The sequence below is a fragment of the Epinephelus fuscoguttatus genome, linkage group LG15, assembly GCF_011397635.1.
Source record: "Epinephelus fuscoguttatus linkage group LG15, E.fuscoguttatus.final_Chr_v1".
NCBI lineage: Eukaryota > Metazoa > Chordata > Actinopteri > Perciformes > Serranidae > Epinephelus > Epinephelus fuscoguttatus.
The window spans coordinates 25,817,589-25,872,535 of record NC_064766.1 but is presented as its reverse complement, the minus strand read 5'-3'; the positions used below and the strand labels follow the sequence as shown (position 1 = coordinate 25,872,535).

General features: G+C 42.3%; 2 protein-coding genes across 2 annotated transcripts; one reads left to right on the top strand and one right to left on the bottom strand.

Moving 5' to 3' along the window:
- Positions 1-4,495: 4,495 nt before the first annotated feature.
- On the bottom strand, positions 4,496-9,922 carry kcnmb3 (potassium calcium-activated channel subfamily M regulatory beta subunit 3). Its single transcript, XM_049598105.1, has 5 exons — positions 9,837-9,922; positions 9,706-9,718; positions 6,504-6,760; positions 5,476-5,650; positions 4,496-4,864 (listed from the first exon to the last, which is right to left on the bottom strand). Exons 1-5 carry the CDS (start codon positions 9,920-9,922, stop codon positions 4,496-4,498), a joined length of 900 nt encoding a protein of 299 aa, XP_049454062.1.
- Positions 9,923-10,106: 184 nt separating this feature from the next.
- mfsd8l2 (major facilitator superfamily domain containing 8-like 2) lies at positions 10,107-32,053 on the top strand. Its single transcript, XM_049597967.1, has 12 exons — positions 10,107-10,133; positions 13,211-13,357; positions 13,582-13,767; positions 16,492-16,554; positions 16,648-16,767; positions 17,013-17,092; positions 17,549-17,831; positions 26,925-26,998; positions 27,458-27,671; positions 28,639-28,761; positions 28,942-29,072; positions 31,370-32,053. The coding sequence occupies exons 2-12, from the start codon at positions 13,282-13,284 to the stop codon at positions 31,448-31,450; spliced, it is 1,431 nt and encodes a 476-aa protein (XP_049453924.1). The 5' UTR covers positions 10,107-10,133; positions 13,211-13,281; the 3' UTR covers positions 31,451-32,053.
- Positions 32,054-54,947: the final 22,894 nt, after the last annotated feature.

Genomic DNA, 54,947 nt, shown 5'->3' with positions numbered 1-54,947 from the left:
TATAAGTGTCAGTGGAGGGGAAAGATTTAAGAGAGACCTGAAGGCTATTCCAAAGCTTTGGAACAGCTACTGCAAATAAATGAAAAGGCAGCAGGCCACAGACATATGACGCACATTTTAGTTGTGAGATTTTAAAACATTTTTTAAAATCACTGTATGAGCTTCACATTTTTAAAGTTGAAGAATGTAAGAATTAGTTTAGGCCCACAACAATAAATGAAAATATAATAATGGTTATTCATTTCCATATAATGTTCTGTCAAAGCCACGGGGAACCACTGGAGAGGGGCCAAAGAGCCACATGCAGCTCTGGAGCCGCAGATTGCTGACTCCTACCCTAGACTGAAAAAAAAAAAAAAAAAAAAAATGGATGTAGCCTCCGTGAATTCATCGTTTTTTGGACTTCGGTTATGAAGCCTCAAGTTTAGCATTCCAGCCGTCGACATTATGTTTCTGTCGGCAACGGAAGTGACCATATTTGGGCAAGAGGTTGGAGCTGACTGAGAAGCCAAGGACGTTATAGGAAGGTGCCCTGTCACTCAAAGCGGCCTGCCTGTAACTATGCGTAACTTTAAGTCTTAATAAAATGTAAAGGGGTGAGTTCTAAAAAAAATTCATGCCCCCGGGGCGACCACTAACTCGTCTGTAGAGTGGGCCCCCATGTACAAAGGTCATGTCCTTGCCACAGTGGCTATGGGTTTGATTTTAAACCCTGGTCCTTTGCTGCATGTCATACCCCTTCTCCCTTCCCCTTTCACTCCCAAAACTTTCCTTTCACATAAAGGCAAAAAAACCCCAACAAATTAATTCCCCATACAGTTTGCAAATTTGTGAAGTCTAGGATGGTGAAGCAATGGCCCATCTTACTCTGTCTCTGACTGGCTTACCCTGACATACTTACCCTAACCTTAACTAATCCCACTCCTCTGACTTAAAACTGACCAATCCCACTAATGAAGGCAACGAGTACCAGCCAGTCATAGGGCGCGTACACTTTTCATGAAGGGGGAAATTAGCCATAGAGATGAAAACATTTTTGTACCAGGTTGTAAACATGTTTATTTCTGCTGTAAATCTGGGTATTTTAACATGGGGGTCTATGGGGACTGACTTGCTTCTGGAGTCAGCCTCAAGTGGCTATTAGGGGAACTGCATATTTTGGCACTTTTGTGTTGGCTTTATTTTTCGGTCCCCAAGGTTACCGCTTGGTACTTCCCAATGAGACAGCCCTTTCTGATGGGGAACTGAACTAAAAGTGAAACTTAATCCATGCCAGACTCCATCGACAAAAACAGTAATTTTATCTGTCTGAACAAGGAAGCTGCTGGTTCACCGCTGCCTAGATCGGTAGTTTTTAATTACTGTTTTTGTCAATAGGGTCTGGCTTTTTAGAGAGCATAGATTAAGTTTCACTTTAGTTAAATGATAAATGAGACTTGGATTAAACTGCAGGAGTTGTGTTAGAGTTTTTAAACGGATGTTTTTTATATAGTTTTGTTGTTTTTAAATGCGATGACTTCAATTCAAAAAGATTTCCTCATAAAGTCAACATAACAGGTGATTAATTAATATAGAAATGGTCATTTGGGGGGTGAAGTATCCATTGTGCAAGACAAGAAAATCTTTTTCTCGATCTTCCCATAGAAAACTACAAACAAGACTCTTCACTGGCTGAACTGGACTGGTATGTATAATTTTTAAGAGTGCCTCTAAATTTTGACTTTGGAGTCCATTTTTTTAAAGTAAAAAGTGGGACTAATAAGCTAATATAACATTCAATCAAGTCTAAATGTGACTGTTAAGTACTGACTGCAGTGACTCTTTAGTGTTGTAAACCCAAAAACTCCCTCCATCAAGCACTAAATCAGCCAGAAGCAATTTCATGCACACCTTGTTAAGCGCAGTTAGCCATAGCCATATTTTGATGATATCTAATATGCAGTTTGAAATGTTCATAAAAATCTTTGTGTAACTTTAATATTTTTACCCCCCAACAGTGATCTCAAAGTGTACCAACATACCGTGAAGTACACTCTGCGTTGCTGCATCAAGGTGGAAAAGTAAACCACTGGAGGTATGCATGCTTTTTAGTTACTCTTCAAAGAAGACAAAGAAGAGCTACATGTAGTAAAAACCCATCAGGGGAAGCCCTTTAAATTTTGTATGTTAATTATGTACATGATGCTTTAAAAAAACAACTACTCACTACTTTGGTCCAACCCAGTTGCCAGAATAAATGTTGGCATTGTTACATTCTTTCAAACCATGTATTTTTCATTCTTACATTTCATATGTACTCCGACTTGTTGAAACTTCTTTACATTTGATTTCATGCTGTGACAGCACTGTGGTTAAAGGATAACATCAGCATTTTTTATTTCCCCGTGTAAGTTGATCAAAGAGACTGATGTGAACAACAGTTTTTGAAATTGTTAGAGTATTGACGGAGCCGGCAGCAGCCAGCAGCTATGGAATGAGCTGCAATGGAGGCACACGGGGCAATTAGATGTTGTCACTATATGTCCATTAAAAGTGCTTGGTTAGAGTTTGGAAAATAGCATGTTTGGTCTTGAAATATCTGGCATGGTCACTACAAATATAGCTGGAAATGTTTCAAAATCTCTTGAAAAAATACCTGCGTTTATTGCTACTAACCCGGCTGAAAATGTCCGTAACCGCTTATTAAAAATACCCACTTTTGTCGCTATAAATAAAGCTGTAAATGTCCTGACCTCTTGTCAAAAATACCCACTTTTGTTGCTAAAAACATGGCCGCAAATGTCCTGACATCTTGTCAGAAAATATCCACTTTTGTTGCTAAAAACATGGCTGGAAATGTCCTGACCTCTTGACAAAAAATACCCACTTTTCTCCCTATAAATAAATCTGTAAATGTCTTGACCTCTTGTCAAAAATATCCACTTTTGTTGCTAAAAACATGGCTGGAAACATCCTGACTTCTTGACAAAAAATACCCACTTTTGTCCCTATAAATAAATCTGTAAATGTCCTGACCTCTTGTCAAAAATACCCACTTTTGTTGCTAAAAACATGGCCGCAAATGTCCTGACATCTTGTCAGAAAATATCCACTTTTGTTGCTAAAAACATGGCTGGAAATGTCCTGACCTCTTGACAAAAAATACCCACTTTTCTCCCTATAAATAAATCTGTAAATGTCTTGACCTCTTGTGAAAAAATATCCACTTTTGTCGCTATCAATAAAGCTGGAAAATGTCCTGACCTCTTGTCAAAAAATATCCATTTTTGTCGCTATGAATAAAGCTGGAAATGTCCTGACCTCTTGTCAAAAATACCCATTTTTGTTGCTATAAATAAAGCTGTAAATGTCCTGACCTCTTCTCAAAAAATATCCATTTTTGTTGCTATCAATAAAGCTGGAAACGACCTGACCTCTTGTCAAAAAATATCCACTTTTGTTGCTAAAAACATGGCCGGAAATGTCCTGACCTCTTGTCAAAAATACTTACTTTTGTCGCTATAAATAAAGTTGGAAAATGTCCTGACCTCTTGTCAAAAGTACTTACTTTTGTCGCTATAAATAAAGCTGGAAAATGTCCTGACCTCTTGACAAAAAATACCCATTTTTGTCACTGTAAATAAAGTTGTACATGTCCTGACCTCTTGTCAAAAAATACCCATTTTTGTCGCTATAAATAAAGCTGGAAAATGTCCTGACCTCTTGTCAAAAAATACCCATTTTTGTCGCTATCAATAAAGCTGGAAACGTCCTGACCTCTTGTCAAAAAATATCCACTTTTGTTGCTATAAATAAAGTCGTAAATGTCCTGACCTCTTGTCAAAAAATACCCATTTTTGTTGCTATAAATAAAGCTGTAAATGTCCTGACCTCTTGTCAAAAATACCCATTTTTGTCGCTATAAATAAAGCTGGAAATGTCCTGACCGCTTATAAAAAAATACCCACTTTTGTTGCTAAAAACATGGCCGGAAATGTCCTGACCTACTTCTGTTGGTCTTGAACAGTGATCTGCAGCTTGGCGGCTCTCTCGCCTAGGTGTCACAGTATTCACTACCCCCTCCTTCCCCTGATGAGAAACTGAGCTTATACACATGTAATATGAACCACGTCATGCTCATTAAACATACCAGTATAACATATATGTGCAGAAATGTACAATGCCAACATTTTATTCTATCGTCTGGGCTGGTGTATCCTGTGCCTCTGTGCATGTACCACAGTCATCTGCTGGTCACTCCTAACTGGGTTCAGAAACCTCTGGAGTTCCTTTAAATAATTTATGAGCTGAGACCAATTCCCTACACTTGGGGAGGTTTCTGCATGCCATTTTTCTTAAGAATAAGAGTAAAATTATGTTTTTTGTGGATATTTCTGACACTTCAAGACCAGAATTTTACTCTGCTGTATACATACCAGCCCTGATTCATATTATGTACCAGATACATGTTTTCAAAAGGGATTTTTGGCATGTTGCAGCACAGTTGTTGGATATGTCATGAAGGAGACTGCATGCTAGACCTGCGGAGGAGTCTGTACAGTTTGCCCTGAGTGTATCTTGATGTCAGCCTGCCTGCTGCAGTCTCACAGCGCATCTCAGAGGAGAGATGGGCCAAGCACTGTGTCAGCTTCACAAGGCCCACCAGCAGAGCCCCACCACCCAGCATCAGACCGGGCCACAGTAATGCAAATAGGGCCTTCTTAAAGGTGTACTTCCTGCTCAGGATGACCTCCCTGGGGTGCCTTGTGCGGTCGCTGAAGCAAGATGCAGTGCTCCCCAGTTTAGTGTCCAAGCTGTTTTTCACTTTCAGGACCTCATCCTGAAGTTCAGTTCTGTCCATGCGACATTTGGGTATGTAGAAACACTGGGAGAGAAGAGATATGATTCAAGTGTAATTTTTATCAAGTGACAGGCTTGTTACAGTTGGCAGCGCTGATTGCAATCAGTGAGACGAGCTGCAAGGTTCTTTTTTGATTCAGTATTTTGTCTGTTAAAAAAATAACAGCCCTCTCTAGCCTCTGTGTGCCGCACTGCTACTGAAAAATGTTTCATATAATTCCTCTGAATGGAACAGGAGTGCAGCATGAGAGCATCTCCTAATAATATCTGCTGGCTTATTCACAGGGGTGCAGGAATCAGAGCAGTTTTCCATCCTGTCAGCTAGTTCGGTGCAGCTTTCTGCCTCCACTTCTTTCTCGGGTGCTTTCTCAAGTCCCTGCTTACGTGTCTAATATGAAAACATGGATGACTGTGAGTCCTGAGAAACATCTGCTACACCGAGTGGTCCTACTTGTCAGCTGTGGCGCATAGACTTTAAGTTGTCATGCTGAAATCCACTCCTCGAGGGCCTGGAGCATCCTGCAGGTGTTGCTCCCTTACAGTCGACAAGCCACGCCGGGTGTGAAGCAAACCCGAGGCTCCTAAAGCCGTAACGTAAGACTTAAAAACCTGGAATGTACGGCCATAAATCCCTACCTCAGGAGCGAGGAGGACCGACTCCTCGTCAAAGTGGAGAAAAGCCCTGTGATTGGAGTCCGTGAGGTTAACCGTCACCCTGAGGCAAGGCACGGTGCTCACACCTCTGCAGTCCACCCACTCGTCTAGGACGTCGGCCTGCAGCAGCACACAGCTGGCCTCTTCCTCCCAATTACTGGAAAACAAGAGGACAATGTCGGTGTACCCAGGGCTTCCAAGTCTTGTGTCTAAACCGCACTGAAAAGGCAAGAATTGTTTCTTCTTAGATATCTGATGTGAGGACTATATTGTAGAACATCTTATAGTACAGTGGTTCCCAACTTGTCGATCCTGGTCCAAAAGTGCGTCCTGGGCCCATTCTGAATGGACTGCAAGTGACTCGCAAACGTGTCAACTTTGTAAAAACAATTTTTTGGGGGCTACAATGAATTTCCGGCACAGAGCTTCTACTTTGAAGTGCTGTTCCCTGCTGTAGAGCGAGTGACAAGCGGAAAGCTAATTGACAGAGACAGCAAACTAGCTCGGTGACGTGGCCAAACGCAAGTATGACGCTGAATACACTGAACTGTGTGGACCTCGAACTAATGACTAAGGAGAAATCTGGACCTCATGGCTGGACCAGTTGGGAATCACTGTTATAGTAGAAAATTGCAGCCAGGAAAGTAGATTGCTTTGACATACCTTGAGTATTTTTTACTTATTACCTATTAATATGTCTAACTTAAAAGTTATTTTAGCCATGCCAGAGGATGGCAATGTCAGTCTGTCAGTCAGTCTAAAACTTTGGTCCAGACCTGAAATATCTCGACAATAAGCCCTGACTTTTCTTTTAGTGTAACTAGCAGGTTGACATCTTTACACCTTTAGGATGGCTGAACACACACATCCATTTTATTTCTGACCATGTCCTCATCTGTACTTTGTTTTGTGCTAATGCAGCCCTAATTGTATTCTTAAAAATCACACACAAGTCCTACTGTCTGTCATGTGATGTCCCTTCTACTATCAGCAGACAAACTACAGTGTACCTGTTAACATAAGGTTTGACCATCGTGAAGCCGACCACAAAGAACATGAGCACAGAGAAGGCCATCATGGCGAAGCCCAGCAGGATGGCTCTGTCCTCCCCGACACTTGACACCGGCATCTGGGTCCGAGCTCGCTGCTGCCCTCCACGCCCATTCACCCCTCTGCTCCACTCGTACTCCTGCGCTGCGGCTGCGTGAAAGGGCTCCCTGTGTCTGTCATACAAACACACACAAACACACACATGGATACATGGACACTGGGGATGTAACGATTTAATCCAGCAGTGATACAAATTAGGTTTTTGAGTCGATGTATCAAAAAATTTCATGTTCGACTCATGAATTGATTTGGTTCGTTTGATTAATTTTCTGTTCTTCAAACTGCACAATTCCCCCTCAGGACTTAAAGTATGTTCTGCTCATAAATCTATTCGGTTCATTTGATAAATTTTCTATTCTTTCAAATTACACGATTCCCCTTCAGGGCTGAAACTGAACAGATTTAGACTTTTGTAATAAAAACACATGTTCGCACCAGTTCAAAGATTTAAGTTTAAGCTGTGGTCTCAGATGAAAGTAGCTCATGTGGCTATGTAGTATTTTAAACATCTTCCCCAATGTTTTCTCTTTTTGTTCATTTAGCATTGCACAAAAGAGCCGTCATAAAGATTTAACCAGTCAAAACTAGTGCTTTAACTACATTTATTATGAACACTATACAGACAGGAGTCAGTCTGTAATGTTTCAAGATGAGATACACTTTAAAGGGGAAATTAAAGAGAGACAAATTAAAACAGCCATGCTAACAGCTCTGTGAGGCTGTACTAACACACTGATGTTAAATGTTACCATGTTCACATTCTTAGTTTAGCACATTAGCATGCTACTTAGCACTAAACACACCATATAGCTGAGGCTGATAGAATGTCATTAGCAGCCAGATGATGGCGCAAGATGGAAAGTCAAGGGATCAACAAAGTTATTACAGTCAGAGCTTTGATCGGGCCTCCAAAAAATCAGGCCAAACCCAACATAAACCTGCCGAGCCTGAACCACGGCAGCAATTTTGGGCCTGAGCTCTGTTACAAACCCAAATTTCTACTGTCAAACATATATTTTATTTTATATATTATAATATATATTTTTTAATGTCCATGCATCCATTTTCATCCGCTTATCCGAGGCTGGGTTGCGGGGGCAGCAGGCCGGGCAAAGCACCCCAGACGTCCCTAACCTGGGGGACCCCAAGGTGTTCCCAGGCCAGATGAGATATGTAATCCCTCCAACATATTCTGGGTCTGCCCCGGGGCCTCCTACTAGTAGGACATATCCAGAACACCTCTAACGGGAGGCGCCCAGGAGGCATCCTGATGGGATGCACAAACCACCTCAACTGACCCCTTTCAGCGCGAAGGAGCAGTGGCTCTACTCCAAGCTTTCTCCAAAATGTGCAAGCTCCTTACCCTATCTCTAAGGCTGAGCCGGGCCACCCCACGGAGGAAACATATTTCGGCCACTTGTCTCATTGCTTTGGTCAGTACCCAGAGCTCATGACCATAAGTGAGGGTTGGGACGTAGATGGACCAGTAAAAAGACGGACTGGCGCAGTGCCTGCATCACTGCAGAAGCCGCACCAAACTGCCGATCTATTTCACACTCCATTCTACCCTCACTCGTGAACAAGACCCAGAGATACTTGAACGCCCTTGCTTAAGGCAGTAACTCTCTCCCAACCCGCAGAGGGCAATCCACCGTTATCCAGCAGAGAACCATGGCTTCAGATTTGGAGTTAATATTAAAACATTGATTACAAGCTAAGGGCTGACATGTTGCTCTGTTGTACTGCCACTTTCCCTCCCTCAGTCGCAGTTCTCTCTCTCTTTCCCTCTTGGTTCAGTCAACTGAAACTTTTGCTATTTGCACACGAGAACTGCCAGTTTCATTTTCAAAACAAAGAAACTAAACAAACAAAAAAACGGTAAATTGGCGAGAACCCAACCCGATTCAAGCCCATGGGAATATTGAGAAATTACAGCCTGGCAGGTTAGGACAGGCCCACTTGAGCTCAGGCAGAGAATCAGAGCTCTAACAACAGTGATGAACTGAACATTACAATCTCCATAAACACATAATCCTACATTTCCCATAATTCTTTATAGCGTATGTCTTACAAACTTCACCCCATTTCATAACACAGACTTCCTGTTATGCTTTTCTGTAGTGATGTTAGTGATGGGTGTTCATATTAAACGTGGCTTAAGTTTCAAATAATGACGTAAACATATATAAAAGTAATCCCTGTGGGCAAAAACCTCAGGCTCCAGACTGTTCTGATTACTCTGTTTCCAACTGATTTTTCTACTTTGCCAACAAGCTGACGTCAGCTCGTGATGGATGTCTTTATTTGGTCATTAACATTATGTAGCCTACACTGCTACTACATGCTAACGTCAGGGATGTTCCCCTGACGTGGCCATAGTGTAGTTCATTTATAGCCTAACATTAACTTTTTTACTTTTGGCGATGGTATTTAGGCTTCAATAATCATAAAAGTGGTGTTCATTTGTGAAGCTTATCTTGCTGAACAAAGCATATCATAAACATTTGTTTGCCACATAGCTTGTTTTCGGCAATAATCCAAAAGTCCCATAGGCTTTTTGTCAAGGAATCTAGTATGATGCTAACTTCTGCGTCGGCCTACAGAAAAACATCATCCCTTTGTGGCTACGGTGAAGGTGCAGAGGAACTGACATAAGGAGGGCCCACAAACCCTGACCAATCAGAACCTACCAGGTCTTTTCAGGAGGGGACCTTAAAGAGACAGGCACTAAAACAGAGCGTCTCAGACAGAGAGTGAGTACGTGTTCCTGTACAGACAGCATTTTGTGACATTAAAGTATATAAACATGTTACAGTAGAACCCCAGAATACAAGTATGAACCTGAATATGAGCTTAATAGGTCCCCTTTAAGTTTTCAAGGCCAAAGTGAGAACCCTGATGACCTTATCAAGTATTATTTCGTCAGATAGCTCCTTCCAGAGCTACAAATTCATAATAAAACTGTTTTTAAAGTAGCACTCTTAGTGCCGTGTAAACTGACCTTGATAAGCAAAATCTGTGGAGGGTTTCTTTAATGCAATATTTATGGATTTTAGTCTATTCAGACCTTACAGATCTACATTTGGCTTTCCAGACACATACAGTGTGTCTAATCCTGCTCAGATGTGCCAAAGAGTTGGAGATCTGAATGTGAGGCTTTGTTTAAACTTCACCTAATGATCTCCCAACAGTGTTTTCAAAGCTGCCCAGCCCAGTCGATCGTCTTCTCTTACCGTGTCTGCCGCCTGCGAGCACCCTGCAGGTTGATGTTAATGGGAATGGTGAACGACCTCCGGGGAGAAGCTGTGTTCAAGAACATGCCCACTCCTATCTCTGTCTCAGCCACCTCCCAGTATGTACAGTATATCCACCTAATAAGCTCCGCTCTATATGAAAGTCAAATGTCCCTCTGTCAACAGCTGATCAGTGTGTGTCCCCAACAGGCTCCAGTGAAGCGCGGTGACTGACTGAGTGGACCAGATTGCAGTTTATTCACTGGGGGACTTCCTGTTGTTTACCAAGGCTCAAAGGTGAGTGCAACATCACCTTCCTCTCTCATGTGTGTTTCTATAGAAACAACCACAGGTAAGGCAGGTAGGATGCTAATAGCCTCTCAGTGGGCCCGTGAGCCTCAGCTGCATGTAGTAATTTGCCATGGAAAACCTGAATGAATCCCGTCTTCACTATTAACTTTTTACTCGAAAGGAAACGGCACTCTGACAGTGCATGTTAGTCAGAAGGAAAAGTTGCAGTTGTGTGTTGTTGCAAGTGAAAAAGTTGGGAAAGTTGCCAATTCAATCACATCTACACACATAACACACAACAATCTTATCTTACTTTACCTTACCTTACCTTGTCTTGTCTCGTCTCGTCTCGTCTCGTCTGAATGCCAAACTCAAGGCTTAGAAACTGCAGTCCGTAAACTAATGGCTGAATTCACAGTAGCTATGTCCATTATTTATACAGTTTATGGTTTAACCCCCAAAAAATAGCTTGGGAGTATGTGGGATTTTCTTTGTTGTTGTTGTTGGTAGACAGCCCAGTCTGCAGGAAGTGACAATCAGCAGCAGCTGCAAAAGGGGGCAATACCACCAACCTGTTCGCCCACCTTTGCCTCCATCATCCTGCAGATTTGACTTTCTGCAAAACATCCTACAAGGTGACATTATAATGATGTCTGGTGTTAGTCCCTGTGGCTTTTTTGTTAATCAGTTTATCAGGCTGCCTTTTCACTATCCACTAAGTGTAACTGCTCTTTCTGTTCCATTTTATGGTGATAGACTCTCCCCACCTTCCTACGTTCGTATTTTGGGTATATTTCATTTGCCAAAAAAGAGACAACATTATTGTATTTATAGGGCAGCAATGTGGTGCAGTGGTTAGCATTGTCACTTCACAGCAAGAGGGTACTGATTCAAACCCAGGGTGGGGGAGCCCCTCTCTGTGGAGTTTGCATGTTCTCCCCGTGTAAGCGTGGGTTTTCTCTGTGTACTCCAGCTTCCTCCCACAGTCCAAAGACATGCAGGTTAATTGGTGACTCTAAATTGTCCGTAGGTGTGAATGTGAGTGTGAATGATTGTCTGCCTCTATGTGTCAGCCCTGTGATAGTCTGGTGACCCGTCCAGGGTGTACCCTGCCTCTCGCACAATGTCAGCTGGGATAGGCTCCAGCCCCCCTGTGACCCCCAACAGGATAAGCAGTTACGGAAAATGAATGATTCAATGAATATCATACTTATAATCTATTATATTTATTGTATTTATCACGACAAAGAACAAGAGCTAATTTAGATTCACCAATTAACCTGCATGTCTTTGGACTGTGGGAGGAAGCTGGAGTACCTGGAGAAAACCCACACTGACACAGTTGGAACATGCAAACTCTGCACAGAAGGGCCCCAGCTGGCCGGTGGATTTGAACACCTAACCTTCTTGCTGTGAGGCAACAGTACAAATCACTGCACCACCGTGCTGCCCACAATAATACCATAAATCAAACAATGAAATACCGAACTTGAGGCTTTAAAACTGCAGCACATGAACCAGTGGGTGGTGTCATGGTAGTTACGTCTATGATTAATACAGTCTGTGGTTTCTACAGTAGTCCAGAGCGGACAAACCAAACACTGGCTCCAAATGGGGCCATTCACGTTTTCGCTTTGGCCACCATAGTTAGCAGCCCCTTCGCACCTTCGAACCCTCTTGCTGTGAGGTGAGAGTACTAACCACTGTAGCACCGTGCCGGCCACAATAATAACAAAAATCAAGCAATGAGAGAATACCGTATGTGCAAATTTTCAAATTTCGTTGTCTTATTTTTATGCTCTGTCCTGGCTGGCTTTTGCCTCTTCATTCCCCATACACTCCGCTTTAACATTTTCCTTATGGTCGATATTTTTGAATACTAAAAAACATTTCTTGGGGTTAAATTTTTGGGCAGCCCCCCTCTGGGAGTCACCCTAGGTAGCTGCCTATGTTGCCTATAGGAAGATCCGCCTCTGATTTGACTGACAGCATTTTTTTCTTCCACATTTTATTAGTTGAAATTAGTTTAATTAGAAATTAGTCTGAATGCTGTTGGCAAAAATAATTGCGTAGTAAAGATCTGAGCCCTCACACACATACAGAGATAAAAGAGATATTGACCCAAACGTATGTGTCCTTCACCATTTCATTATCCTGTCAGCTCGTTGAGCTCCAGACCTCTCAGACTGTCCCGACACTGTGTGACATGGGAGCAGAATGCTGAGTGGGTTTATATGTGTTATTCAAACAATCGAAACTCGTTGTATTATTCATGGGTTTCTGGAAAAACATATGGAGGTATTAACTTGGTGACAGTTCTGTTTAATATAACAAGCCCAGGGCTAGGAACACCACAGCAGCTTGAGCACAGCGCCAACCTTTCAATAAAACAGACAGCGGTGTCATACCTAATTTATTCAGCATTAAATACAGTAAGGCATTATTTTATTTTAGAATATTTTCCTTTACCTCTTTATCAAATGTTCTGCTGTAAGGCTTCTTATTCTGGGAAATGTAATCGCAGTTTATCCGATATATTTTATCACCTGTATGGTTTTATTACTGTGTGTGATGTATTTGTGAGCTGCCAAGTGGAGTCTCTTCTTGTAAAAGTTATTTCGTACCCATAGCCTACAAGAAGGCAGACAGGCCCTGGCACTTTTTTTCCACTAGGCCGTGGGAGAATCAAGTGCTTTTGATGAAACTGAAGAAAACAAGATTAAAAATGTATAAAGCTGAGTGTACTTTACCTCACCTGGTAACCCGAGACATTGCCTTGACCGTGAGGCTCACAGCGTGATGCTGCGCTGCGGACGTGACTCAAAGAGAATTTCATCTTTAACATAAATGCCTAATGGGGACGGACTGCTGCAATCATTTCAGTTTGTTTTCGTTGCTGATTTGATGTATTCTGCCCTGCGTCTCAGGTCTCACCCCCGCTGAGCCTCTTCTATAGGAGGAACCTCGTGTGATCTCATTTTTCAGTCTCTAAGAAGTTTTCAAATGACCGACAAGTTCCTCTGATTATCCGGGCCAGCAGTTGTAATTGTACGCACAGTGTTTCCTGTTATCTGATTATACAGCTGAGCAGCATTCGTGGACAACATGCGCAGCCAAATGTCGGTGCATTAAAGGCAGCGAGTCACAGAGCACAATGGATAATCACCAAAAGAGGAATCTAACTTTCTTCACAATCGGACTGATATTTATGCTGAGCGGCATTGAGTACGGTAAGTTCATTATGACAGCTTTATAGATGTGAAGACATGAGATAATGGTCTCATTAGAGCTGAATCTGCCTGGCATTTTGGCTGAAGCACACATCACAGAGAGCATTTTAAATTGAAATATATTTTTCCGTGGGTAAACAAGGCTTGTCATTTACATGTCTCCCTTGTTTTTTTCTCCCTCCACACTCATCTTTCCTTCATCTCTTCTTCTCTGGTGGTCTCAGCCGTCATTCTGCCCACAATATGGAAGTATCTTCAGATTTTGGAGGCCCCCCCTTACTTCCTGGGTCTGGGTCTGTCTGCCTTCAGTTTGAGCGGGCTGATCACAGGTCCGCTTTTCGGGCTGTGGTCAGACCGGACCAAAACTACAAAGTCCATCATCCTTTTCTCCAATCTTTTTGAGATTGCTGGTGAGTGACCAAACCACAAGACAAATCACATGATTTTAGAAAGCACTGGCATGACTGTGTTTGTGTAAACTCAGACTGTAGCCAGGAGGTTTGAATGTATTCATATGATTAAATGGCCGTTATCAGTCGTTATCAGCCACATAGAAGATACATACCTGATACATCTACTAGTGGGTTCAGAGTGCCGTTGTCAGCCTGGACGTGTTAGGCCCTGATCACACATAAAGTGTTTAAGCAGCTGGAGGCGCCCATTTGTAATTGTGTTTCGTGAGAATTAAGCTGTTTCCTTATTGCCACCTGCCTTGCATTTCTGTGCTCAAGGCACCTAGCCTTTTTGCCGGAGCACTCTGAACTCCTCAAGTTGAAAAAACTTTAAGTCAGGGCAGAAAAATGCCAGACATCATCTCCGCTCTTTTTTCCCATTGTCCAATCAGCTGATTTGAGAGGCAGGTCTTCTGTGGTGGCCACGACAACAAGTTTACAGTTGGTAAACAATAAAGGAGAAACTGGTGGTATTCTCCGTTTCCCTGTGCCCACAAACTGTTTACCAAAATCTTGTCCCAATGCTGACAGATTCTGCGTACATATGCAGATATCTATTTACAAAGATTGATGCCAGCATAAAGGATGCATGATTCGCTTGATCCTCCACAACTTCACCCTCTCGTCTAAATATGGTCACCTCTGGCTTCAAAAAACCAAGATGGCGACGGCCGAAACGCATAACACAACGCTTCATAACTGCAGTCCACAAACCAATGGGGAACGTCATGGTAGCTACGTCCGTTGTTTATACAGTTTATGTTTATGGTCCTTTACATACAAATCCCCAAGTAGTGAACAATGAATAAGTAATGCACTGTGATGTACAAGACCAAATTTAAGCCACTGACTGTAGCCAGGATCACGTCTGGTTCCAAAACACCAAGATGGCGACGGGCGAAATGCCAAACTTGAGTTTTCAAAACAGCAGTCCATAAACTGATGAGTGGGTTGACCGTAGCTGTGTCCATCTAGTCTATGGTTGAAACCCTCCAAAAAATTAACTCGCCAATGTAAGAGTACGTGGAAGTGTTTTTTTTGTTTTGTTTTTTTTTTTTTTTTTGTTAGCAAAAAAAAAATCAACATTAATGCCAACTGTACAGGGGGTGAATTTTTTTTATAACAAATGTGGGCAGTACAGTGTTTGAAATGCATGTATCTATTTTCGTACGCAAAGAGAGTATGGGCCTTGGTGGATTGGTCAAACAACACAGGATTCGTAAGTTGTCACATGATGTGTGTGTTAGTAGGGCCTAACAAAAGTACTTCCTCTACACCAAACCATGATCTTTATTCTATATCTAATGACTTAGTATTTGCACCTAGACCTATTGAAAGTAAAAGTGAAACCTAACGAAACTGCGACTGTTTTAATGGGCTGATATTGGCTGTCCAAACCTACTAGCAGACGCAGAAGGCCCTTTCTAACCCATATCTATGAGGCTGATAACCTCTGATGACGCCCATTCAGTCCAATGATAACATTCCAACAGCCTGGCTACAGTCAGACAGTACATCACATATTCATTATTCACTACTCACTTCATGAGGAACTCTATGTAAAGGACTATAAATGTATAGTCCTACATACATTGGTTACATTGGTTTGTGGACTGCCGTTATAAAGCCTTGTGTTTCGCATTTCGGCTGTCACCATTTTGTATTTTTTGGAGCCAGAAGTGGCCATATTTAGATGAGAGGGTGGAGGTGTAGAGAAGCGAGGGGCAGATCTGACTCATAAACTGTAACAACATCTCACCTGTCACTTAAGCAGCCGTGCCCTTAAATATACGTAACTTTGAGCCTTAATGAAATGTAAAGGGTGAGTAATAAAAAAAGTCACCCACTGTACAGATTTCATGAATGTTGAAATTAGCCATAGAGACCAAACTGTTTTTGCACCAGGCTGTGAGTTCATCTTTAAACTTTTTGTCTCTTTTTTTTGGCAAATGAATAACACCCAAAATGGCATAAGAAGCTGGGGAGAGAGTTTATCACCATAAAAGGGAACAAAAAGAGAGAGCAGTTACATTTAATGGACAGTGAAAAGGCAACACGATAAACTGATAAACAGATAAACAAAAACGCCACAAGGACTAACACCAGCCATCATTATAATGTCACCTTGTAGGATGTTTTGCAGAAAGTCAAATCCACAGGATCCCCCACAGGTGGGGGAACAGGTTGGTGGTATTGCCCTCTTTTGCGGTTACTGTTGATTGCCCCAAGAAAAACACTCCCACGTACTCTGACATTGGCGAGCTAATTTTTTTGGTGGGTTAAATCATAGACTGTATAAATGCCGGACAAAGCTACGGTCAACCCACCCATTAGTTTATGGACTTTTGAAACCCCAAGTTTGGCATTTCGCCCGTCGCAATCTTGGTGTTTTGGAGCCAGCCATAAAGTGTCTCTCAAATGTTTTCCGGTGATTCATTTCATATAAATTTTGTTTCCTTGTATGTGCAATGCATGATGGTTGTTCGTGATCGTAAATGGTACACTACTTTTTGTAAGATGAACTCTCAGGAGATCACAAAAGTCTTTAGGATTCAGGACTGTCTGTACAAAATTTCATGGCAATCCCTTCAATAGTGGTTGAGACATTCATGTTTCAGCCTTAAAGTGAATAACTTGTCTCACACATTTTTCAGCATGATTTTCATTTTCATGTGTCCCCAGGTAACTTCATGTATTTTATTGGATACTCAAAGTGGCTGTTGTTATGCAGTCGGCTTGTAGCAGGTGACACACACACGCTCACGTGAATTCATGTCATGAAATAACACCCAAAGCCTGCTGTAAAGGTGTAACAGAAAGCTGCTGTTTTCCTCTCAGGTGTCGGCGCAGGAGCGGGCTCCTCCATCTTCGGTTTCCTGACTCGGTGCACTCGTCCCGAGGAGCGCGCCGGCATCTTTGCGGCCATCATGGCCTGTCGACAAGCTGGCCTCCTCGTGGGTCAGTTTCTCCCCCTTCATCTTACTACAGAGAGAAGTGTCTCTTTCCCTCCACCTCCTCTGTCTTCTGAGAAATATCAGACACTTGGGAGGATATGATGTGGAGGGATGTGATGTCCTCTTTGATGTTCACTTTCAACTGCGAGAAGGAGACATTCAATGGAAATCACTGATGTGGAGGCTACTGTCTCTGCACACCACTCTGTTTTTACTTCTTCTCTAAAGCTCTTCTTCCTGTCTCTCCAGGGCCGGCATTCAACCTGTTCCTGCGGCTGTGTGATTTCAAACTGGGGCCCTTTGTTGTGAACAAATATACGTCTCCTGGGGTAACAGCATCCAGATAATCAGTAATCTAAGGTTCTCTGAAAGCCTCATGAATACAGAAACAACCTTCAGAAATAGTCGCTCTACATTCTGCACTCCTGCTGCAGTTTTCTGCTTTGTTCTCTGAGTAAGAAGAATACAAAACACCTGCAGCGATATTCAGGCCCGTAACAACCCAAATCGATCTATTTCCATCTCATGAGTCTCTGAATACCTGTAGAACGGATGTAGCTCAAATGAGATATAACAAAGCTCCGGCGCCTACTTCCATTTTTCCACATAATTTGACGCTGCAAGTCTCTTTATCTCACTGTGCCAGGTTACTTTATGTCTTGAACACCTTCTTCCATAAATCAAATACTTTATCTCCCCTGATAGTTTTCCATGATTTTGATGCTGTAAAAAGAAATTCTAAGATATTTGACTCTTTTTTTTTGGTCTTTCCTCCTCACTCTCAGATCTTCATGTGCCTGTTGTGGTTGCTGCTCCAGTTTGTTGTCCTGGCTACGTACTGGGATGTACCACCCATCAGCTCAGAGGGGGGCGCGGTGATGGTGGAGATGAAACGAGAGGAGGATGACGGGGAGAAGGTGCCGCTGATGAGGTCCGATGAGGAGCAGGTGCACACCTACAGAGCTGTCAGCCCCGACCAATCGGAGACCTCCGCCTCGTGTGAGATGCACCCCGTGCGCGGCGCCTCGTCCATCTCGAACCCTTTCAAAAGCTTCAGCGCCAGCAGAGGTGAGTGAGCAGGTTTTGACTGGCTGTCCCGTGCAATGATTGTCAGCTTTCCTCTGCCTTATTTGTGGGGTTCAGGAAGGAAGAGGTGTCACTGCCAATGCACATGTTTCGTATCAGCTCTGTTGGGTTTTTTCTGTCTGCATGCACACACACTCATACCTACACACACAGGTCTCTCTGAGAAATCCTGTGTGGCACGTCAGATCAGATTCCCTGTGTATTGATTGGACTTGTGTGTATGTGTCTGGTTTATGTCAGAGTGAGCATGTATATGTATGATGTCAGGTGTCCTATTGGATTTGTGTCATAGTAAGTTTACATGGGATGCAAGCTGTGATTGTGTGCCGTTATTGATTAACTTTTCCTGTACTTTGTTAGTCTGTGTGTGCGCGCGTGTGTGTGCGCTCGTGTGTGTGTGTGTGTGTGTGTGTGTGTGTGTGTGTGTGAAACCTCCAAATCGATTCTCTGACTCTTTGAAGATGTGGCAAAGGGATGGATGGCAGACTTCCTTTTTCTTATTGACTGACTTGCTATGGTTGACTCGTGGATGAAATGGAGACAGAATTGGAAATGTGGCTAACATTCGTCTTATTGATTCCCCTTTTTGATTTGAAGAAAATCTACAACACCAGAAACTCATGCAAGAGCAAAACTGGAGGATGTCTGCGGCTCGCGCACACACACTGTAGGAGTGTCTGTTAGCCGTTACAATGTGTCTGGTATTCGCTCTCGTGAATTATTGATCCTCCTCGACTTCTTGTGCATGAGTGAAGAATCTTTGAAACTCCGGCAACTCTTTCACTTGCTGTGTTCTTTTTTTCATCAAGTCTTTTAGTTCTGGTCGGAGTCGTGCATCACAAACAACACAAGTGAAACCAGTGTGAACTTTTGCCTTTGGAACAAGGATCATGGATATTGTAGCCTTAGCCATGGTGACACTTCATTGACGGCCTGTCACTCAAAGCAGTCACACCCTCAAATATGCATAACTTTAAACCTTAATTAAATGTAAAATTAATCCCTCATACAGTTTTCATGAATGCTTAAAATTAGCTGTAGAGATCAAAACCGTTTTTGTACCAGGCTGTAAACACGATCCGCCCATCTCAGAGAAGAGTCACTCCTGTGTTCCCAGGGTTATATGTTCTGTTGATGTCAACTAACATTGTAAGAGATTGGAGATTGTTATCGTTACAGTTCCAATCAAGACTCAAGTCATGATTTGCCCACAAATTTGAGGGTGTAGGTTTCAAGTAGTATAACATCAGGTGGCTACAAGCTGTTGAAGGTGGATGATTTCAACCATGGACTGTAGAAATAATGGACGTAGCTACTGTGACGTCACCCACTGGTTTGTGGGCTATTGTAGTCTCGAGTTTGGCACTTCGGAGCCTGGTCTCACTCTGAAGTCATCGAAATCCGGCGCTTGGGCAGTGAGAAACCAACAAAAAAAGACGTCCTTTAATGTCAGCATGATACGCAGCCAGTTGACGTTATAGTTTAATGGCGCCCAGTAGCATCAGGGGCAAACGCAGCGGGACAAGGATGATAGTTAAGGCGGTGAAAGTCGGAAGAGTGGGGTCGGTGGGAGTGGTGGTGTATGGGTTGTTGAAGGAAAAAAAAGAAGACAATGCATGTAAAAGGCAGAACTTGACACAGCAACAACCAACACACCCAGGGTACCTTGCTCGTTGTATGTGGACGTGGAAAGTCCATGACCAAACGTCATGAGATTGGAGTGAAAATGTGTTGCACTTCGGCGGTAGCTTTTTTTTGTTGTTGTTGTTTTTTTTTTTAGGCAGACGTATCTGGGCGAGAGGCTGGTGATGTGGAGGAGCAAGAGGTGGATCCGACTGAGAGGCCAAGGTCATTATCAGCAGATAGCCTGTCACTCAAAGCAGCCATACCCTTAATTATGCATAACTGTAAACCTTAATATAATGCAAACAGGTGAAATATATAGAAATTCACCCCCTGTGCAGTTGTCATTAACTGGGGTACTAGCCATAGAGACCAAACCATTTTTTGTACCAGGCTGTAAACGTGTTTATTTCTGCTGTAAAGTTGGATATTTTAACATGGGGGTCTATGGGGATTGATTCACTTTTGGAGCCAGCCTCAGGTGGCCATTCGTGGAACTGCAGTTTTTGGCACTTCCACATTGTCTTCATTTTTCAGCCCCCCCGGATGTTGCCGCTTGTATTATTAATAAGCAGTGTATAAACAATTGATAATGGTTAACAGGAAGGAGTTACGTTTGGGAAAAATGCTTGATGGCTTTCTTGCCAAGTGTTACATAGCAAGACTGATAGACTCTCATGTGCGGAAGGGTTAGGGTTAGGCTAGGGTTAGATAAATATGAAGCTACTGCCAGCAGCTGGTTAGCTTAGCTTAGCATAAAGACTGAAAGCAGGGGGAAAAAGCTTTACTATGTCATTCCAGATGCTCAAGAATACGTCTTCCAGCACCTCTAAAGCAGGGCGTACACTTTATAACCTGAGCTCATTTTAGAAATGTTAATGTTTAATTCCAACTCCAAAGCCAAAGACCATGATTAATGTGCTCACACTAATTTCTGTATCCTGTTGGTGGTCGTGGGCTGGGGGGGCTGGAGCCTATCCCAGCTGACACTGGGCGAGAGACCGGGTACACCCTGGACAGGTCACCAGACTATCACAGGGCTGACACATAGAGACAGACAACCATTCACACTCACATTCACACCTACGGACAATTTAGAGTCACCAATTAAACTGAGTGTCTTTGGACTGTGGGAGGAAGCTGGAGTACCTGGAGGAAACCCACGCTGACACGGGGAGAACATGCAACCTCCACACAGAAGGGCTCCGCCACCCTGAGTTCAAACCAGCTCACACTGTACATGTAAAATAGAAAATGAAATGGCCAGTCAGCCTCTGTGGACAATTCTGGCTATTGAAAACTGTCAATATAGATTTGTTTGAAAGCTCAATGGAGGGCCAAAATTAGTTTGCTAGTGGAGGTAGAGTTCACAGTTACATAGACACAGACGTCCCAAAAAGAGCTAAAAATTAAATTTCTGCAAAAACTAGTCAGTCTAAGTTTTGATTCTTTCCCTCTGTTGCTCTCTGACACACTCATACTCACACTCAAGTTAGACACACTAACAAACATGCTGGGTATACTGGGTATATTGACTGAGGCAGTGACCCCGGGGAATCAACTCGAAGCTCTGCTTCAGCAGTTTGAGAACCTAACAATGGCCAACCAAAATTTCTGACATGTCCGAAATTCAGTCTTCCATTCTGGAGCAGTTCCTCGGGCCATGATTAGTCTTCACTTCCCCTGTTCACTGCCTGACAAAGCTGAAATTACGTTTGAGTCTTAAAGGAGTCGTGAGGCTCAAAAATCGGGTCAGTAACTGGCTCACATCGTACAGTGTACGCCCGACTTCTGAACATCCAACAGCTGTTCAGGAGCAGTTGATCGTGCTGTGACTGGTCCGCGCTCCTCCCTAAGCACTGCACAGCAACCAACGGCTGACAAATCTGACACTCAGTCTGACTCTAACATGAGAAATGCAACCCCAAAAATTGGGTCAGAACTGGCTCAAGTCGTACAGGTTACGCCCAGTTTAAGATCAGCAATTAAACCTTGGAATCGTCTGAGTGGTAGTAAAGGGATACTCAACCAATTTTCAACCAGGCCTGTGCCACTGTGATGTTGGGAGTTTGTGCAGATAAACAGTGTTGAGGTGCCCCTTGTGCCACCAGCTTCTGGAGCTCCCGACCCATCTGCCAGCCAAAACACTGGTCCCATGCACACACACCCCACACAACAGCCACACAAACGTGGTTCAATATTGTCCAAGTATCCCTTTAATGAGGTCAACTTGAAGTTTTGCTGAAGCACATTCCAAGTATGTGGGGCACAGCAACAAAAGGCCGATCTTCTCTCTGTAACTCTGTGTGAACCTGCAGGGTGAACCATGTCTGTGAGCTGAGCAGTGTCTTCCTGGTTGTCTTGGTAACAACCTCACAGTGACAACAAGACTCAAGGAAGTCTTTAAGCCGGCCAAGAGATAAAAGACTCAAGGAAGTCTCTGCGCCTGCCAAGAAATTGTTCTAGCTTAAAACTCCCCGGAAACAATTTGTTACATTTCTCTTGTTCACTTCACAGACTAAACAATCACGTTACACTAGGTGATGATGTCATCGTAGTAATTTTGGCTTGAACTTGAAGACTAACAACACGGGAGCTGGAGTAAAAGATGTGGGTGTTTACCTGTAGCCAAGGTAAAATGAAAGACATGTTGCATCATGGACATTATAGGATCTAGAAAATCCGGATATTTCCGCCTCTGCTGTAGTGATTTTTAAAAAATCTGTCTCTTCTAAGTCCCCCAAATTTATGGAAATGCAAAATGCATCATCTCAAAGCCTCTTTAAACCCATATAATGATGTTTAAACCCACATCAACCTACGGATAGCTACATAGAGCTTGTAAATACACTCACATACATTAAAATACATGACTATAAATACATCCACTGCACATACAGTGCACACCGCAGTTGTGAACAAAACTGAAATCATATAAATAATAGTAAAACCAGTGAACAGAGAGAGCTGAACCTCAGTAGATCACACACTGTAATATCAAGCCATTCCTCCAGCCATCTGGCATGGACTTCCAAATTTAGCAGCAAGCCCAGCTCATTTTTCCTCCTCTCCAAGTCCATAAGGGAGTTTTGGTTCCAGGGAAAGCTGGTATCAGAATTTGGAATTTATCCTTCTCTCGTGTTATCATGTTTTGGACATAAGAACTCTCACTTATCTCTAGAAAAAGACAATTAATTGGACCGGACTGGAGGATCAACATGACCAACCAGCCAGGATTCATCAGCCTCTTTCAGTCTTAAAGGGACAGTTTGGATTTTTTGAAGTTGGGTTGTATGAAAAACTCCTCCATCAGTCAGTGTATTACCTACAGTAGATGTCAGAGAAGCAGACTGTAGTCTGACATGAAAACTAAGCAAGGGCCAGCAGCAAAACATATTTTAGCCGCCTAAAAAAAGACCTACCTAGTAAAGTAAATATCAGTTTAAGTGGACGCTGTATTTAAATCCCTTTACCTTGCCGTCAAACATCTCTTTCCTTTGGCACAACATTTTCTCAGCTGTAGAACTTTTGTATTCTTATGCGTAAGCGCCCCCAGCGTTGTGCACTGTATTACACTGCAGGTCGGCTGTTTGAGTCAGACCTTCAGCAGTTTATGGAAGAAACAACAAATACAAGAAAATACAAAAAAGGCCGTTCACCATGGAGACAAGAGGATACCTTTGTGAACCGAACTACAGAGAAGAAGACATTTTGCACAGGGAGACTTAACGAACTGAAAGAGAGAAAGATGGGAAACTTCTGAAGAAACTGGAAGAGATCAAGCTACCTGGTGGTGCTGGTGTGTAAACTATAGGGGTGTAATGACTCACAAAATTCAGCGTTCGGTCGAAGCAGTAGGCCTTTCCATGGCAGAAGAGCTGCTGCGCTACAAGAAATATTCCACTATAAATGAGAGGTGCCACAGAGAACAACCTTGCACTGATCATGGATATGACCAGGTAACTGATATTGTTCTTTGTCAGTGATGTGCTGCTGTAGAGCAGAGGGCGGAGGTTGAGCAAGTAGGGATACTCCCACTGGTACAGCATGGACACTGTGGACACATTCACACTGGCGCTATTTCGTCCCCTTTGAACGAACCCTGGTCCGCTTCCACAGATAGTTCGGATCGTTTGGAGTGGTGTGAACGCTCATTCGAACTCTGGTGCTGACTAAATGAGTGAACCCTGCTCTGCTTAAAAACGGGATCTCGGTTCACTTGCGAGTGAACCCTGGTGAGGTTTGCTTACTGTGGGAAATGCAAACGGACTATCCAGCAAACCAAAGAGAGGAAGTGAACCAAAGAGAGGAAGTGAGGTAGAGCGCAGTGCATTTTTGTGGTGATCAAGCCAGCTGAAGGGGATGGATTTCCGTTTTCGGCCCTGGCCAATCGATGAGCCAGGTTTTCTTCTTCCTCATGCTTTTCTTCTTCCTGGTCAGTGGTCGTTTCGGGCAATATGGCCCCCAAATGTCTAGCTGTTGTAACTGCGTGACATTGTCCTGGCGGTTTGGTCCGCTTTAAGAAGTGCATTGTGAAAGTGAACCGAACCAAATGAAGGTGTGAACTTTTTTCGGCATTCCCCGCCCAATCGAACTAAGTCCCCCGGACTATGTCATGTGACACCAGGTTGAGGTGGCAGTCACCTGTGCCGCTACCAGCAGCCAGAGGAGAGAGTGGTTTTTGTACAAAGCAGGAATTACTGTCTTGCTGAAATGGGCTCATTAAAGTCTGGGTAAAGCAAAATCATTGATTTCTTTTGAAACACTTTATACTTGTTAGTAAATACTTGAAAACATTAAAAGACTGTGAACTGTGTAGTTTAAGAATTGTGGAGTTAGTTAATCTGTTTCTCATCATTTCTCTGTCCTTTGTTTTTTGGCGGGCCTAAAAGCATGCTCGATAACACACTAAAGCCTTCCTAAACATAACCCTTTCCTATATAAATAATACAAAACTACTGTCATTACAGCACATAGTAGCCTATCAGGATCATTTCCCAATTTTTCTATGTCCCACAAGCTCTCTGAGCTCTTTCAGTCTGATAAATACAGGAATAAACATCTCTATTAAATGCAGCAGTCATATTAACACTAGCTAAACAGATGGAGGAGGGAGGTTGGGGTGGAGGATGGAGAAGTGAGGGGAGGAGTAGGAGGAACCTACTGTTGTCCAACCTGAGCTGAACAGTGAGCAGCCTCTTCCACCTTACTTACTGTCCCCGTCAAACTGGATGCACCCTCTTCTTTGACATCCTGTTAAAAACATCCTTCTTCTTATTGTTCTTCTCCGGCTTTTCCTCCTTTGCTTTCTTTTTCATCTCCTTCTCATGCATTTTGCTTTTATTTTCTGAAGCTCTGTCTCTCTCTCCATGATTAGACCACTCTTCTCTTCCACTCCTCATCCATCTTACCTTTTTGTATAGCTTTTGGGTTTCAGTTACATCACCGCCTGATGCTTTGGTGTGCTTTTGACAGTGCTTCAGTTGTGTTTTGCATTTTCATTTGGACAGATTTTTTATAACAGTGTGTGTGGTCCTGAATTTTTCTGAGAACAAAGAATATGAGAGTCAATAAACGGATGTTTTGATAGTTTTGCTGTCGTCAAACATTGACCCCTACGACTTCAATTAATCAAGAGTTTTCTCAGTTTTTTGGATTCTTCGCTCACTGTGGAGGTGTGCAGGAAAAACAAAGTTTTCTTTAAGAATTCAAGGTAACACAAGGTGAATAATTGATAAACAAATGGTAATTTTCGGTTGAAGCGTTCCTTTAATTTCACAGTTTTGAATACATCACTCTTAGCCCAAGGACCCAGAGATCTACTGCTGACTGTTACAACACAACCTTAGGACAACCTCTGAATCAGAAGCTCAGTTTTACCTGATGGTTGGGCACAGCAGTGCTCTTCAGCAACTATCGCTCTGCCTTTTTTGGCAGTGGCTGTACATAATCCTCCTGAGAGAAATGTTCACTGCAGACGCTGAGTTGTCTCTGTCTTGCAGGTGGAGTGTTGATGTCTGTATTCAGTGCAGTTGGCCACAGCTGGTTTCATCTCTTTGTTTGAACATCCAGAAAAACACAAGCATGCACAGCTCATTCTCATTTTCATGTCGTCATCTACCGACACTTTGTCATGCCCCTTAGTGTGTGATAATGACATCGAGGGTACCCTTTGGCATCTCTGTAGCCCTTTTTACACAGAAGTCCCTTCCTTATGCTGCCTTTGCATTTTTACATAGAACCAAATGATGACAGCATTGTGGCGCACCAGTGTTTGATTTTAGACAGCCTGATCGGCGTGACATGTAACACAACAGCAATGGCCTCTAGTCTGACATATAACACACACGTTGGCAGCATTTTACAAACAGTAACTATGGCATAACATGGCATTAACATTTATTCACCATCTCTGTTATATGGCAGCCAATCTCGTCCTCTGCTCTGAGGGTAAGAACCTCCCAGACCTTGTTGTTTGCCCAATTTGTGGTCATTTTTGGCTGCTTTTCGTTTTCTTTGAGTCTGCTGCTAACTGCTAACAGCTACTTTTTAAATATCCTGTTGGTGGGTTGCACACATAACACATCATCAAAACATCACAGCCGTTCTGTTGTGCTGCCTGTCCTGTTTATACAGATATCATTTCGGTGCTGATACTACCTCCAGTACCACTTTAAACAAGAGACAACGCTGTCCCCCCATTCTGCGGTTGTACTTTTTATACAGAATGGCAAGGGGGCGTAACGGTATGAAATTCCCACCTTGAAGAGGCAGTGTTAAAGGGGCTTATGAGATGCAACAGGCTTTCAACTAACTCCAATGTCAAAACACTAAGGCAGGCGAGAAAGATGGTGGATGGGTCAAAAGAAGACCTTTAGCTATTCCTTCAGTCTTTCTTTTTCGGGCTTTTTTAGATGGGGCTTTATATTGACATGATTGACTTAGCTCTTTGACAAGAAATGCAAACAGCAGCTTCACTCAGAGGCTCTGGTTTAGGGGCCCGTTGAGCCCTTGGGCCTGGGTCCAGCACGCCTGTTCGGTAACACACCCATCATAAGATAACGTTCTACTATTAAGAAAATGTAGTACCAAAGGAAATGGCCGTCTGATAGCAAATTAAGGCAGTAAAAACTACATATAGCGCACACTTGTTTTGGTTATTGAGTTTTTTAGGAAACTAAAATACATTTCACTGCTGCCCCCACCCACAGCAGTACATTGCTGAGTTTCTGTGGTGGTACTCCTGCCTACTTTAAAAAAAATTCGAACCATCCTTTTTAAGATTACTTTTAGACTAATAAGTTTGCTTTTCTCTTTAAGCTTCTTTATCTCATCCTGACTTGCCAGCCGAAACTTTCAATTCAGTGATACCACTTGAGCTTGTTTTATGATTTTCTCTTTGGTTTCTCTGTTTTTTTTCCGATCTCTCTCTCTCTGTCTTTCACTCTGCAGAGTTCCTGAGAGAGGAGGTGGTTGTTCTCCTCACGGCTCAGTTCATCACTCTCTTCAATCAGACAGCGCTGGAGGTGAGAGCAGCTACCGTTGAGATCCATCAGCCAGGGTTTCCAAGCATTTCACACAGTGTCACACTATTTTACCCCGAGTTTCATCCAAACTGCATCAATCTGAGCCTTACCTGGAAAGACCCGCACTGTTACTTTGAGAAAATAATCAAGTGTCGCTTAACGCTCAGAGTAAAACTGATGTAACAAGTGCACATAATCAGTCTCTATGTCCCCGACGTAAACATGAAGAGGCCTTTTCTCCTCTCATTAAACTGTTGCGACTGAATTGTCACGCAGTGCTGACCTGGATTATACAATCATTTCAATATCAAAACAGAACGAAACGTTTGATCTGGACTGAACGAAGCCTTAGAAGGACTTAAAAGGTGCTGGTTTCAGCTCTAATATAAATCCTCCTCCTCGTACTCTGACTGAATCTCTTTGTCTGGCCTTGCCAACATCTTTCTCAAAATCCCCCAGACCATGGTGACTCCTCTGACGCAGCGCCACTTCAGCTTCGGCGAGCTGGGCAACAGCCTGATGTACAGCCTGTGCGGGGTGGAGGTCATCCTGGGCTTCTTCTTTGTGCGCTGGCTGAGCAGGAGGGTGGCGGACCGCGCCGTGCTGGCTGCGGGCCTGGTCATCTGCTGCACCGCTTGTATCTGGTGCCTCATCTTCCTCTGCAACCCCCGAGGTGCTAACCTGTCCAGGAAAACATACAAACACGAATGCAAAGGCGCACAAAAATGCCTCGCGTTGTGTGCCAAATCCTTCCCGTGCGACTGTTGTTGGTGTGCTGTGCATATTGGGTTACACTCTGGCTGAATTGAATGTGCCCTGTAAATGATATCATTCAGACTGTGGCAGGCCAGCAGGAGATCATACAGGCAAGCTGGATCCTGTATGTTCATGTTGGCCCGCGTCTGTTGCAGCTCGTCACATTTATCGCTCTGATTACAAGTGACAGGTGCTGGAGCTGGGGAGTGCCTGAGTACATATAAAGGGATTACAATAATCTAATTAGACAAAAATGCTATTTGTTAAAGCGTATCCTACTTTTGTTTGCTATTTGTTACAGTTACAGTTTAAGCAACCAAAGAAAGAAATGCAACCTTAAAGGCAGATACCTGAGGAAAAATATATGCATATTTTTTTCTCTTGGACCACTAAGAAACATGATTTATTGGCGAAATTGCTTTTTGATTATAAGATTACAGACTTTCAGCTTATGCAGGAACATCCAACAGTTTGAGTGGGCACACATTCACACAAACATGTGCATGGTGCAAAGCAGCAGAGAACAAATATCTAGTGGCTGCCAGCTTGGCAGTGGTTTAGTTTTCAGATAGAGCTATCTCTGGTGGTGGTGCCAACCCATTTGTGGAAGGGACTTAAAAACCCGAGAGAAGAAGGGACGGATAACTGAAGTATGATCTGACACACACTTTGAATCCTTACTGCCACATATCAGAAGTGAAAAGCGGCAAAATATTACTAATTAATAGCTAAGAGATGTAATAATATAAATATTTTATGTCTGTGAGAGTTGGTGTTAGAGTTTAGTTTTTAAAGGTAATTGTTTAATGATATATTCCATATAATACGGGGGCAAACTACTATAATTCAGTAATAGCAGGGTGTTATGTTTCCATCCCTGCCAGGTGGGTATGGATGGGAGCTGTCCGCCTTCATCATCGGAGTGTTTCTACAGCTGCTGGGGCTTCCCTTCGTGGCCGTGTCTCAGGTGTCTCTCTTCTCCAAAGTCACTGCAGAGAAAACACAAGGTTGGCTCATTTTACCGCCACTGTTTGCACGATTCAACATATTAAAACAACAGATTGCGGCGCAGCATATGTGATGCAAAGAAACAGTTATACGTGCTGTAATTTCTAACCATATTTCAGTGTTTGTGCTTGATATAAATAAACTTTTTTTTTATTTTCTTTGTGATGCCTCACAAAAAGGATTCAGCCAAGGTGTTAGACGCTCAGTCGGGGGCCTGGCCACCATCTTGGGTCCTTTGTGGGCTGGAGGACTGACCAGTAATTTGTACGTGATGCTGGGCATGATGCTAGCTCTCCTTATAATGATCACAGTAAGTGGAGCACAGCTCATTTGACTACAACAGCATCAGAAAACTGGTAACATGATGAATTAAAAGAGGAGTTTGACATTCTGGGCAACATGCTTATCCACTTTCTTGCCAAGAGTGACAAGAGAAAACTGATACTACTCCGCAGAAAGACATGAAACGGGTAAACAGCTAGCCTGGCTTGGATTACAAACAAAATATAACGTGTTAATTATTGAGCTTTGAAGGTGCTAGTAGGTGGATTTTGTTTTTACTTCCTGACTGAGCCAAGCTAGCTTTTTCCCTGTGTTAACCATCCTTTATGCTAAGCTAACTAGATGTTTAGCTGTTGCCTCCTTAAAATCCACCTGCTGGTACTTGAAGTGCACTTATTAAAATGTTATATGTTTATTCCATAAAACACCAAAGTGCAAAAATTATAGTTTGTGGTTCTACAGGGACTTATGTGCTTGACTATTTCTTGGGGGAGCGTATCTATTTTCCCAGGGGCCTTTTTGCCCAGCTCATTATCCTCTTAAGAAATACTTCACCTGCTAAATGACCATTTATATATTAAATGGATAATGCACCCAAAAATGAAAATTCAGCCATTATCTACTCACCCATATGCCGAGGGAGGCTCTGGTGAAGTTTTAGAGTCCTCACATCACCCAATGGAGCCTTACAGAGTCCATAGTGACACTTGGATCACTACAGACGAGCAGTATGGAGATATTTTGTGGTTTCAATTATATGTTTTTGGACGTTTGAATCTGGGGCGGCATAAGCCTCCATTAGGTGGAGTTGTGTTGCTACCTCCTCTCCCCTTGGATCTCCCCAAGGGATGTGAGGACTCTAAAACTTCACCTGAGCCTCCATCGGCATATGGGTGAGTAGATAATGGTTGAATTTTCATTTTTGGGTGCACTATCCCTTTAATTTCTCACCCAGTGTTACCTTCAGTTTGTGAAAACAAAACTTTGTTTTTGTCACATGGCTCCACAGTGAACAAAGAATCCAAAAAGGGCTAACATTATTCATGAATTGGAGGATTGGGGATGAGTGTGTCTATGCACACCTGTACGCTTGAACTCTGCTCAAGTGGAGCTCATACACATGCACATGCTCAGACTTGTATTACATGTGTGGGAGTTTGCAGTGGTTAGCATTGTCGCCTCACAGGGTTCCTGGTTCGCGTTGGTTTTCTCCGGGTACTCTGGCTTCCTCCCACAGTCCAAAGACATGCAGGTTAATTGGTGACTCTAAATTGTCCGTAGGTGTGAATGTGAGTGTGAATGGTTGTCTATCTCTATGTGTCAGCCCTGTGATAGTCTGGTGACCTGTCCAGGGTGAACCCCGCCTCTCACCCAATGTCAGCTGGGATAGGCTCCAGCATCCCTGTGACCCCCAACAGGATAAGCACTTTGGTCGCTATATCCCCCTTCATAACAACTGTACAGGGGGTGAATTTTTTTGCTCGTTCACTTTTTATTAAGGCTTAAAGTTACACACAGTAAAGGGCGGGCTGCTTTGAGTGGCAGTAATAGTGACCTCGGCCTCTCAGTCAGATCCATCCCTCGCTCCTGCACAGCGTCAGCTTCTTGCCCAAATGTGGTCACTTCTGGTTCCAAAAAAAACAGATGGCGATATTCCACAAACCAGTGGGTGACATCATGGTAGCTACATCCATTATTTTTACAGACCATGATTGAAATCATCCACCTTCAACAGCTTGTATGCTACTGACGCTTTACTCCTTAAAACCTATGCCCCCAAATTTGTGGGCAAATCTTGACTTTAGACATTGTTATCTCCTCAGTGGCTGAACAGATTTTTATCATTCAAACTGCATTTGAAACGTCCACGTCATTTTATCAGTTTGTAATTTGAACTGAAGAGATAGGAATCTCCAGACTAGTTAATATCAAGAGAACATATGACCCGGGATCATAGAAATTACTCATCTCTGACAGGCGCTTCACTTCCTGCTAAGCTAAGACTACAAGCTTCATATTTGCACTATCAGTCTTCACATCTAACTCTCTGCAAGACAGCGAATGAGTGTATTGCCCCAAATTTTTTACTACTGCTTTAATTTTCATGCTTTCATAGAGCTGGTATTGACATACTGCTTCTTTTCTACCTACCCTGTGTGTGCCTTCTCTATTGTGACTATTCAAAGGTTTTTTCTCACACACCCAAACTGAAAAACAGTGGCTACTCGCCAGTAAAATCCTTAACTCAGCATGTCTTTGACTGTGATAGCCTCTACTTATTGCTCTCTGTTCTCTAAAGGCATATCACGGTGTACATTTTCGCAGGTTATGACAGCGCTGTCCTACGAGCGGCTGACTGAGCCCAGGGCAGTGCAGTGCGCCCAGAGCTCTGACAGCGGAGGATAGAGCTGCAGCCTCTCTGAAGAGCCCGAGAGGCTAAAGATGGACAGAGGGAGTGCCCTTCACTTCTGAGAGAATCAATACAAGTTTACTGCAGAGAGGAAACTGTATGAGTGTGGAATAAAAAATGTTCAAAACACACACTGTACCTCAGATCCTGCTGTAGAGGTGATCACACAGGTAAACACACTGTATGTTTCCAAAGCGTTGCACAATCTCTCTGTTATCAGACTTTATTAGAATCCACCTTGTCATGCACATCACTATCAGACTATTAATTATACTTTACACAAGGGGGCACCATTGCTCTCATATTGAATATTCAGAGGTGTAATTGAAGATGAAAGCCATTATTTTTAAACTGAACTATTTATATTCCCAGGTGTTGATGAAAAGATGAGAGAGCAGGTTTTTTTTTCTCCATGTGACCCATGTACCAAATTTTTCATTCCTCGTCCCGACTCTTTCTTCCTCTAAGAAAAAAGCAAAAGAAATGCTGGGCTGAAAATGAAAACAGTTGACACAATGGGTGCAGGAGAGGAGTTGTCAACATCTTAGCAGCTCCGTGTCAGTGTAGCTGATAGAAGACGAGGGTCAAAGACAGTGAAGCTTTAGAGATTTCTGGATATTTATTTGCAGTGTTGGAGTACAACTGTGTTTCTGGTGTTAATACAGAGCCTCGGATGTGACTCAAGCAGATAGATGTTATCTGAAAGTATTCCTCTGTATCTAATGTGCAAATGAGAAACTCCTAAATTAAAAACCAAATTTAAAAAGTACTTCTTAATTAGCCATCTCTATCGTTTTACTATGGGGGGGATTTAAAGTTTAATTGCCTGTATTCATTATTCAAAACATGACAAGGTGTGACTTGTGTATAGTCAGCTGTTCTTGCCTATATTCTCCTCTAGGATGTGCTGTATGCTACACATAATGCTGAGAGCAACATCAAGGCATTGTGGATTCCCTTTGTACCAATGAACATGGCTCTGGCCAATCTCTGTGTTTTTGCATAATTGCAGATAAGGCTCAGTAACCTTTTCCAGTTTTCTACACTCAGCATGTGATGTTTGGCTTTCCAGAGGCTTTTCGCCTGAAATGGAAATTTTAATCTTTGGGACTCAAGGACATAATATATATAAGTACTTTCATGCCCTGATCAGCGTATTCAGGTACTTGACATTTTGAGGGAGATAACAGGGTGCAAAAAAAATCAGGTCAAGCCTGAATTTACTCTCTTTGAACAAGCTCGCTTTTTCAGCATGATTCCTGCTGTCTTGTGTTCTTAAAGAAACTCCTACACAACAATACAACTGTAAGAGCCGCAGCCATTGTTAAAGCCCCTGAACACTTGTATTCAAATCTACAGTTATCTGATCCTCCTTAACATCAAATCTGTACAGCTCAGTAAGCATCAGTCAAACTTTGAGTTTTAAAAAAGCAGCATTCAAGGTGTAATAGTTATGATTCATTAGCAGGGATGGGAATCGAGAGGCATTTCCAGTTAAGAACCAGTTCCAAGTTGTCCAATCCATTTAAACTGTGTGCTTCTGAGCTTATCAATTCCTTTTTTAGATGCTGGCGTGTTTTTCTGACAGCTGCATGTTGCAAACAATGACATCAAACTCTGCTGGAAACTGACAACAAAGAGTCATGGCGGAGACAAACAGTCTAAAGCTTCATTTCACCAAGAAAGACAACAACATTGCTGCTCTAATATCTATGAAATGATCATTTCAAGTAAAGGTGGACAGACGAGCAATATGCTGACACATCTTTCTATAACATGGGCTTGAATTCCAGCAATAGCGTGTATTTGACAACAACATTTCAAGGTGTAATAGCTATTATTCATTAGCAGGGATGGGAATCGAGAGACGTTTGAACTGTCCAACCCACTGACAGTATATGCTTCCAAGCTTATCCATTCCTTTTTTAGATGCTGGCATGTTTTTCCCGACAGTTGTGCATTGCAAATAATGACATCAAACTCATAGATCTACGGAGTCATGGCGGAGAGGAAGTAAATATCCAGTGTTATAATAGCATGAGCACCTTATTATATAAAGAAAATCTAAAAGTTAACGGAGATATTCTCTCATTTCATCCACACTGTCTTCACACTATAATAAAGAGGTTGCGCTGACGCATAAACCTGTGTAGGCCTACTATTCTTTTTTTTAAATTTAATAAGGAATCAATAAGGCAGTCAATACAGAACTTGACCGATAAGCAGAATCGATAATGGTATTGGTAGGCTATCAGTGAAACTGTATCAGTTCCCATCCCTAAAAGTGATAATAATCATAAAACATTCCTCCTGTCAAATGAAAAATTTTATCAATAAACAAAAAAATGAGTCCCTCTTGTAAGCTGCCTTTGCATTTTTACACAGAACCAAACAATGCAGGCATCACACTGCCCCAGGGCATGATTTTTGTCAGCATGCTGGCATCGTGGAAGCAGAAGAAGCGTGACTGATGTGACATGTAACACAACAGCGTCGGCCTTAAGTGTGACATGTAGCATACAAGTTGTCAGCACTTTCTAAAAAATCATTAAAAGTCATTAACATGGCAATAACAATCATTTAACGTCTCTGTTACATCCTCCTGAGACCTGAACTTTTGTTTGCTATGCAATTTTAATTCCTCCTAGCTATTTGGGATCAGTAGGACCTGAGAAGTCCTTATGTCCTCAAACGAGTACTTCCTAATTAACAGCGTCTTATTTTGTTGTTGTTGCTAAAATTGGTCAAATTTGTTGCCATACCAAACATAAATAAACAAGTTTAAACTGTAAACTGTGATCAGGTTTTGGATCTTGTTCACTTTTGTTTCAGGATCGACTGCAGACTGACTTAGCAGAGATGGCTGCCATCTTGGTTTTATATGGATTAGTGTGTTGTGCTCTTACTGCCACTAGATGGCACAACAAATGTGTCCCCGAAAGAGGACAACAAGTCTAAGTTAAGTAGAATGAAATATAAGGTCAGATAAACCCAAAATGTAATGTCCTCATATGAGGATTCAGGGTCTGAGGAGGATATGGCGGCAGATCTCGTCCTCTGCTTGGAGTGTAAGGAGCTCCCGAACCTCCCGAACCACATTGTCTCCCTAGTTTGCAGACATTTTTGGTTGCTGTTCTTCTTCTTTGAGTTAGCTGCTAACTGCCAGCAGCTGCTTTTTGAATCTCCTGGTGATGGGTTGCACGTGTAACACGTTGTCAAAATGTCACACACATCCTGTCCATGGTCCGGTCCTGCAAGCTGTCCCTTTAACACAAATGGTGATTGAGTGCTGTTACTACCTCCACTACTTAAAGGCAACACAATTCTGTCCCGCCATTACGATCGTATCTTTAATAATGAACGGTGAGGCGTAATAGCAGCACAACATTCCCACCTTGAACAGGCCATGTAAAAGGGGATCAATCACTGCCCGCTTCAAACTGGAGAAGAGAGCACAGAGAAAACAAATATGTATGATATAAAATAAGCAAAACTGTTTGGCAGAAAATAGTACGTTCATGTAGAGCCCTATCGTTCATAGTAAAAATCTAAATAAGAAAGCATATTTTGGGGCCTCTAAAGAGACTGCATATATTGTTATATCATTTTTAAAAAGGTTTCTCTACATGGTAGCAGACAGACCATTTCTCCTCTACACCATGATGATCCTGCTTTCATGCACAAGATCATATCGGTGCAGTGAACTATGTTCCGCTCCAGCTTCTGTAACAGCATATAGCAGCTGCACACAAACCCCCAAGGCCATAAATAGAGAAGCCGGAGACCTTGGGCTTTTATGTTAAATATACCAAAGGTAGGCACAGACGCACAAGTTATGAAATTTTAAAGATACACAGAACAACCATTTGATGCAGGGGCCAACAATTATTCCTGTGAAGCACGGATGAGAGTTTGTCGCTATGGAGATGGAGTTTTGTGAAGTAAAAAGCCAAAGATAATACAGTAATATTATGTAATTGGAGAGTGGAAACTCTGGTTACCACGGTGGGGCTGGTTGTGGAGCAGACAAAGGTGTAGTAAAGCATTAGTGGAAGCATCTGCATGTTGTACTACTACCTTACTATAAATGGCTCAGTCTGCTTTCTAACTGTTGTCATGCCATGTCGAGGAAGAGCAACCCAGCCACGTAGAATTATTTTAGCTATTCAGCAGAGTGTAAAAATATCTTGGTAGCTTTAACTGTTTTTTAGTGTTGAGTGCTTTTTTTAGTGTGTGTGTTGCTGTACAATCAACTGAACTGTGAACACTGAACTACATTATATCCAAGTGTTTCCCTCGATTGTTGTGAAGTTCAGATTACACCTGAGCGGTTTGTCCCTCTGCACACTGTTATCCTGAGGCAACACAAAGTATTTTTGTCCCTAACACCTTCTCATTTATATATACTTTGATTTTTACACATGGGCGATGTGTTTCTGATGAATCAGAGGAGGAACTGGAGTCGTTACAACGCTGCACTTCTGGGTGAGAACTTCTTTTTTGGGAAGCAGAGCCAGTGTGGCACAGTGCCAGGAAGAGGTGAAATAAATTTGACAGTTTCGTGCCTTTAAATCAAGAAAACGTGCTGGAGTAAAATGCAAGTATGTGCAAGAATCTCTCAAGAAGTGTAGCTGATGGTTTAAAGTGGAAACAGACACCTATTTAACCCCCTCAACATTTCTCACAAAGACAAGTGGATCACTTCCCGTTATCCTCCGAGCCTAGCAACCACCATCAACACAGACGGGACACACTGCATCTTGTTTTCCACTTTAACTTCAGTTGCTCCACCGTCAGCCATTTTCACTACTGGGGATAGTAACTTCAACAGTATGTCTCAGTTATTCGACATTATTCTGACTGTCTTTAGGCTACATGTGCATTTATCCACACATTTCCTGATACAGATTCTTCTGAACTGAAGCTGCTGGTTGACGATATTTTGCACAATGTTCAATATCTTTAAACATGGTCACAGTAAGTATTCATTGTTACATCTGAGAAATGTATCCCGGTCCAGGGTGGAAAAGCCTCTGAAGCAGAATTTTACACGAACTAGGCAACGCATTGTTTAACTTGCTCCTGACACCTGGCACCTGTTAGTCTAGTCATCTAGTAGACTGGATTGGACCCAATAGAGCTAATAGGAAAAACAAAAGCACTATTCTCTTCCTGTTTTGGTTGCTTAATGTTTGATGCACATCCATTGTGCCATCAATCAAGCCTTCATTCTCCCGGGACATAGTACCCGGTGGCAGACAGAATTGCAAAGTGAAAGCGAGGACTACAGGAAACCACTGTAAACGCTGATGGTGCAACCTGATTGCCAGAAAAAATGCTGGCATCGTACGTTTCTGCAAACCACGGATACGCTCCATTTGCACGCTATTATGTTGCAGATACACTGAAACGTGTGGTTAAATGTGGTTAGGTTTAGGCTAAAAAAACACTTGGTTATGGTTGAAAAAATGGTTAAGATACTTGGTAATGTGGGCACAATCCCAGCTGGAAAAGCAGCGATGTCTTGGTAAAAACATCCTCTTTTTGTGGCACTATACCTGCTCTAAAAAGAGCCACATGTTGCTACAAAACATGCATGTTTGACGACTGAAAGGCAGCAGGAAATGCAGTAATGACTCTCTATAGAACAACTGGTTTGTTGTTTATTGGTCTCAAACAGTAGTCTGCAGCTTGGCAGACATCCCTCCGCTCTCCGAGGTGTCACGCCATCCATCATCCCCTCCACCTCCCGATGACAAAATCAGCTCATATACTACATCACTTTACAAACATTGATATGATAAGGAGCTCGGAGTAGAGCCGCTGCTCCTTCACGCCAAGAGGGGTCAATTGAGGTGGTTCGGGCATCTGATCAGGCATGTCCCACTGGTAGGAAGCCCGGGGGCAGACCCAGAACATGCTGGAGGGATTTCATATCTTGTCTGGCCTTTGAACGCCTCGGGGTCCCCCAGGAGGAGCTGGAAAGCATTATTGAGGAGAGGAATGTCTGGAATACTTAAGTCAGCCTGCTGCCCCCGCGACCCGGCTTTGGATAAGTGTGTGAAAATGGATGGATGGATATAGATATATATGTGAAACTTGAAAGTGTAACATATTCGTGGTTTATAGAAACATTCAATGCAAACATTTTCTTCTGGCAACTGCTGGATGGTGTCATTATCCTACAGCCATTACATCGTGCCATCAACATTTACTTCATTATGATAAGTTAAAGCAAAAACGTGTCTATTTCCACTTTAAGGATTTTTAATATTTTATTTGAACCCAGATTTTCCATTTGTTGTCTCGCAGTAACTTTGTGCCGTTCTTCTTCTACAAAAGTCTAAATATTTTTGAACTATCACGTGTTCTAAAGAAATCTGAATTTTCTTTTCTTTCCTTTTTTTTTTTTTTTGACCCATATGACACATAATTGACCTGAGGGGAAAACATATCCAGGCTAGGGATGGGAGTGATCGATTTTTTGATTGATTCATTATCACATGACCTGAATCTTTCAAAAAAAGAAAAAAAAAATCCATATATAAGGTGAAATATTTCCTCCCCAGTTCATGCAGCAGATGATTAGTAAAGTATACCCACTCTTCTTCAGAGGGAAATTCACCCAGGCCTGTTTTCAGTTTTTTGCATTGACCAGCTTTGAGAGCAAATTGACGCTGTCGTCTAACAAAGATAAAGGTAATTGGTCACAATGAGGAAAACAGCATTTGACTGGAGCCAGCGTGTAACAATTATGTTAGCGGCAGGAGAGGGGCAGAGAGTGGCTGTCCTCTTCCTGATGGCATTACTGTAGCCAGACTGAGGACGCTTGTTAATGGGTCGTAGATGATAGATGAGTTATCGTCTGCTGAAAAATACGAAGGGGAGGGTGAAATCAGGCCAGCGATATTACATGATTCACTGTTTTCCCCTCCCCGGTGCCATCTAATCTTTGTGCAGGAAGATTCATCCCTACAAATCATGTATTAAGATATTTAATTTTACAGGAATATATTTATTCAGCGTGTAATTTTGTTTCTGCGGTGGAGGCAATTCATTAAAAACTCCTTTAAATAGATGTCAGCAGTTGGTCTCCTGCCAGCTTGGTCAAAGATTTACTATTTCACTGTTATTGTTGCTGATTTAAAGACATATTTCACTGCTGGAAAGATTGTCTTTTATAAAGCTCAGCTTTCTATTGAGTACAAAGAAGCAAATACTCTTTAATTTGGAGCTACATGACCTAAATTTTCCAACTGAAAACAGGAAAAGGGCTGTGCTATTTGCTTTTGCTCAAGAGGTAGAAAACCTACAACTACCAGAATGCACTGCACCACAACGGACCAATAGATGCTCCTGTGAAACAATATGGCAGCCAGCTGGTAACAACATGTCGTATTACATTTAAACAGTAACCTAAAATATGCTTCTGAAAACATTGTAGGCAACACAGTTTCAGAAGTTTGCTTTATGTTTGATAAGCACTGCCTAGTTTTAGCATTTGATTTGTGTTTTTTTTTTTTACAGCCACCATTTTTGCAATACAGGAAACAGTATGGCACCCATTTCCTGTTTACAAATTATCACATTACAGCCAAACAGTGCACTAAAATGTTTTATTTAGAGGTGGTTCTCTTTGTCCACCCGCTAGCCTTTGTGTCCGTGGTGGGAGACATGCTGTTTTTAATATATACATCAAATCTTTATTGACAATAACGAAAGCATACTAAGTCATTAATACTGATAAAACAACATCAGAGCCAGGAGGAGACTTTAAAGCAAACGTTGAACAAGGAGCACAAATTAAGGGTTTTATTAAAATGATCGTCGAATTGATTACACGTAAGTCTTTGTTAAAATATTATAATTGTTGTTATTGTAAATTGCAAACATTGCATTTTTCAAGTAAAGAAAATAAAATCAGAGTCAATCTTATCAACAGCGTGCTGGGATAAATCTTTCCAAAATTAGTTATTGTAGGCACATCACCAAACAGATGCAGCATTGGGGCGGCAGTAGCTCAGTCCATAGGGACTTGGGTTGGGTCACCTGTTCGAGTCCCCATCCAGACCAAATATGGAGCGTGGACTGGTGGCTGGAGAGGTGCCAGTTCACCTCCTGGACACTGCTGAGGTGCCCTTGAGCAAGGCACTGAACCCCCCAACCACTCGGGGCGCCTGACCAAAGGGTTTTACATGTGTGTGCCTTTCAGACCTGTGTGTAATTGACAAGCAAGAGTGAAAACATCGAATTTCCCCTCAGGGGATTAATAAAGTAAATAAAAATTGTTTCTGGATACATTTCACAGAATGAACAGTTAACACACACACGTCTTTCTTAAACTTAAAAAGATAATGACTTGCAGGATAATATCTATGTATGATTATTACTTACTATTGTTACGGAGATATTTGTGAGGAAGATTCATAATAATTTTAAAATTGAAGTTATCAACAAATCAGGACCTTTAGCGTTCAGCAGCAGGGATACTAGTCACATCTTTTTGGAAATAATGAACATATGTTACAGTTGTTATTTCTTAAGTAGAAGTCAGGCAGATTTTACCAAGCTTCAACCTTCAAGCCTGAAAATGAAGCCAGTGTGGAAGTGCCAAAAACTGCAGTTCTTCGGATGGCCACTTGAGGCTGGCTCCAGAAGTCAGTCAGTCCTCCTAGACTCCCATTCTAAAACTTTACAGCAGAAGTAAACACAGCCTGGTGCAAAATACGATTTTAGTCTCTATAGCTAATTACGGGGGGTGACTTTTTTTAAACTCACTAGTTTTCATTTTATGAAGGCTTAAAGTTATGCATAACTAAGAGCGGGCCGCTTTGAGTGACAGGCTGTCTGCCAATAGTGTCCTCGGCTTCACAGTCAGATCCACCCCTCGCTTATCCACAGCTCCAGCGTCTCGCCTAAACATGATCACTTCTGGCTCCCAAAAACCAAAAAGGCTATGTTCCGAAATGCCGAACTTGAGGCTTCAAAACGGGAGTCCACAAACCAATGGGTGACATCCCGGTAGCTACGTCTACGTTATTTTTATACTCTGTGGATTTGACCTACTGAAGCTGCCTTCAGGTCAAGTGTTAGTAAACAAACTATTCTTTCTGCCTCTTCAGGAGGTGGTGGCGGACATACGAAAATGCAGTTGAAGCAACAGCCCCAGAGCCAGCGAAAAATCTGCCAGCAGGTTCGAGCTGAGAGATGAGCTGGTAAGATGGAGGGAGGTATGTCACAGTTCATTTCCACAAACCACGCACAAAACTGGTTAAAAATCTTTAAGAACCTAACTCCTGGATGTCATTGCAAGGGTGTGGCTGCAGTCCAATACTGTGTGTGTGTGTGTGTGTGTGTGTGTGTGTGTGTGACAGGCCTCTTGTCACACACACAGAAGGAGGGAAATTTGCAACCAATTATGTGAAAGTTTTTGTTCATTTAATTCACAGCATTGTGTGTGTGAGCTGGCATAATGCTGCGAGTCTACACCTTATAGCAATATCGAGACGGGCGACTAATGAGCTGACAGGGGAGCGGGAAAAGAGAGAGGGGACAGCGTGCTCGTGGCTCGCTATCGATGAATCACAATTTTTCATGTCCCCTTTCTCGTAAGCAGCTTGAGATTCAAAAACAGGACTGGCTGGCTGGAAGGCAAATGATTTGATTTATCACATGTGACGGCGGTGCTCGGGGGTTTGCATATGTGTACAGTCTCACAGGTAGCCCTCCCTCCTGCACGTCTTATAGCTCCCATCGCTGTGTGTTTGTATTCTGCGCGCCTGGCATCGCCTCAGATACATTGAATCAATTGCCTCCACCCACACCAACCATCCACCCCCATACTCATATGTGAGCCTCAGTGAAATTAATGCCTTTGGGACATACACGAGTTTAAGGCAGCCTCGCTCATTGATTGCAGCCCATTGTAATAGCAATGGAAATATATTCAGATAATTATCAGGCTCGTTTAGGTATGTGGCTCGCTTATGAACCTGGTGTTGCTGTGCAAAAGGAGAGAGCTCTTTTTTCCCCCGCAGCAGCACCAGAGAGCCTCAGAGCAGACAGTAAATTTGCTCATCAACCGGTTTCGTTCCAGTGTGAGGTAAAATTATCCAATATTTCACGGTCTGGCCCTTTGAAGGTGGCGTTACTCAGCAAAGCTCAATGTGCTATGGAGCCAAAATGTAACCGTGTTCAAAGCTTATTTTCATGGGTGGATGCAGGCCCGGCCAACCTGCTGCATGAAGAAATACTCTCTCTCTGTTGCGGTAAACAAATCAAGTAAACAACCAATCCTCACGTTTCATTTCACCCTGCTTTGAAAGCGCGGTCATGCTTGTTGTCTGACAGCGATAAGGTCAGGGTTTATCTGTGCGCGGACATGTGGGAGCCCATTGATCCCATTAACAGTATGTGTGAAGAATATTACAAAATGATGAGAACTTCATAGGAGGTCAGACGAGGATCAATATTAAATCCTATCTCATTTATAATCCTGCTGAGCAGAGAGGCTCGGCGGGGCTTAGCTGCTTAAAGAAGACAGCGTTTGACAATTTACTTTAATGCTCATATGAATAAATGTAATGACACACAAGTGCTTTGAGATGAAATGTTTTTATTGTCTGTTTGCAGGCACTTTGGCGCCGTTTCGTTGTCAACAGATGTACTATAAATACACTGACGGATGATGGAGAGGCTTGACCGAAAAAGGCTTGCGCACACAAACATGATCAAGGAGAGTATTGACATGTGAAATTAAAATTCATCAAATGTTTGTTGCATCTCCTGGCAGATTGATGTTGGCTATTTTTAAGGAGATTTGGCTGCTCTTATCTGCAATCTCCACCCTCTTAGACACACGGCGTCTTCAGATCAAGGATTAAGTTTCTCATTATACACATCACTCAGAGGATTAACCCGTTCGTGCACTCTCATCTCACCAAGTTATGAATCTGACCACTGATGGGTGTAAAACTCAATGAGATTGATTTTGAAACCAGCTGCGGAGAAGCTCCCAAACTTTTTCACCCACTCCTCAAAAATCTCGGAATGTAACCTCTGATATTCCTGAGCCAATTAAGCTGTGAGATTTGTTTGAAGTTGCAGATTGAAAGGAGAGCTCGCCGGTTTTCGGGGCCCAAACAGTGAAGAGAGACCACAGGGGTCCAGGTTCCCAGAGCCTGCATGTGTAATCCAGTCTAACATGCATGCAAATCTCATCTGTGCCCGCACACAATGGCCTGTCTGTGTGAAGGAGGGAGGAAGGGGAAGCAGTGAGGAGAGAGGGAGAGAGGGAAGTGTCCACTGTGCCAGAGCATATGCCACGATAGGTCTTAGGAGACAGAGCACAGACGAGCTAAGGTTCGCAGACTAGTAAGAGTCTTTTATCTGGGTTGATATTCAAACATCTGCATAATTAATCCAATATCTGTGGAGCTCTCCGAGGAGAAAAAAAAAACACAGCATCGCCCATGGAAAAGAGAACATTGTAAATTCCTGGCACTGCTCTGAGTGCACTTCTTCTTCTCTGTGGTGTAAAAACAAAAGTTGGCAACCCAGATCTCAGGGGAAATTAAAAATCTTTGTCTTATCCAGCCAATTAAATGATATACACCTTTTTGTACATGGCTGGAGCTGGCCCCCGGAATCTATTTAGAGCGTGTTGTGGTTCTACGACTTCACTTTCACTTCACCCTGCACGACCAGGCTGGAAACGAGGGGTACGGGGTGAGGGTGATTTTTTTTTCCCAGAGGCAGAGACTCAGAGAACTTACTTTCCATCTGTCTCTATCATATAGATTTATAGGATTAAGCCAAATGCTGTTTTAGTCCTCGGCAGAGGCTCAACTCTTTCATGTGAAACATTGGATTAGATAGTCAGGGAGCCTTTGTGTGTGTGTCGTCTCTGCTCTCCCAATGCCTCCTTTCTCTGGCGTCTTTTTATTGTGTGTGTGTTTCAGTATGCACGCCACGCCTCCAAACTTTATTACATTTCGATAACTTTATACATGTGTGTCTTTATTCTCCCGAGCTAGCACCTCTGCTCTGTTGGGACCCCGCTGGGCAGACCATAGCTCAGCGGGGGGCCTTCACTCCAATTTGCCATCGTTTGTCACCATTTGTTCGTCCTGACAAACAAAATGTTGGCCCTCGGTCCCCTCCTGTTTGGCCGCAGTCACACATGGCATCAGCTGCTCTCTCTCTTCTCACGGCTCTATTTTTCTTCCCTTTCTTTTGGCTGAATAACTCGGGCCTGCGTTGCTAGCCGGGGCGGACATGTGCTTAAAATAGTCCCCCCCCCCTTCTAATTACCTCATTTCATCTGACATTAATATTGTAGCATGTTACTGTTGCATTATTGATGGTGTGTTTGTCTTGGTGTATGAGATGTTAATTAAAAGATAAACTGGAGCTGTGGCTGTGTGACAGTCTCTTTATCCAGGAGTCAGCGGGCTTCTGGAGACTTCTTTTCTTTGACCCTGTCTATTGTCGACGCAGTCAGACGTCTCTACCAGCCTCCAGCTTCATTGTGTACTCAAAAATCTCTATTACAGGCCCCTTAGTTTTCAGTGTAATTGCATAATGCACTTCAAAATCAGTTTATGATAAACTTTAGCTGGACAGACTTCCATGAAGCCGGCTGGGCTGCTGACGAATGAGGTCGAGATGTTCGGGGCAGATATGAGCTTCTGCGTAGCAGGCATGGCGACCTTCTTCATGGTCAGATGCTGATTTCCTGCCTCATATCACTTTCTTGCATCTTAGCTGGTGTAGCAGAGAACATGTTAAATTGCTCTCCGGCTCCATAAAAACACAGGAAGGTCAGGCAGTTAAAGAGCTTTCTGAGGCTTCCTGGGAGAGTAAAGCTTCTCTTTGGATTGCTTGCAAATGGACAGGCAATAAACTTTAGGTGACTTTACGGTGTTAACAGCAAGGAGTGAATCCAGTCAGGGGTTCGGTTTCACCCTTCCTCCCGCACTCCTCTCTGATGTTCTGTGTCGTAAGGTTTTAGCTGCGAGTTGTGAGATGAACCGACAGATGACCGTACCATTAGGCTGAGTGGCTGGCTGTTTCTCTGGTCAATGAGGCCGCGGTGACAAATAAGTTGGCAAAGATTTAGACAAGAGGCTCCTTGGCACCGAGGCCCGGGCAGCTTCCTTTCAGCCCCAATGAGGGACGAAGAACAGATGTCTGGTTTGAAGCCACAGAGTTTCTCTTGAGCTGTAATTTTTTGTCTTGTTTGAAGTGAGCCCTGAGGCATATCTCATTTTCAGCCCTTGTACCAAATCATATGCATACCTTTATTCACATCTTGAAGACTCTCATTACGTGAAATGAAGAGTGTCAGATATGGGGGAAGCTATTAAGGAAGAGCAGTGAGCCCAGTGGTCTGTCGTAATTGGAGACACTAGTGCTGAGATGAGCTTTATATTACCAACGCCAGAGTAAATACTGACCTTGCTGTTTTCATGCTCGTGGCCCTGAGGGCGTTTTTAGTCTCCGGTTGTGATTCATAGAAAAGTAATGGTGAGACATAAATTCAAAAAGGAGCACAAATATGTTGGCTTTTATCCACAAAGAACAAAAAGATATATTGATCATTAAAAGGATTTATGCATAAGAAACTCAACGAGCTTAAAGGATAAGTCTGGTGATATTCAATATTTTTGTTATCCCATGGAAAGACCAAAACAAACAGAGAGCTGATCCGACTAACAAGTACTGCCTGTGTAGCCTGATACAGTACATCTTCTTCCTCTGCATCATAGATCTCCGCCGTTGTTCAAAAACTATTAAAAACACATCAGTGAGTCACACTGTTGCACCGGATGTCCCTTTATTACGCTGGTAGTTTATTTTGAGTCAATCTAACACAGTGTCCTGCTGCTGTAAATATTCACTGGAGCACCAAATGTGAGTTCACCCGCTGCTGAAAATAATCCTTCACAAATGCAGCATTTAGTCCTGCTTAAGTAACATTTGCTAAAAGCTTCAGTGTCCAGCTGTTAAAGGAAAATTTTGAATCGAACCATGCTGCGTTGAGTCATATTGAACATGCCACGTTGAGGTGAGTCCGTCTGGAGATGGACCGTCTCCAACTGTGCCACTCAAAGACTAGCAGCAACTTTTAAGGTGAAATGTTTTCTTGCTTGATAATCAATGCCTGAGTTGACGTTGTGAATCAATCAGCACACCTTAAATGTCAATAAGACAACTATGACTGCTCCATTTGTTTTTACTGACTCTCTTATGGGACACATGCTTTGGTTATGATTGGATCTTATATTAATTCCAACCAAACTATGCGAACTGTGAATATTCTACTTCCTCACTTGGAGTAAAAAGCAGCAGCGCGTCTTTCTGGTGCGCCCTGGCAAAACTTCACATAGGTCGCATTTCCACCAAACACTTTCAGTACAGCACCCTTAGACATGTACATAACCCATATGAATATGTACCTAAACCCTAGATATGTTCCCACCACAGACAGCACTTTTAAATATAAGTAGGGTTGTTACCAGATGGTAAGAGCCCCTCACTGCTCCATCCCGCTCTTGCTGTATGTCCTCTTCACTGACGATGAAGAGGAAAGTCTGCACGTCTCTGTCATTCACAGACCCAATTTTTTTGACATGTTCAGAGCAAAAAGAACAGGCTGGAGTGTTTTGAGTCTCTGTCGCAGGTGATGGGATGTTTAAAAATAGCGAGTTTGTGGTTTGTCCATTGAGTCCTTGTAAAGCAAGAGTGACTGTTCCCTTTTGATTCATCAATGGACTGCAGTGTTGCTAGCCCCACCTGCTAGCATCAGATCAGTGTGCTAGGTACCTCAGTAGAGAGGTTATGAAAAAAGAGAATGGATTAACAATTTCACCTCTACCATCCACTACTTTTGACCATTAAAACGCAAAAATAACTGTTCTAATGTGTAAACAAGCTGAACCGGTCTGCTTGATGGAAACAAGACTTAACAATATGCTTCTTGGACATTGCAAGCAAGCTTGACGAAATGGGCGTCCAGCATATGTTCCTGCAGTACTGAGAGAAAATTAAACTCTCAATAACACAAGGAGGCCAGATAGAAATCCATTTCATTGGTTCACAATTCCAAGCACATATCGTCAGTTAAAGACACACCTTCATGTGAGTAGCCCCGCTGTATGGAGATGCAAATCCCTCATGTGTCGAGTCAAACTGAGTCAAGCCAAGCCACCAGCACATGTATGGAAAGTGCTTTATAGGGGCCAGTATACTGTAGGTGGGGGTCGGGGAGGTCTCTGAATCTCTTAGCCCATCAATCAAGCACTTCTGATAAGCTTCAGTCCTCAATCATGTTAGCGAGGCTCAGCTTTGGCACGTTGCTTTCAGCTAAATGCTAACACCAGCATGCTAACATACTCACAGTGACAATGCTAAAATACTGATGTTTAGCAGATACAATATCTGCTATGTTGACTATCTTAGATCACCATGTTAGCAAGCCAAGGGCTCATTATATTCCCTTCACAATAGATACGTGCATTTCCAAGGTTGTAACGTCACTGTCCACGTACTTCCATGCTTCACATTGGCATAGATAAATCCACTAGATGGCAGTAGAGGGCAGAGTCACAGGTTCCAAGAACAAACATACTATAATAGCCTAATGTACCTTTTAATGTAGGTAGCATTGTAGACGGTAGTGGCCTGTGAGGCCACTAAATACATGAGACGTGGATGGAGAATTATTTTCACTACATTACCAATTTGTTCTGTTTCACTATTTTTTAAATGTCTTCATCATGTCTTATGTTTGTATCTTGTGTTGACTACGCTACGCCAACCCAGTCTCATTCAGAAGTCATTGAAAACCAGTACTTGGTCACTGACTTCCAGTATTTGACACCAACAAAAAAAAACAGTCCTTTCACATTGGCGTGATATCCGGCGGGTTGCCGTTATACTTTAAAGGTACCCAGTGGTATCAGGGGGAAATGCAGCGGGACAACAACAAAAGTTAAAGCATTATAGTCCAAGTAGGGAAGGCAGAAGGGATGGTGGATGGGTCCAACAACCACTGAGGTTGGTGTTCACCTCCCGTGTGATTCTAAAGCCAAACCCTGTTCTTTCTTCCTAAACCCAACCATGTGCATGTGTAGGCAAAACGTAACCACATGTTTGTTGCTGAAGGAAAAAAAAAAAACGTCAATTTGTGGTGTTGTACCAATGAGAAACCATCAAAACTTGACACCGCATCCCAGAACGTCAACAACACACGCACCCAGGCTACCTTGCATGTCATATCTCGATGTCTGGTCCATGATCAAACGTTGATATGTGATGAGGTTGGAGTGATCACAAATGTACAGGCTACGCTGCCCGCACCTTTTAGGTGGTAGTGCTGCGTTTTGTCCGTGTCCATTACCTTTTGGAAAACATGCACAAATATGGACAACATGAAAGCACAGTACGGGCTGAAGGCACCATCTGTGTCTATATACATATCAAATGTTGAGCATAAATGAGCACTAATGTTTGCTAATTAGCACTTTAATAAACTAAAGCTGTAGTTGATGTCAGTGTCATTAATTTAGCAGATTTGGCCATAAACCAAAGTAGTACAATTTTAAGATGAAGATGTCACCACATGAAAAAGTAAAGGCATCATCAGAGTTATTATGATTCACCCCGCAGGGAAGATAGAGGTGTGAATCAATATTTCTTAGAAATCCAAACAATAAATGTTGAGATAATTCACTAAAAATGACAAACAGGGTAAATACTGAGAGATGGACAAATGCATTGCTGCTTTTGTTTACAATGACAAAAATAAAAGATATCACACCAGACTTATCCAGTATATTAATATTCTGAGACATTTATCTTTTAATGCTTTTCAAAAATCCTTTAGATAAAAGTGGAGAAAGTCTTGTTGCATCTTTAATGCGTTCAACACCAGAATCCTCAAGACGATCATTTATCTCTGTGTGAGCAATCGTTTGATATATGAGTCCTCCACTTTGATAACTAAATTATTGATTTAAACTGCCGCAATAAAACCTCATCAGCAAATTCATTTTAATTGACAGGAGCAAGCTGATAGTGTCGTCACTCCTCGGTTGATTTATGTTTAAGCTTGACTTTATTGGCATCGAGGCTCACCCGGGGGTTTTAATGTGAAATGATCTCCATTTGTAAATTCACTTTCCTCCGCTCCACAGGGAGGTCAGAGTGTGAATATCTAACAGGGGATTTAATGGAGCTCCTCTGGTTTAAGGTCTGTCTTTTAATACCACAGTGTTGCCACAGTGTCCAGTAACATCAATCGGAGTGAAGTCTAAGACTGTTGATGTGTTGAATTTTCAGGTTGTCAAATTTCTAGTAATGTGAGTGAGCTCCTGGTGTCACAACTGAAAGGTGTTTTTAGGAGAAGTGCAATCAGTGACTGTCATACAAAAACACTCCTAAGTTGAATTAACCAAGGTATTCCAGCCCTCATTTCATAACCATGCACCACTTTCTAATCAAATCGCTTTCATCAAGAGCTCATCTAGTTGTTGCAAACTATGTTAATGTGTTAAAATGAGCAGAGGATCCACCAGTGTGGTTGCAATCAGCACAGACTTTCATTACTGTATGTAGAAAATAATGGGAAGCCACGGCAGAAGAAAAACAAGGCGATTATGAGTCAGCACTAGGAAAAAAAAAATCTCTCTCCTAATTAAATCAAGTGTGCCCTTCACTTCGCTAAACTTCCATATCTTGTTTTGATCATGCGTGGCGGCTGCTGGTGACCTGCACAGGATATTTTGAAAAATAAAGTCCAGAATTTAAGCTCCTGGAATAAGATTAAACTCTGGTCCTTGCCAGATTCATCAGCATCCTTAAATGGAAATCAGTCGAGGAAAAGGTGTGTTTCATGCAGACGGGAGATCGACTCATCTTGGACCTCTAACCAGCAACTGCAGCTATAAGACAGACTTCAGATAGAAGCTTAACCACCATATTTAGAAAAAAAGGCTTAAAAACAAGTTCATTAATTTTGTTTTTTACTGTTTTGTATTCAGGAAGGGAAATCGTGTGCGTTCTGTTCTAGGTATATAATACATTGCATTATAAGAGATTATTAAAAGGAGGTGTTAAAATATTATCAGAGGACGTTTAATGAAAGTTTTGTCCTCCAGCAGGCTGCATGAGGAGTGCGTCTGTAATGAAGCACAAGAGAAAAGACACCAAAGCAGGTTGCTAATGCTTTATAGATCAGTTATAAGCTATTAATAAGAACAAGAACAGTTGGTGGCGAGGCTGTGAAGAATCCCTCTGGCAGACGTTAAGTCTTTTTACTTTTGGAATAACACAGACGCACTCTTCACCTTTGCACTATTGTCCGACTGTTTACAAACGTCATTGTGTTGTAGGCAGCAATTAGCCACAACATTAAAACCACAGACAGATGAAGTGACGGACATTGATCATCTCAATACAAAGCAGTGTTCTGCTGGGAAACTTTGGGTCATGGCCGCCTCATGGTAACTCCCCAATGACAGTGGCTCCCAGCAGGACAATGCACCACCATAAAAATGGAATGGCCCAAAGAACATTAACTAGAGCTTAATGCTCTGAACTTGCCCCCAAATTCCCCAGATCCCATTCCAGTTGAGCATCTGTGGGAAGTGCAGGTACCCCAGAGATACCCTGATTCACGGTGGGGCCTCCTTGGAATAGGGGTGGGGTTGTCCTGTGATGTCTGACACCATGGCGTTGGTGGCAGATCCTTTGAGTCGGACGGGGTGTAAAGTGGGGAACCAGCACGTCCCACAGATGCTCGATCAGATTGGGATTTGGGGTATTTGGAGGGTGGGTTGACATCTTGAGCTCTTTGTCACATTCCTTGGGCCATACCTGAGCAGTTTTTGGGATGTGGCATGGTGCATTGTCGTACTGGGGCCATGTGTTCTCACAGAAGGGTTGGTATGATATCCTATGACTTAGGCCCAATCCCAATTACCCCCCTTGTCCACTACCTCTTAGCCCTTGCCCACTACCCCTTGGCCCTCGAAATGAAGCAACAAGGGGTAGGGGTTGAAATCTTTCCCTAGGAATTGGGACACCACTCACTAAGTCACGCGTGGGTTACGTTCACACATACGTAACTATTTTAAACAGGAAGCTGCGAGCAATCTACATTTCCAACCGGCATCTACAATGGAGTCTCCGGTTGAGTTCATCCTGGTGACGTCTACCCCTCGCTGGCAAGTCAGCATCTGAACCCCCGCACTCCGAAGGGCTAGTTTCATACCCACTACCCCTCCTTATGCCCCCTACCCCTACACGCAAAAAGGAATTGGGACACCACTACCCCTCGCAGGAATGTGCAAATGTAGGGGTAGGGCCAAGGAGTCGGGCTAAGTCGGGTATTGGGACAGGCCCTTAGTGCCCCATGAATGACACTACGTAGTTACTGTAAAACGTAAAGTTAAAGTTACGTTACTGTAGTTAAGTTTAGGAAAAGAAACTTGGTGAGGACGTACTTCAAAGTCACTTCACTTACTCAAAGTTCACGAGCTTCTAAACAATCATCTCCACAGGAAAGTCCTTTTTTTTGACCCATCCACCACCCTGACCTGCCTCCTTCAAAGACTGTTCAGCACAGCTTCCTTTTCACTCCCAACACTTTAATCAAACTACACCATGGTCACATGACTTCAGCGTCACCACCACCAAGTGTTCTCATGTTGATGTGTAATGTCCCCGACAACCTCTGCAGTCTCAGTTAGCCGCATGTTAGCAATGGCCTTTTTTTAAGATACAAGAAAGCTTCAAAATCCACAAGTGGATTATGTATTTAATGTTGTAGAATAAAACGTTAAGTCCTTTAAGCCTGTGTTAACCACAGATGCAAATGCTAAACTCATACAAAAAACCCACTGACTTTGATACAATCGATTCAGGAGTGCTAAAATATTACCACTTATAACTCATTCCCAGGACGTGGAGCTCATTCCTGCACCACTTTATGGGTCAGTGTCCATAACCACTGGTTCCTACATTTCCCACAATGCAGCTCAAAGGCGTCTTTTGTCAGATACTCTCTGTGTTTGGTATGTCTTTCACACTCCCAGTTTATAAAGCAGACTTTTGTTAAAATGTATCCTCTTCAGTGTGAGATAACCCTGGTGACATCACCATGACATCACCAGGGTTAGTTTCTCAGACTTGACAAAGCTCCTTCAGAGCAACATTATACAAGATTTAGTCGTACACCCCAAATTGAATTTAACATAAAATATTGGACTGTCCCTTTAAGCTACGGATCAATATAACACCACATTATTATTCGATAAACATCCTGTGACTGCAGAGGTCAGAATATTTATGATCATTATAACAGCTTTGCCTCATATATTCTCCCTCCTTCACACACATCTGCACACACATATCGCCGCTCTTCTCTCAGTTGCTGTTTCTCAGCCTGATTGTTTATACCAGAAACAGCAGGGAGGTCTCTTCTACTTCTACTTCAGTCCTCCTAAAATCAGATTACAGTGAGTCTAAATTGCTGCCAGCCCTTCAATGACCGGGACAAGTCGAACACACGAACACTCGCAGGAGAACATATTTTTTCTCAGAGGCTTACAGAAACAGAAGAGCTTTTTAACTACACAGAGTCTAACTTGGTGGAGAAACGTCTGTGTGCATGCCAAGAGAAGCTCGCAGGCTATCAACGACCAACATCAAGAGAGCTGACCAGCACTTATATATTCACTGCAGTAAGAAGGAAGGGTCGGCAACATGCTTACAGAAGATGTGCAACGTACTGACAGTAAATAATTCATCCTTAACAGTTCACTTAGTTTGACTACGTTCATCTAGACATACTTAACAGGCTTTTTGGCATACTGCTAATTTCAATTTTAATGGTAAATTGGTTGTAAATTAAGCTTTATTTAATTATTATTTCACTGTTAACAAACATTGAAATAACAATTGTCAGTGCTTAATAATTGGTTTGAAAAAAATCTTCACACATTATTTTGATGGCTATTAACAAATTGATACTAATGCTTATAACAGTGATTGGATGGTAAGTGGTTTATAAAGCACAGCATAACCCATTAAATATTTAATTGGTCATCTATATTTGTGCAGCAGTAACAGAATTGTGTCTGATCATCTTTTTAAACACATTAATGAACAGGAAGTCAATGTTGTACAACACGGTGGGAAACGAGAATTATGGGATTACAAATAAAGTTAACTGAGCCATGGCAACTTTATTTTCTAATAAATTAATGATACAGTTTTCAAATTGTGAAGGTAGAGGTACTTTAGAGACACAGTTTATTAAATGTAACATTTTTAACAAATGTTTATAAACCATTTATTAAAGGGATACTTCAGTATTTTTCAACCTGGCCCCTATTTTCCCATGTTTTTGTGTCCAAGTGTCAAATGGAACAACAATTTTGAAACCGGTCCAGTATTGAGTGAGACGGCTCAATGGGATGGAACCACTTGGGGCAATTCTGCACCGTCAATTTAAAACCAATAAAAGTGCTTGTTTTTGCCACTGACAGGTTCAGAATGTGTCTGACAACATTATAGAAAGGATCCCTACAGAGATAGACCTTTTTGTTAAAGAGTAAAATTCTTTTTGTTTAACCAGACACTGATTCAAAAAGGCTATCATCAAACTCACCAGACTCCATTTAAATAAACAGTAATTTTGTTATCGTAAAACACACTTTGTTCAAAGTCAAAAGAAACTGAATAAACCTCACAAAAGCCATCTTGGTTTGTCTTTCCACTGTTCTAACAATCATCCACTCTGGTTTGGTCAAAAGTAACCCTAACGCTAAGTTGTGAAAATATGCTGGTTCTATACACGCTTTAATTACTGTTTAGTTAAATGGAGTCTGGTGGGTTTGGTGATGGCGATTTCAGGGCTGTTTCTGATTAACCAAAAAGGATCTTACTCTTAAATAAAAAGGTCTATCTCTGTAGGGATCCTTTCCATAATGTTATCAGGCACTTATAATAATAATCTGAGCCTGTCAGTGACAAAAACAAGCACTCTGAGTGGGCGTAAAAACTGCTCTCGCTCAATACTGGCTCAATTTCAAAAATCACACACTCAAAAACAAATACACAGGAAAATAGGGTCCAGTTTGACAGACAAACCAAAAGACAAAATGACCCTTTAAGCAATTGTAAATTTTATAATGGCCACCCAAATATTGTTAGATGGTTTACAAACCAATTATTAACCATTAACAAAATGTTACAAATATCTGTCCCATCTATCCATGTAATGTTTATCAAACAATATATTAAAATTGTGCAAATTCTTTGTCCATTACTAACAAATACTTGAAATCATGTGTGCAACAACAAACTCTTCATCACTAGTAAATAATATACATTATTTATTATCATTTCATTCTTTGTTATGAGTATGAAATATTATCAATTAAAGTTTAGCTATCAATTTACCATTTTTCAATGATGGATATTTTCATTATAGTTATACATTTCCTCTTGTGACAGAGAAACAGATTATTAATCACGGACATGTCAGGCATTATAACGTTGTCAAAGATATTATGCATTCTCCGCGTGCTGATTGGATTAGCCATTTGACCTCACTTAAGATGTCAACAGCTGTGTGACGGGTGCGTGTGCAAAATGAGGATGAACACTAAAAAGATTATTCTTTTGATTTTTCCTTCCTGTCTTTGATAAATATATTTGAGGCAATATTCTATCTTATTCTTACCCTGCAGTGTGTGCAGTGATGAATTTAATGTTTGATCAATAAATTGTGTTAATTTGGTCTTAAGGGACACATGATGCTACAAACTGCACGATCCTGCAAGACAGACGACTGAGAAACAACAACTGTGACTCAAATGCAATGGTTGTAACTATCATGATTATTCTGTGTGACATGTGAGAGCATCTGTGTGTGAAAACAACATGCACATATCTGTCAGATTAACGTCTATAACACCAGAAAAGGCATGAAAATATCAACCAGCACACAAAACAAAAGCAGACTGACTGATTTAAAACATTTCCACAGATTTATGTTAAAAACATTCAGCCCTCTCTGTGCACGTAACAAGACAAATTCGTCATATTTAACAGCCTCTACTTTGCCTTCTGGCTGTGTTATGGTTTATATTTTTGAGGAAATTTACATTTTCATTAGCATAGGGAAAAGCACATTTACATGTTTTTAGTAAAGTCAGCTTTCAAGTTTGTTGTGTTCGTTCATTTAGCCGCGGCCGCTGAGTCAGTCCGGCTGCGATCCTGAAATCATATTTACTGCTCGACACTCCTTCGCAGAACAAAACTTGCAAATGACGCCGCAAAACAATCTCTGTGTGCTATGAAATGCAAAGTGCAACGCCGTATCTTGATGAACATTTGTAAATCATACATTACAGGTCCTGAAAATTGGAGATTTCTTAGTGTGGCTGCCACAACACTTGCACGACATGTTGTTGAGCAAAG

What these genes read in the sequence shown, in the direction of transcription:
- kcnmb3 (XM_049598105.1), bottom strand. Translation starts at nt 9,922, where the DNA reads ATGTTCTTGAACACAGCTTCTCCCCGGAGGTCGTTCACCATTCCCATT. An exon ending in GTCAAACCTTATGTTAACAG is followed by an intron (nt 5,651 to 6,503) that starts GTACACTGTAGT and finishes CTTGTTTTCCAG; the next exon opens with TAATTGGGAGGAAGAGGCCA. An exon ending in CGGTCCTCCTCGCTCCTGAG is followed by an intron (nt 4,865 to 5,475) that starts GTAGGGATTTAT and finishes CTTCTCTCCCAG; the next exon opens with TGTTTCTACATACCCAAATG.
- mfsd8l2 (XM_049597967.1), top strand. Translation starts at nt 13,282, where the DNA reads ATGGATAATCACCAAAAGAGGAATCTAACTTTCTTCACAATCGGACTG. An exon ending in GCTGAGCGGCATTGAGTACG is followed by an intron (nt 13,358 to 13,581) that starts GTAAGTTCATTA and finishes TGGTGGTCTCAG; the next exon opens with CCGTCATTCTGCCCACAATA. An exon ending in ATGCAGTCGGCTTGTAGCAG is followed by an intron (nt 16,555 to 16,647) that starts GTGACACACACA and finishes TTTTCCTCTCAG; the next exon opens with GTGTCGGCGCAGGAGCGGGC.